Source organism: Pseudopipra pipra, unplaced genomic scaffold (assembly GCF_036250125.1).
Source record: "Pseudopipra pipra isolate bDixPip1 unplaced genomic scaffold, bDixPip1.hap1 HAP1_SCAFFOLD_174, whole genome shotgun sequence".
Classification (NCBI taxonomy): Eukaryota; Metazoa; Chordata; class Aves; order Passeriformes; family Pipridae; genus Pseudopipra; species Pseudopipra pipra.
In genome coordinates this window covers 24-68,642 of record NW_026990653.1, presented here as the reverse complement: position 1 = coordinate 68,642, position 68,619 = coordinate 24, and the positions used below count along the sequence as shown (strand labels likewise).

Sequence of the window (68,619 nt, the reverse complement as noted above, 5' to 3'; positions counted from 1 at the left end):
ATTTATTAAAGAGGCATTTTTGGGGCTGCAGGAATTGGGAATTAATAAAATTGAATTGGGATTTACTAAAAAAGGAGTTTTTAGGGGTCTGGAGGAGTTGGGAATTATCAAAATTGAGTTGGGATTTACTAAAAAGGAGTTTTTGGGGGAGTCTAGAGGAGTTGGGAATAAATAAAATTGAGTTGGGATTTACTAAAAAAGGAGGGGTTTTGGGGGCTGGAGGAATTGAGAATCATAGAAGTTGAGTTGGGATTTATTAAAAAAGGAGTTTTTTGGGGCTGCAGGAGTTGGGAATTATCAAAGCTGAGTTCAGGTTTATTAAAGAGGCATTTTTGGGGCTGCAGGAGTTGGGACCTGACTTTAACGAGTCCCAGCTCAACTTTAATGAGTTGGGGGTGATTAAAGGTGAGTTGGAATTATTGAAGAGACGTTTGGGGGCTGCAGGAGTTGGGAATGATCGAAGTGGAGTCCGGAATTATTAAAGAGGCGTTTGGGGGGGGGCTGTGGGAATTGGGAATTGTTAAAGTGGAGTTGGGAGGTGTTGAAGTTGAGTTGGGGCTTCTTAAAGTTGAGTTGGAATTTATTGAAGAGGCAATTTTGGGGGCTGTAGGAGTTTTTATCCTCCCCAGGATTCCTGTTTTCCCCTCCAAACCACCTCCTGTTCCCCCCCTCTAACTCTTGACCCCCTTTATCACCCACTGGAGCCCCTTTATCCTTCCCAGGATTCCTGTTTTCCCTCCCAAACCACTCCCTGCTCCTCCCTCTCTATCTTGGAGCCCCTTTATCCTTCATTGGAGCCCCTTCATCCTTCCCAAGATTCCCGTTTTCCCCTCCCAAACCCTCTCTGCTCCCCCACTCCATCACTGGAGCCCCTTTATCCTCCCCAGTATTCCCGTTTTCCCCCTCCCAAGCCCCAGGGGCCACAGGATTTGGGCTCTGAGCCCTCGCCCCGGCCCTTTGGGATGAGAGTTTGCACTCAGCTTATCCCACTTTCCCTCCCAAAATTCGCCCCCCCAAGCGCTTTCACAACCCCATGAATGGTTGTTTTTTTTCTTTTAAAACCTCCTTTACTGGCAATAAATAACGAACTCTATTTATTTACAAAGGTCTCAGCGCGGGATCCAAACAAAAAACCCGAATAAATAGGACAGACCCCGGCACCAGGAAAGGGGGGAAAGAGCAGCTACGAGTGGGGGGGTCCGGGGAGGTCGCTGAGCCCACCCGCCCTTTGGGGGACCCCAAAAAAGGTGTTCCCACCCCCGGGGCCGGCGCTGAGACCCGGGCAGAGACCAAAGGAGCGGCCTCAGCCCCGGGGAGGGCGGGATGGAGCCGAGGGGGGGTTAAACCCGGCTGAGGAGGGGGGTGAGCCCGGCTGAGGGGCTGCCCAGGGCTCGGGGGCCGGTGCTGGGCTCTGCTGGAGGGGCTGGAGGGGGGTCTGTGGAGCCAAGGGGGGGTTAAACCCGGCTGAGGGGGGGTTAAACCCGGCTGAGGAGGGGTTAAACCCGGCTGAGGGGGGGTTAAACCCGGCTTAGGGGCTGCCCCGGGCTCGGGGGCCGGTGCTGGGCTCTGCTGGAGGGGCTGGAGGGGGGTCTACGCTCACACTCATGAGGGAAGGGGGGGTATTTACACACCCCCGCCTGCCTTAGGCCCGGCCTTGGGCTTAAGGAGACGCGGGTTTAAGGTTCTGCCGCGGCTGTGGCTCCCGGGAAGTGGTGGATAAAAGCCGGGGATGTGGCGGGTGGGGATGGACGAGCTCAGAGGGGTTTTCCAGCCCTCAGCCGGCACTGCCGAGCCCCCCCCCGGGCCCGGGTCCCTGGGGCTGGACGAGCTCAGAGGGGGTTTCCAGCCCTCAGCCGGCACTGCCGAGCCCCCCCCGGGCCCCCCCGGAATTCCCTAAGGTGGGGTGAGCTCCATGGATTTCTTGCGCTCCTCGCGCTGCTCCTCCCAGTCGTCCTCGGGCTCGTAGGTGCCCCGCAGGATGGCCAGGCGGTCGGACAGGGCCATGCAGTACGGAACCAGCACGTAGAAGTACAGCAGCGACGCCAGGCAGGCCCCCAGGATCGGGCCCACCCAGAACACCTGCGGGAACCGGCACCGGTGAGACGGGAATGGGCAGGGAACCGGGGGAGACGGGATGGGAATGGGGATGGAACCGGGGGAGACGGGATGGGAATGGGACAGGGGAGACGGGAATGGGCATGGAACCGGGGGAGACGGGATGGGAATGGGGATGGAACCGGGGGAGACGGGATGGGAATGGGACAGGGGAGACGGGAATGGGCATGGAACCGGGGGAGACGGGATGGGAATGGGGATGGAACCGGGGGAGATGGGATGGGAATGGGACAGGGGAGACGGGAATGGGCATGGAACTGGGGGAGATGGGATGGGAATGGGCATGGAACAGGGATGACGGGATGGGAATGGGGATGGAACCAGGGGAGACGGGATGGGAATGGGAATGGGAATGGGGAGATGGGAATGGGAATGGATCCAGGACAGGGGAGATGGGATGGGAATGAAATGGGGGAGACAGAAATGGGAATGGAACAGGAGAGATGGGAGAGGAACCGGCACGGGTCAGATGGGATGGGCATGGAACTGGGGGAGATGGGGATGGGAATAGGACAAGGGAGATGGGAATGGATCCAGGACAGGGGAGATGGGAATGAGAATGGAACCGGGGAAGATGGGATGGGATGGGAATGGAACCAGGACAGGGGAGATGGGAATGGGAGTGGAACCGGGACAGGGGAGATGGGAATGGGAATGGAACTGGGAGAGATGGAACTGGGACAGGTGAGATGGGAATGGGAATGGAACTGGGACAGGGGAGATAGGAATGGGAGAGGAACCAGGAGAGATGGAACCGGGAGAGGGGAGATGGGATGGGAATGGAACAGGATGGATGGGATGGGACTGGGACAGGTGAGGTGGGATGGGAGAGGAACAGGAGAGATGTAAGAGGAACCAGGGCACGTTGAGAGAAGATTTTGAAGAGCAGCAAGAACAGGTGAGAGCAGGTCTGGGAGAGCAGCAGAGACGGGTTAGAGCAGGTCTGGGAGAGGAACCAGGAGGGGGTGAGAGAAGATTTTGGAGAGCAACAGGGACAGGTGAGAGCAGGTCTGGGAGAGCAGCAGGAGAGATGAGAGCAGGTCTTGAGGGCAGAGAAGGCCAGGGTGAGAAAGGTCTGGGAGAGCAGCAAGGACAGGATGAGAAAGGTCTGGGAGAGCAGCAAGGACAGGTTAGAGCAGGTCTGGGAGAGCAGAAGAGGCCAGGATGAGAAAGGACTGGGAGAGCAGCAGGGACAGGATGAGAAAGGTCTGGGAGAACAGCAGGGACAGGATGAGAAAGGTCTGGGAGAGCAGCAGGGACAGGTTGGAGCAGGTCTGGGAGAGCAACAGGGAGAGGTCAGAGCAGGTCTGGGAGGTCGGTGCCCCGGGTCCAGCCTTTGCACCATCCCCCTCCCTGCTCCTCCCCTCCCGCCCTGCGGGGAGGGACAAACCCCCATCCCAGGAGGGACAAACCCCCATCCCAGGAGGGACAAACCCCCATCCCGGAGGGACAAACCCCCATCCCGGGGATTCCTGGGCTGGAATCCCCCCAGGCCGGGCTTGCCGAGGCCCAGCCCTGCTCTGCAAGGCTGGGTCTGAGAGGAGAGCCCAGGCTGGTTTTACACCCCTCTGAGGGTGCTCAGGGAGCAGCAGGGACCATTCCCACCCCTGGGAGTGTCCAAGGGCAGGTTGGGCAGCGCTTGGAGCAGCCTGGGATGGTGGGAGGTGTCCCTGCCCATGGGAAGGGGGATGGGATGGGATGGGATGGGATGGGATGGGATGGGATGGGATGGGATGGGATGGGATGGGATGGGAGGGGAGGGGAGGGGAGGGGAGGGGATGGGATGGGATGGGATGGGATGGGATGGGATGGGATGGGATGGGATGGGATGGGATGGGATGGGATGGGATGGGATGGGATGGGATGGGATGGGATGAGTGTGTGTGAGCCTGGAGAAGGGAAGGATCCAGGGAGAGCTTGGAGCCACTTCCAGGGCCTGAAGGGGCTCCAGGAGAGCTGGAGAGGGACTGGGGACAAGGGCTGGAGGGACAGACACAGGGAATGGCTTCCCACTGGGAAAGGGGGAATTTAGGGGGGATATTGGGAAGGAATTCCTGGCTGGGAGGGTGGGGAGGCCCTGGAATGGATTTCCCAGAGGAGCTGTGGCTGCCCCTGGATCCCTGGGAGTGTCCAAGGTTGGGTTGGATCCCCTGGGATGGTGGGAGATGTCCCTGCCCGTGGGACACCTTCCTGAGAACCACCGAAGTTCCCAATTCCCAGCCGGGAACAATCACTCAAAACTTGTTTTGGAGAGGAAGAAAAATTTCAGTGACGTCTGAACAGTAAAAATCAGTTTGATGTCAGGAGGATGCAGCGTTTAAGCAAAGGCATCCATTTAAAATTCGGGAATCCCCAAAGGAATTTTGTTTTGCTCTGTTCAAACTGACACAGCATCTCAAGAGTCATCCTTTATAAAGATAAAAATATTTTTTATAAAGATAAAATTATATTATTATATATATTATATATTATAATATATATCTCATAATATATAAAGTATATATCATATATTATAATATATAAAATATATATTATAATATTATGTATTATATCTAAAAATGCATATAATATATAACATCTTATATATATAATATATGTTATAATATAAAATATTTTAAAATTATAATATTATATATTATATATAATAATATATAATATATAATAACATATAATACATAATATATTATATATATAAAATATATATTATATAATATATAAAATATATAAATTACAATATTATACATAATATTATTATATTATTATAAAGTTAAAATATTTTTTAAGATAAAAAATGACTATTCATTCTCACTTGAAAACAGTCTTTTTATAAAGATTTCTTTTTCAGCAAAGATAAACCCCCCCGACATCAAACAGAAACATTTTATTGGACTCGAAAATCATCCCTGATTTTACGGCTTCTGATTTTCCTGCTTTCCACCTTTTGAAAGCTGCCCGAGCCGGGGGGGTTGGACACCCTGGAATATTTTAAGGTTCCTCCATCCCAACCCATTCCAGGATTCCATGGGATGTTAATCCCTGTCCCCCTCCGTTAATCCCTGTCCCCCTCCGGGCCACGGGGACAATTGTTCCCGACGCCTCTGGGGCACCGCCTGCCTCCTTCTCCAGCCCTGTTTGAGCCCTTTTTTGTCCCGTTTTATCCCTTTTTTACTGTTTGATCCCTTTTTTGCCCCATCTGATCCCTTTTTTGCCCTGTTTGCTCCCTTTTTTACCGTTTGATCCCTTTTTCGCCCCGTTTGATCCCTTTTTTGCCCCGTGTTACCCCTTTTTCGCGCTCTGTGCCCCCCCTGCCCCCCGAACTCACCCAGTGTGCGGGGCTGAACCTCCTGGTGACCACGGCGGGGCCGAAGGAGCGGGCGGGGTTCATGGAGCAGCCGGTGAAGTAAATCTGGGGGGGCCAAAACACCACTGAGGTGCAACCACAGCCAAGCCTTCAGGATCAGGGGCTGGAACGGCCCCCGGGGCTGCCTCTGACCCCCCCCCAGCCCAGCCAGGAACAGCCTCGGGTTGTCTCTCCCATTGGAGCCCCTTTTTCCTCCCCAGGATTCCTGTTTTCCCATCCCAAACCCTCTCTTGTCCCCCACTCCATGGAGCCCCTTTATCCTGCCCAGGATTCCTGTTTCCCCATCCCAAAAAACCTCCTGCTCCCCCCACTCCATCACTGGAGCCCCTTTATCATCCACTGGAGTCCCTTTATCCTGCCCAGGACTCCTGTTTTCCCCCCCCAGCCACCCTCTGCTCCCCCCTCTAACTCTTGAGCCCCTTTATCATCTACTGGAGCCCCTTTATCCTCCCCTGGATTCCTGTTTTCCCCCCGAAACCACTCCTTGCTCCCCCCTCTTTATCTCTGGAGTCCCTTTTTCCTCCTCAGGATTCCTGTTTTCCCATCCCAAACCCCCTCCTGCTTCCCCCCTCCATCACTGGAGCCCCTTTATCACCTACTGGAGCCCCTTTATCCTGCCCAGGACTCCTGTTTTCCCCCCCAAACCCCCTCCTGCTCCCCCCTCTCTAACTCTTGAGCCCCTTTATCATCCACTGGAGCCCCTTTATCCTTCCCAGGGTTCCTGTTTTTCCCCCCAAACCCTCCCCGCTCCCCCCACTCCATCACTGGAGCCCCTTTTTCCTCCCCAGGATTCCTGTTTCCCCCCCAAACCACCCCCTGCTCCCCCCCTCTAACTCCTTAGCCCCTTTATCCCCCCCAGGATTCCCGTTTCCCCCCCAGGGTGGACGGTGGGGTATTTTGGGGCCCCCCCGTGCCGTCAGGCCCCCGCTGCCCGCACACGGACCCCCACGAGGTGCCCCACGGTGACGGAGAGGCCGATGGAGAGCGCGGGGGAGCCGCCGCCGCCGCGCCGGTTGTCGGTGGAGGCGAAGATGCAGGCGGCGAGCTGGAAGGTCAGGATCATCTCCACCACCAGCGCCTGCCCCGGCGTCGTGTTGTTGTTGAGCTGCCGAGGAGACCGCGGGATAATGGGAGAACGAGATAACGAGGCGAGATAATCCCTGCCCGGGTCTCCCGGGCACTCGGCTGGAGGGGGATGTTGGATGAGAAGCCCCCCCAGGGTCCCCCGTGCCCACCCCCGGCCCCGCTCGGGGTCACGGCTCATCTGGAAGGAAGGGAATGATCCTTCTCCCTCTGTAAGGCCCCAAAATCCCGCTCTCCCCCGAGCCCTGGGCTCTCCACATCTCCCTCCCTTTCCTTGTGTCCGCGTTCCCACCAAATCCCTTTTTCCCGCATTTCCTCCCCCTTTGATCCTCGCAAGTTGTCGAGTCCCGACTTCTCCCCCCCTCCTGGTTTGTGGAGCTCCTTCCCCGGAGGATGAGGAGCAGCCGCTGTGGGAGGGAGGGAGGGAGAGGGTTGGGGTGGAGGGAGAGGGCTGGGATGGAGGGAGAGGGCTGGGATGGAGGATGAGGGCTGGGATGAAGGTCACGGGGGTCCCAGGGGCTGTTTTTGCCCCGGTGCCTCTGCACAAACCCCTGGGACTGCCACGGGAAGGACAAAGGGACCCAACCCATCCCTGCTGGGTTTTCGGCCCCATCTGACCGGTCCGGGACACGGAGCACGTGGCACACGTGGCACACGATGCCAGGGGGTGGCACACGGTGCCAGGGGGTGGCACACGTGGCACACGATGCCAGGAGGTGCCTCCTCCCTCGGCCCCGTGCCCGTGCCGCTCCCTGGGCTCCGGACCCGGCCGGGGTTGGAGCGGCAGCTCCCCCGCTCCCGTTCCGGGTGTTTTCCCAGCGCTGCCCGGGGCGGCTGGAGAGCTGTTCCTCAGCCCTGCTCCTGCCAGGGGGTCCTGCTGCCTCCCCTCCTCCCCTCTCGACACCCTCCCGCTCATCCTTCTCCCCCAGTTCCCTCCCTCCTCTCCGTTCCCAGCTCCCCCGGTGGGACTGGGCTCCCCCTGCTCATACTGGTCGGACTGGGCTCTGCTCCCTCCCTCCCCCCCCGCCCTGGCACGGCTCCGATCCCGGCGCTAATCCCCGGGAAGGGGAGGCTGCGCTCCCGAACGTCTCAATGCGGGCGGTGACTCACGCGGGCCCTCGGGGCCGAGGAAGCGCTTGTTAAAGGAGGCGCAGAAACATCCACTCATCGCCCGCTCCATAAAGCTGTCACGGCACTGCCCTGCTCCCCACGGCTGGGATGGCACTGCCCTGCTCCCCACGGCTGGCCACAGAGCTGTCACGGCACTGCCCTGCTCCCCACAGCTGGGATGGCACTGCCCTGCTCCCCCATCCTGCTCCATAAAGCTGGGATGGCACTGCCCTGCTGTCCTGGCACTGCCCTGCTCCCCACGGCTGGGATGGCACTGCCCTGCTCCCCCATCCTGCTCCATAAAGCTGGGATGGCACTGCCCTGCTGGGATGGCACTGCCCTGCTCCCCAAAGCTGGGATGGCACTGCTCTGCTGTCCTGGCACTGCCCTGCTCCCCACGGCTGGGATGGCACTGCCCTGCTCCCCACGGCTGGCCACAGAGCTGTCATGGCACTACTCTGCTCCCCACAGCTGGGATGGCACTGCCCTGCTGGGATGGCACTGCCCTGCTTCCCAAACCCGGCCATAGAGCTGGGATGGCACTGCCCTGCTCCCCCATCCTGCTCCATAAAGCTGTCACGGCACTGCCCTGCTCCCCACAGCTGGGATGGCACTGCCCTGCTTCCCCATCTTGCTCCATAAAGCTGGGATGGCACTGCCCTGCTGGGATGGCACTGCCCTGCTCCCCAAAGCTGGGATGGCACTGCCCTGCTGGGATGGCACTGCCCTGCTCCCCGAAGCTGTGATTGCACTGCCCTGCTGGGATGGCACTGCCCTGCTGGGATGGCACTGCCCTTCTTCCCCAGCCCGGCTCCCCATGGATTGGGCTCCTCTCCTGGGGCTGGAGGAGCTTTCCTGGAATGGAGGAGCTTTCCTGGGGATGGAGGAGCTTTCTCAGAGCTGGAGAAGCTTTCCTGGGGCTGGAGGAGCTCCCACATCTGGAAGAGTTTTCCTGTGGCTGGAAGAGCTTTCCCAGGACAGGAGGAGCTCCCAAAGCCAGAGGAGCTTTCCCAAAGCCAGAGGAGCTCCCAAAGCTGGAGGAGCTTTCCTGGGGCTGGAGGAGCTCCCAAAGCCAGAGGAGCTTTCCCAGAGACAGAGGAGCTTTCCTGGGGCTGGAGGAGCTCCCAAAGCCAGAGGAGCTTTCCCAGAGACAGAGGAGCTTTCCTGGGGCTGGAGGAGCTCCCAAAGCCAGAGGAGCTTTCCCAGATCCAGAGGAGCTCCCGGTGCCCTCAACTCACCCAGGACCCTCGACCCACCAAGGGAAAACCAACCCCCCGGAGCCACTCCCGGGGCCACCAAGGGCTCGGGAGGAGGAGGAGGGAGGGCGGAGGAGGAGGATGAGGAGCACGGGCGGGCACTCACGGCGTTGACGGCCAGGTTGCCGCGGGTGTTGGCCGGGGTGACGCCGTAGAGGATCCCGGCGCCGGCGATGGCCCCGACCAGCTGGGCCAGCACGTAGAGGAGGGCGCGCGGGAAGGAGATCTGGTTGCCCACGAGGAAGGCGATGGTGACGGCCGGGTTGATGTGGGCGCCGCTGATGTGGCCGAAGGCCTGCACCAGGGAGCCGATGGCGAGGCCGAAGGCCAGCGCGATCTGCAGGATGGAGGGCAGTGCCGAGGGCCACTTGAGCGCCGAGCCCAGCCCGATGAAGACGAAGATGAGCGTGGAGAGGAACTCCACGAAGACGGCGCGGGCGAAGGCCAGGGTGAGGACCTCCTTCCTCATGGTGGGAGCGCAGCGGGCTCAGGGTTGCTGCGGCTCCGGGCTCCGTCTCCAGCGCCGGGAGCGGGGCCATACCTTTCTATATATGCAAGGGCGGCAGGAGCCGGGTTACAGGGCGGGGGGCGGAGCCGGGCAATCGGCCGGTCCTCCCAAATTAGCAGGTGAAACTGGAAAAGTTTCCACCTGAGAACGTCCTCGGAGCCTCTCGGTGAACCGGTGACTCAGCTGCTGGTGGCATTTCTCTCCCTTGCCCTCTGCAAACAAAGAGCCCCTATAGGGTGTCCGTGGTCGTTAGATAACGAGGCTGTTGCATAACGAGGCCGAACTGCCTCCTCTGCTGTTCCCTTTTACTGCCTCTCGACAGGTTTTGGGTGGTTCATTAGCAGAGGTGTAGCTCGGATTCCCTCCCTCCCTCTGTGTGCTTGCAGGTCGGAGAGGGCAGGATTCCTGGTGGAAAACACTTTTTGTTGGGTTGCAAGAACTTTCCCAGAGCCAGAGGAGCTTTCCCAGGGCTGGAGGAGAGTTCCCAGGGCTGGAGGAGCTTTCCCAGGGCTGGAAGAGCTTTTCCAGGGCTGGAAGAGCTTTCCCAGGGCTGGAGGAGCTTTCTCAGGGCTGGAGGAGCTTTCTCAGGGCTGGAGAAGCTTTGCCAGGGCTGGAGGACCTTTTCTAGGGCTGAAGGGGCTTTACTGGGGCTGAAGGGGCTTTCTTGGGGCTGGAGGAGCTTTCCCAGTGCCAGGAAGTTCAACTTTACCCAGGACCTTGAAATGTGAAGGCAAATCCAAGCCCTGGAGCTGCTCCCAGGCCGTGCAGAGCTCCAGGAAATGTCCTGGGAGCAGGGCAGGGGCTGGGGTGGGATTTGTGTGTCCGGGGAGCTCTGGGAGAGCTGGAGCATCCTCGGGATGCCGGGATGGAGGGATGGGATGGAGAGGGCTGGGGGGGCAGAACCTCCCTCCCGCCTTCCCTCCTCACTGCTGCTGCTCGTGCCTGGGAGTGCCAACTTCCAGAGCCTTCCAGAGCCATCCAGAGCCCTGGGAATGCGGCTGGAGCAGGGAATTCTCACTCCCTGACCCCAGGACTGGTGTCTCCTCCCCGTCATCCCTTTCCCTGCTGCCTCTGGAGCTGCGGCTCCTCCGGGCCGATGATTCCCCTCCCGGGAATGCCGCACAAAGCCCGAGCTGTGCGTGGACACGGGCCGTGTTTACAGCCTCCCATCACGTTCCCTCCATCCCGGATCTCTCCCGCGGCAGATCCTTGGCCGGGAGCGCGGGGGGAGCAGGAGGGTTGGAGGGCTCGGGGCGGGAAACCTCTCGGGTGACGCTCAACAAAGAATTCGTGGTTCTCCTGCGCCACGATCGGGTTTTTTTAGAGTGGGTTCGGGTGCCAGCTCTGCTCTCCGGGCTCAGCCGAGCCCGCCTTGGCTTTCTCCCGGGCTGGGCTTATCCGGGGCTGCCCCGCGCCTGCGGCTCCAGCCCTCGGGGAGCTCCAGCCCTCGGGGATCAAAGCTCCGCGGGCAGGACGTGGGGAAAAGCACCTCAACCCCTCCCCGAGCTCAAAGAGTCGGATTCCCCTCTGCCTCCTGCTGGGGCTGCTCAAAATCGAGGGGGGATTTCTCTGCAGAGCAACACGAGGGGATTCTTGCCCAGAGCCGGGGATAAACGAGCCTTTTCTCCCCCTTTTCCCCAAAATCCTGAGCCGAACAGCCGGAGGGCCCCGAGGGAGTGAGGATCCATTACAGCCCTAATTCCTGGCGGTGGTTTTCCCCTGGATCCGCAGATCCCGGGGCCGATTGCGGAGCCAAAGCCCAGATCTGTTATCCTAGAAACACCCGGGCCGTTGGCGTGTTTTGGTGAAAGTTTTGCAAGCCGGTATTTCAAGACACCCTGGGCGGCATTCCAGGCGGGAGTCATCACCCGCCGCTTCCCTGAGCCCTGGCTGCGGCTCCAGCTGGAAGGAACGCTCCCTGTTCCCATGATCCAAACCTTTCCCGCACGTCCCGTCTCTCCCTCGGGGGCGGCCGCGCTTCGCTGCCACTCCTCCGCCATCCCAAAAAAATAAAACCAACCCCTCCCAGGCTCCCGAGAGGGGATAATGACAGGGAAAATCCTGCGGCTGATCGGGAGATATCATCAAATCCGGCTGGGAATGACAGGGGAAAGCTCCCGGAGGGAAGCAGCCAGACGTTTCTCCGGGAACGCGCCACGCGAAGCGGCTTCTCCCGGGGGGCTCTTTGGGATTCCTCCCTCCCCGGGGACGTTCCCGGCTCCTGCGGTGCCAGCTGGGGGGGCACCCAGGAATTCCCTGGGGATGGGAATGGACACCCAGGAATTCCTGGGGGCTGGGAAGGGACCCCCAGGAATTCTTGGGGGCTGGGAAGGGACCCCCAGGAGGTAGGATTGGGGCCTGGGAGGGCACCCAAGAATTCCTGGGAGACGGGAATGGACCCCCAGGAGGAGGGATCAGGAGCTGGGAGGACACTCAGGAATTCCTGGGGGCTGGGAAGGGACAGCCGAGAGGAGGGATTAGACACTGGGAGGACACGCAGGAATTCCTGGGGACTGGGAAGGGACCCCCGGGAGGAGGGATCAGACACTGGGAGGAACCCCAGGAATTCCGGGGAGCTGAGAATGGACCCCCAGGAATTCCGGGGGGCTGGGAATGGACCTGCCTGGCTCCGGGAAGGCTCCCGGCGCTCCCCCCCGGCTCCGGGCCCTCCCAGGAGCTCGGAGGAAAGGCTTGGAAAGCGCCTTTGATGTGTCGGGAGGAATCGGGGTTGGGCAAGAGCTCGGGGAGGCATCGGGCAGGTCGGTGCTGACAGACGGACACGGGCACAGGCCGTCGGTGCTGACAGACGGACACGGGCACGGGCCGTCGGTGCTGACAGACGGACACCCACGAGGGCACGGGCGGCTCGTGTCCCCCCGGGCTGGGGCAACGAACCCCGGCAGGGCGGGCTGGACTGTGTCCCTTCCTCCTCCTCCTCCTCGGAACGAGCAAACCCAGCCCCAAAAATGGCCCAAGGTAGCCCCGCAGGCTCGGGGGGGTGGTCGCTGAACCCCCCCGGGGGGAGGCAGGAGCCGGTGCCTCCCCCTTTCCCGGGGCTGGAAGCACGCACGGGTTTGAAACCCGGAGCCTTTTGTAGTTGTTTTGGTTACACAGACTGTTAAATGCTCATTAAACGCCGGTTTTTTACCTTAATAGGTTATTTTCTGAGAGGGGAGGGTCCTTCCTGAGCTGAGGGGCCCAGAACTGGACACAGCACTCCAGGGGTGGCCTCACCAGGTTTGGGTTTGTTGCTGCGGTATTTTGGTGCTGAAAAAATCTCCAGAGCAGTTAATTAGGGGTGAGATAAGAAAGGGTTTATTTGCCAAGGCAGTAGATGGTACACGACGTGCACAGGCCGTGCCTGAGAGGTCACATTTTATAACACCATCCATCCAATCCCAGATGTGTCCACCCTGTGGCCTTTACTCTGGTCCGCCCCGGGTCCACCCCCTTAAAATGGGTCTGGGGTGTGTTTCGGGACCCCCCATTCATCCCATCTTCCCCATCATCAGAGCACAAAGGGTACATGGTCACCCAGTTTTTGACCGTGTTCTGTGGTTCAGGCCCCGATATGCTGTTCTGCCAACAATCTAGGCCTCGGATTTGGGGCTATGAGTGATGTAGGGAGCATAGAATGGGGTAAGAGGGTTAAGGAATGTGTAAACAAGGGTGCTGGAGAAAGGGAAAGGGAAAGGGACAAAAGGGGGGAAGGTTGCTGCTTTTAAAATCTACTTCCACTACTTATAAACTTACAAGTCTTACAAATATTAGAAAAATAAAAAAAAAAACATTAGGGGCTTAAGGCATCAGGTTGGATATTGGGAAGGAATTCTTTCCAGGGAGAGTGATCAGACACTGGAATGGGCTGCCCAGGGAGGGGGTGGATTCTCCGTCCCTGGAGGTGTTTAAGGACAGACTGGATGTGGCATCAGTGCCATGGGCTGGGAACCACGGCGGGGTTGGAGCGAGGGTTGGGCTGGATGAGCTCTGAGGGCTTTTCCAACCCGGCTGATTCCATGATTCCGTGATTCCATGATTCCATGATTCTGTGATTCCATGATTCCATTATTCCGTGATTCCATGACTCTGTGATTTCATGATTCTATGATTCTATGAGTCTATGATTCCATGATTCTGTGATCCTATGATTCCATGATTCCATGATTCTATGACTCTGATTCCATGATTCCATGATTCTGTGATCCTATGATTCCATGATTCTGTGATTTCATGATTCCTTGATTCCATGATTCTGTGATTCCGTGATTCCGTGATTCCACGATTCTATGATTCTATGAGTCTATGATTCCATGATTCTGTGATCCTATGATTCCATGATTCTGTGATTCCATGATTCCATGATTCTGTGATTCCGTGATTCCGTGATTCCACGATTCTATGATTCTATGACTCTATGATTCCATGATTCTCTGATTCCATGTGTCCATGATTCCGTGATTCTACGACTCCAAGGGCTCTGTGGGGGATCCCAGGGGACCCAAAGCCTTTATCCCTCCTTTTTTTGCAGGAAATCCCCCCCAAATGAACCAGCTCCTGGTGTGCCCTGGGGCAGTGGGATTGGAGCTGTTGGGTGTGTCCAGACACTTTGGGACACTTTGGAACACTTTGGAACACTTTGGGACACTTTGGAATGCTGAACACTTTGGGACATTTGGTGACATGGGACACTTTGGGACACTTTGGGACACTTTGGGACTCTGGACACTTTAGGACACTTTGGGACATGGAACACTTTGGGATACTTTGGGACACTTTGGGACACTTTGGGGTTGTTCCCAGCCATGGAATCCCCGGGGCAGGGAAGTGGAGCCCCGGAGCAGGAGCGGGTTGGGGGCAGGAGGAGGCTCAGCAGGTCTGGTTCTAATTAAAGCAGGTCTGGCTTTAATTAAAGCAGGTCTGGCTCTAATTTCCGAGCAGGCCCGACATGACCTGCCCTGCCCGTGGAGCCTTTGAGGGCCCTGCCGGCCCAAACCAGCCCCGATTCCACGGGAAACTCCTCTCGTTTCCAGGCTGGTTTTGGACAGTCCAGCGGGGCCAGGTCCCACCATCCCATGGGAGCAGCCTCGGATCCTCCCGGCCCTTCCCATGCCAGCAGGGTCAGATCCTTGGGAAAAACGGGAACGGGGCTGGGTGGGCTCTGGGTGAGCCTCTGGAGCTGACGGACATGGAGTCTGGACACGCTCCGGGGGTTTCCCCCCCGGCCCCTCCTCTCCATGTTCCATCAGTGCAGGAATCTCGGGAGGCCCCAAAGCTGCTTCTCCAGGGATTTGCACCCCAAACCGGGCTGTGACGTCACTAGGGGCCCCCCCGGCCCAGGGGTCCCACCCCCCAAAAAGGGGGAATCGCTTCGGTCCTTGGGGGGGGGCAGGTTGGGAATTTTGGGAATCACAGAGAATTTGGAGGGAGGTGAGAGAGTGATGGAGGGCAGGGAGAGGAGGGATGGGAAGGGGAAGGATGGGAAGAGGAAGGACGAGAAGAGGAAGAATGGGAAGAGGAAGGATGGGAAGAGGAAGGGTGGAAGGGGAAAGATGGGAAGGGGAAGGGTGGGAAGAGGAAGGACAAGAAGAGGAAGAATGGGAAGAGGAAGAGTGGGAAGGGGAAGGATGGGAAGGGGAAGGATGGGAAGGGGAAGAATGGGAAGGGGAAGGATGGGAAGAGGAAGAATGGGAAGGGGAAGGATGGGAAGGGGAAGGATGGGAAGAGGAAGAATGGGAAGGGGAAGGATGGGAAGGGGAAGGACAGTTGGATGAAGGAGAGGGGGATGAAGGAGAGGGGAATGAAGGACAAGGGGATGAAAGACAGGCAGAGGAAGGACAGGCAGAGGAAGGACAGGCAGGGAAGGACAGGCAGAGGAAAGACAGGCAGAGGAAGGACAGGCAGAGGAAGGACAGGCAGAGGAAGGACAGGCAGCTGAAGGGCCGCAGCCAAACGCCGCCACCTGGTGTCCATAAAAACGCCTCCAAATCCCAACCCGGGCCGAAACGCGGCTCTGCCCCGTCCCAAACCGGGCTGGTCCGTCCTCCGGGGGGGGGCAGAACCAGCGGGTGGGAGGGGGAACATCCCGGGAAACGGGAGAGCCCCGAATTCCCGGGAAAACCATGCGGGGGGAGCGTCCCGCAGGTCAATTCCCAGAGGAGCCGGGATTGGGAAAACCAAAGGAGCAGCGCCAGGAGGGAGATGAGGGTCTCCTCCCGGAGCTCCCCTGACAGCGTCACCCGGGACAGGGGACAGCCCGGACAGTGTCACCCGGGATAGGGGACATCCTGACAGTGTCACCCGGGACAGGGGACAGCCCGGACAGTGTCACCCGGGTCAGGGGACATCGCTGACAGTGTCACCCGGGTCAGGGGACATCCTGACAGTGTCACCCGGGACAAGGGACATCGCTGACAGTGTCACCCGGGTCAGGGGACATCCTGACAGTGTCACCCGGGACAAGGGACATCGCTGACAGTGTCACCCGGGACAAGGGACATCGCTGACAGTGTCACCTGGGACAGGGGACATCCTGACAGTGTCACCCGGGACAGGGGACAGCCTGGACAGTGTCACCTGGGACAGGGGACATCCTGACAGTGTCACCCGGGTCAGGGGACATCCTGACAGTGTCACCCGGGACAGGGGACATCCTGACAGTGTCACCCGGGTCAGGGGACATCCTGACAGTGTCACCCGGGACAGGGGACATCCTGACAGTGTCACCCGCCCGGGGTATGAGAAAAATTTCCTCTTGAATTTTCGAAAGGCGGCAAAACCTCAGGAAACGCAAAGGAAGGATTTATTCAGCCGGGTCCCGTCTCACACCGAGATCTTCGGGGAGAAAAGACCCTTTGGGTTTAATTTTTATAGTTTTACAAAATCCCGCCCTTTTTCAGAGAAGCTTTAATGTATTCATTTTTACCTAAAAAGGTTTCTTTTCTCTGAAAAGGGGCTTTCCCTTTATCCCGATCGGCTGCAAAGTTGTCAAAAATGGTGGATCTTCCCTTGTTCTTAAACCCAAAGAGAGAAGGAACCTCGGGCACCACGCGGCCCCAAAACATTTTAATTTTTAAGAACTTTTGCATTTCCCTTAATCCGGCCCAAAAGGACCCTGACAGCCAAGTTCAGTCTGTGGAACTTGGGTGTTTTACAACTTCATAATAGACCTATATATATATTTATATGTTTATATTTATATATTTTATATATATAAAATTTATAAAATTTATAAAAAATTATATATTTATATATGTGTATATAATATTTACTATTATATATATTTATATATAACTATATATTTATATATTCGTAAATGTATAAATATATAAAATATATAAATATTTATATATTATATATTTATTATAAATTTCTATATAAATATATATTTATAAATGAGTAAATATGTAAAAATATATAAATATCTAAAAATACATACATTTCTATATAAATATATATTTTTATATATTTTTATAAATATATTTTTATATTTTTTTTAATATATAAAACACACACACACGCACATATATATATATATAAACCATATTTTTATTTCTCCTAAGAGGACATCGCTGACAGCGTCCCCGGGCCAAGGGACATCGCTGGCGGCGTCACCCGGCGCTGCTTTGGGGGCGTTAATTATAAATAATAACTAATCATCAATATCCCCCGGAAGGCCCGGGGGGTCCGGACCTCTGCCGGCAGGTCCAGCTAATTAACACCCTCTGCTGTCGGTATCGGCACTAATTAAAGGCTCGTCAGCCGCGCGCTGACAGGGGCACTAATTAGAGGAAGCCCCGCGGGGGAGCGCCGGCGATAATTGCGCGGAAGGTCCTGGAAGGGGAGTGAGGGATGAGGGAATGAGGGAATCGGCTCTGCCGGGGCGGGAGGGGAGAGAGACCGGCCCGAGAGAAAACAGGAAATAAAGAAATACGATATAAAATTATAATATGAACTGCCGATATAAAATAAAGAAATAAAAATACGGGTTTTTTTTTATTCCAAAACAAAATTATACATCGTGAAGTTGGAAGGTGTCCAGTTCCAAATTGGAGAGCGGAACAGGGAAATATATGTTCCTAAATGGAATATAATATAATATAATACAATATAATATAATATACTATAATACTCCTCTAATTATTCCTAATATTATATATTATATATTTATTCCTAATATTATATTCCTAAATATAATATAATATAATATCCCCTCCAATTATTCCTAATATTATATATTATGTATAGTCCTAGTACTATTATATTCCTTAACATAATATAATATGATATAATATAATACCACCTCCAATTATTCCTAATATTATATATTATGTATAGTCCTAGTACTATTATATTCCTTAACATAATATAATATGATATAATATAATGTAACATAATATATTATATTATATCATATTATATAATCCTATTATAAGTTCCTAAAAATAAAAATCTTTCTGGGCTATCTGGCAAACTTTGAACATTTTGAACACCACAGGAGTTTCTTTTTTTTCTCTCTGGGCAAAGAACAAAGGAAGAGCCATCAATTTTTGACATTTGAATTCATCAATTCACCCAAAATGGGGATAAATAAATTCATCAATTCACCCGAAATGGGGATGAATAAATTCATCAATTCACCCGAAATGGGGATGAATAAATTCATCAATTGATCCCAAAAGGGGATAAATAAATTCATTAATTCACCCCAAATTGGGATAAATAAATTCATCAGTTGATCCCAAAAGGGGATAAATAAATTCATCAATTCACCCCAAATTGGGATAAATAAATTCATCGATTGATCCCAAAAGGGGATAAATAAATTCATCAATTCACCCCAAACTGGGATAAATAAATTCATCAATTGATCCCAAAAGGGGATAAATAAATTCATTAATTCACCCCAAATGGGGATAAATAAATTCATCAATTCACCCCAAATGCGGATAAATAAATTCATCAATTCACCCCAAATGGGTCTGGCCTTGGGACAGGCTTGGCTCAGACTTGGCTCCAAGATCTGGAGCAGCTGGCCTTGAGTCAGGCTTGGATCTCAAGTCTTGGGTCTAAGGTCTGGCTTGTCTCAGGCGTGGCTCAGGCTCAGGCTGAGCTCAGGCTTGGATCTAAGGCCCGGCCTAGGCTCAGGCTTGGTTTCAAGGCCTGGCTTGGCCCAGGCTGGACTCACAGTGGCTCCCAGGCCTGGCCCAGGCTCAGACCAGGCTCAGGTTTGGTTTCAAGGCCTGGCTTGGCTCAGTCTGGGCTCAGGTTTGGTTTCAAGGCCTGGCTTGGCTCAGTCTGGGCTCAGTTTTGGTTTCAAGGCCTGGCCTGGGCTCAGACCAGGCTCAGGTTTGGTTTCAAGGCCTGGCCCAGGCTCAGACCAGGCTCACAGTGGCTCCCAGGCCTGGCCTGGGCTCAGTCTGGGCTCACAGTGGTCTCTGTCCGGCCAAGCAGCTCCAACCCAAATCCTGCCCCTCAGGAAGCAGCAGGAAGTGTCTGGAGACTGAAATCCTCCTTTACCCTCCTTTTCCTCCTTTTTCCTCCTTTTACCCCTTTTTCCTCCTTTTACCCCTTTTTCCTCCTTTTCCCTTCTTTTTCCTCCTTTTTCCTCCTCTTCCCTCCTTTCCCCTCCTTTCCCCCCCTTTTTCCCTCCTTTGCCCTCCTTTTTCCTGCTGTTTTGAACTCCAGCAGAGCAAGAAAACCCCCGGGTCACCCCCCGGGCTCCAAAATCCGAGGGCAAAAAGGGCAAAAACGAGCAAAACAACGACAACAATTAAAAAAACCACCTTTTTTTTTCTCTGTTGTGAAGAAATAAGTGGGAAAAAGGAGCAAAAAGGGCATTTTTGGCAGCCAGCAAATGATTCATAACGACCCCTCCGACCCCAAGAAGGTTCCACGACCTCCCTGTCGGATCCCGAGGAGCTTAAAAAGGCCGGGAAGGAGCCGGAATTCAGGGAGAAGGAGCTGGGAAAGGAGGAAAAGCAGGAGGGGAAGGAAAGGAGGTGAGTTGGGATTTTCCTCCTTTCCTTTATTCCCAGGCTGGGAAGGGATGAAAGCAGGGAAGAAAAGGGGTTAGGATTGGATCCAAGCTCTGAGAAAAGGGGCTTGGGCACAAGGGGATAAAAGTCTGATTTTTGGGAAATAATGGGAGGGGGGGGTTTATTGCCCTGGAATTCCTAAGGAATCCATAAAAAATAAGGGATGGAAAATTTTAATGGAGCGACTCTTCCGGAAGGGGCTTTTCAAGGAAGTTCTCTCTGGCACAGGGACAAAAGTCTCATTTTTGGGAAATAAAGGGATAAAGAGGGGTGGAATTTTTAGGGAATCCAGTAAAAATAAAGGATGGAAAATTTTAATGGAGCAACTTTTCCGAAAGGGGCTTCTCAGGGAACTTCTCTCTGGCACAGGGACAAAAGTCTCATTTTTGGGAAATAAAGGGATAAAGGGGGGTGAGGTTTTATTCCCCTTGGAATTCCTAAGGAATCCATCAAAAAACAAGGGCTGGGAAAATTTTAATGAGTTTTACTGAGTTTAAATTTTTAAATTTAAACTCTTCTGGAAGGGGCTTTTCAGGGAAGTTCTCTCCAGCACCGTGGAGAGATTCCAAGGTGGGAATGGATGGGAAAAGGGGAGATTTGGGATAATATTTGTGGCAATTAATTGTATCTTTGGATTATTCCTCAAAGATTTATTTTTATACCCAAAGATATATCATATATAAAATTAATATATATATATTATATATATCTTCTCTATATCTTTTATATATAGCTTCTGTATATCTTTTATGTATCTTTGGATATTCTATATATCCAAAGATATATTATATATATATTTTATATGTAACTTTTATATATATCTTTTATATATCTTTTATATATCTTTTATATATCTTTTATATATCTTTGGATATTCTATATATCCAAAGACATATTATATATATCTTTAATATATAACTTTTATTTATATATCTTTTATATATCTTTAGATATCCTATATATCCAAAGACATATTATATATATATCTTTTATATACAACTTTTATATATATCTTTTATATATAACTTTTATATATATCTTTTCTATATATCTTTTCTATATCTTTTATATCTCATTGGATATTCTATACACCCAAAGATATATTATCTGTATATCCCAAGATGTATTATCCAAAGGTATTGTCCAAAGATGGACTTGGGCACAGGGATAAAAGTCTGATTTTTGGGAAATAAAGGGGGGAGGGGGGGGGGTTTTGTTGCCCTGGAATTTTTAGGGAATCCAGCAAAAATAAGGGATGGAAAACCCTAATGAGTCAATTCTTCTGGAAGGGGCTTTTCAGGGAAGTTCCCTCCAGCATTGTGGGGAGGATTTTGAGGTGGGAATGGATGGGAAGGGAGGTTTGGGATGATGTTGATTATTAGCTTTGGATAATATTTAATTATGTAATAAAATTATATATTACAGTTATATAATATAATATAATATATAATATTATATTATATAAATATAATAGATAATAGCAATATATTATATATTGTATTAATTAATTTATTATATTAAAATATATTATTTTAAATTATTTTAATTATATTATTTAAATTATACTATTATATTAATTATTTATTACATTAATTATTTATTATATTATTATTTATATTATTAGAAATGTATAATACAAATATTTATTTATAAATAATATATTTATAAATAAATAATCATATTATTATATCAATTATTTATTATATTAATATAAATATTAATATAATATAAATTATATTATGTTTATATATTACATGTTACATTAATATAATTAGATTATCATATTATAATATATTAATATACTATATTCTATATAGCATATAATATAGTATATTATCTATTACGTATTATATTAATTAAATAATATAATTATTATATTTATATATGATATGATAATTATTTTATTAATCTATAAAATCTAACACATAATATAAAATATATAATATTATATTATACATATAATAGGTATAATATTATATATAATATATATATATAATGTAAATTATATAATATAAAATTATACAATAAAATGTAATGATTATCTTTGGATTGTGATATCTTTGGATGTCATTCCATGGGCCAAGGCACATCCCTGTGGGAATTGCGCCGGGATTCCCACAGTCCTGGGAAGGGTGCGGGTTGTGTCCCGTGGATCCGCCCCATCCCAAAACTTCCCGCAGGGATCGGGAGGTGGGCGGGAATCCCATCCTGGGGCATTCCCGGTGGGATTTGGGGCATTCCTGGCTGGATTGGGGCATTCCCGGTGGGATTTGGGGCATTCCCAGCAGGATTTGAGGCTTTCCCGGCGGGATTTGGGGCATTCCCGGTGGGATTTGGGGCATTCCCGGTGGGATTTGGGGCATTCCCGGCGGGATTTGGGGCATTCCCGGCGGGATTTGGGGCATTCCCGGTGGGATCTGTGCCTCCCGCAGGCCGATCCAATGGTGCGGTGGCTGTTCCTGGCCGGGCTGGTGCTCGCCCTGCTCTTCCCGCCGGGAATCCAGGCGGCTCCCGAGGGCTTGGATGGCCCATCCAGGTATGGAATGTGGGATCCGGGAACGGCTCCGCCCTTCCCAGTTCCTGATTCCCATTGTCCCTCCAGGGACATTCCCATGTGCCCCCAGGATTCCTGGGCTTTCCCAGACCAGGGACATTCCCGTTTTCCGCCAGGAACATTCCAGTGTCCCTCCAGGAACATTCCCATGTCCCCCCAGGATTTCTGGCCTGTCCCAGACCAGGGACATTTCCACTGTCCCTCCAGGAACATTCCCATTGTCCCCACAGGAACATTCCCATTGTCCCTCCAGGAACATTCCCATGTCCCCCCGGATTCCTGGGCTGTCCCAGACCAGGAACATTCCCAGTGTCCCTCCAGGGACATTCCCATTGTCCCCCCTCCCTTCAGACATTATGGATTTATTTCCATTTCCGGGATGATCCTGCCAGGATGGCCGTGAAATCCTCGTGGTTTTTTTTTCCCCTCTTCCTCCTCTTCCAGCCGGAATTCTAAGGGATCCTGGAGCTCCCAAAGCTTCCCATCCGACGCCAAGAGACACTCGGAGGGGACCTTCAGCAGCGACTTCACGCGGTTCCTGGACAGGATGAAGGCCAAGGAATTCATCCACTGGCTCATCCAGGGCAGGAGGTGCTGGGAAAAGGGAGAGGGGAGGGAAATAAACCTGGAAAACCACCTGGAAACGACCTGGGAAATGACCTGGGAAACAACTTCCCACTATGGAAACACCGATCTGGGCGGGAGAGCAAGAGAAGGGAAGGATCCAGGGAGAGCTTGGAGCCCCTTCCAGGAGAGCTGGAGAGGGATTTGGGATGAGGGCTGGAGGGACAGACACAGGGAATGGCTTCCCACTGGGAAAGGGGGATTTAGGGAAGGAATCCTTGCTGCAAGGGCAGTGAGGGCTGGGATGGAATTCCCAGAGGAGCTGTGGCTGCCCCTGGATCCCTGGGAGTGTCCAAGGCCAGGTTGGATCCCCCTGGGATGGTGGGAGGTGTCCCTGCCCATGGAAAGGTGGGATGGGATTTAAGGTCCCTCCCAACCCAAATCATTCCAGCATTCCTTGATTCTGGAGCCAGGCTGGGAGAGCTGGGAATGTTCCCCTGGAGAAGGGAAGGATCCAGGGAGAGCTTGGAGCCACTTCCAGGGCCTGAAGGGGCTCCAGGAGAGCTGGAGAGGGACTGGGGACAAGGGCTGGAGGGACAGACACAGGGAATGGCTTCCACTGGGAAAGGGAGATTTAGGTGGGATTTTGGGAAGGAATTCCTGGCTGGGAGAGTGGAAAGGCCCTGGAATGGATTTCCCAGAGGATGCCCCTGGATCCCTGGGAGTGTCCAAGGCCGGGTTGGATCCCCTGGGATGGTGGGAGGTGTCCTGGCTGGGCTTTCAGGTCCCTCCATCCCAGCCCATCCCAAGGCTCCGGGGTGTCCCGGGGTCAGGAATTTCCATCCGGATCCCGCCCAGATCCCCAGCCCAGCCCCGCCCATCCCTCCCCAAGCCCTGGGCAAACAGTCAGGACTCAACTCGCAAGTCCTCGAGAGGGGATTAAAAAATAAAGCTGAGCCTTGGCCGAGGCCGGGCCCAACCCTGGGCTGGGCTCAGGGGGAAGTCGGGGCTACAACCATCCAAAAATCCAGTGATCCATGAAATCCAACAATCCATAAAATCCAAAAATCCAATCATCCAAAAATCCAGTGTCCATGAAATCCAACCATCCAAAAATCCAGTGATCCATAAAATCCAACAATCCAACCATCCAAAAATCCAGTGATCCATAAAATCCAACAATCCAAAAATCCAGTGTCCATAAAATCCAATCATCCAAAAATCCAATGATCCATAAAATCCAATCATCCAAAAATCCAATGATCCATAAAATCCAATCATCCAAAAATCCAGTGATCCATAAAATCCAACAATCCATAAAATCCAAAAATCCAACCATCCAAAAATCCAGTGTCCATAAAATCCAACAATCCGTAAAATCCAACCATCCAAAAATCCAGTGATCCATAAAATCCAACAATCCATAAAATCCAAAACTCCAATCATCCAAAAATCCAGTGATCCATAAAATCTCTGCCTCAGCTGCCCCAGAACAACAGACACGGGCAGAGCCACGGGAAGGGGCGTCAGGAGGGATTTGGGATTTGCCCCCAAAGGCCAGGAAAGGAGGGATTTTGTTCCCGGTTTGCTCCTCTGGGGAAGGTTCTTTGGAGAGAACGGGACAGAGGGAGAACGTCCCTGTCCTGGGGGAAAAACGGGATCTGAATCCACTGCTCGGCAGCTCCTGCATGGAGAGGGACTGGGATGGGGGGTGGAGGGACAGACACAGGGAATGGCTTCCCACTGGGAAAGGGGGATTTAGGGGGGATATTGGGAAGGAATTCCTGGCTGGGAGGGTGGGGAGGCCCTGGGATGGATTTCCCAGAGGATGCCCCTGGATCCCTGGGAGTGTCCCAGGCCAGGTTGGATCCCCTGGGATGGTGGGAGGTGTCCCTGCCCATGGAAAGGTGGGATGGGATGGGATTTGGAGTGGGCATTGGAACTTTGGGGTGGGAATTGGAACTTTGGGGTGGGAATTGGAACTTTGGGGTGGGAATTGGAATTTTTTGGGGTGGGAATTGGAACTTTAGGATGGGAATTGGAACTTTGGGGTGGGAATTGGAACTTTAGGATGGGAATTAAAGCTTTGGGATGAAAATTGGAATTTTTTTGGGATGGGAAAACCTGGAAAACCCTTTGGGGTTCCTTTTCCAGGTACAATTAAAGGGCAAATCCCAGTTTTCCAGCCCCATCCTGAGGGGAATCTCCAGCTCCAGCCACCACCAAAGGCTCCACGGGAAGGATTCATCCATCCTGGGACCATTCCATGATTCCCTGCTCCTGGAATCTGCTCCCACGGATCCCCCTTCCCTCAAATCCAGCATTCCCAGCTTTTGCTTCCTCAGTTTTTCCTAAATCCCAATAAAACCTTTGCTGGCTCCGCTGGGTCCTGAGAAAATGAATCCAGAAATTTCAGCCTTTCCCAAAAACTCTCCTGGGATAAAATGAATCCAAAAATTTGAATTTTTGGGAAAGGCTGAAATTTATGGATTCGTTTTATCCCAAATTTCAGCCTTTCCCAAAAACCCTCTTGGGATAAAATGAATCCAGAAATTTTTCGTGTTTCCCAAAAACTCTCTTGGGATAAAATGAATCCATAAATCTCAGCCTTTCCCAAATTTTCTTGGGATAACATGAATCCATACATTTCAGCCTTTCCCAAAAAATTTACAGACCCCAAAACACCCCTTTAGGGACCCCAACACCCCGAAAAATCCAACGGGATTTTCCAAACATCCTCGATTCTTTATGGAAGGTTCTGGGATTTTGGGATGTCCTGGATGACCCCTGTGGGTCCAGAGTGGGATTTTGGGATGTCCTGGATGATCCCTGTGGGTCCAGAGTGGGATTTTGGGATTCTGGGATGTCCTGGATGACCCCTGTGTGTCCCAGAGAGGAATTTTGGGATTTTGGGATGTCCTGGATCATCCCTGTGAGTCCAGAGTGGGATTTGGGGATGTCCTGGACGATCCCTGTCGGTCCCAGAGTGGGATTTTGGGATTTTGGGATGTCCTGGATGATCCCTGTTGGTCCAAGGCACGAATCCACCGATTTCCCACGGGAATTTTCCATGGATTCCCACGGGAAGGAGCCGAGGGCGAGTCCTACTCCAGGTGTCCCGGGCTGTGGGTCCAACATTCCCTGTTTCCCGCCGCATCCGAAGGGAGAAGCTCCGGGCCGGGCGTTCCCTGTTCCAGCGCCCAGCCCGGGCTCCAGGAGGGCTGTGAGGAGAGGGGGGGTCACGGCACGGGGAGACCCCCGGGGGTCCCAAAATCCACCTTTTTGTGCCCAAAAACCAGGTTGGGCTGGAGAGGAAAACGGGGGATGGAAAGGGACAACGAACCCCTCCAGATTCCCGGGAATGACCCCCCTGCCTCCCTCCCTTCCTTCTTTCCTTCCGCCCTTCCTCCCTTCCTTTTCCTTCCTTTTCCTTCCTTCCTTCATTTCTTCCGCCCTTCCTTTTCCTTCCTTCCTTTTCCTCCCTTCCTTTTCTCTCCTTCCTCCCTCCCTCCCCTCCTTTTCCTTCTTTTTCCTTCCTTCCTCCTCCCTTCCTTCCTTCCTTTCTTCCTTCCTTCCTTCCCCCTTCCTTTTCCTCCCTTCCTTCCTTCCCCTCGCTCCATCCTGGATAGATCCCGCTGGAGAATCCCGGATCCGGGAGTTTCCCGACCCTCCCCCGTCCTCCCGCCCCTCTTTCCTGGGACAAAAACGGGATTTCAGCAGCAAAACGGGGCGGGTTTGTCGCCTCCTTTGTCGCTTAAACGCTGACGAGGCTCCTCGGGGGCTCCCGCTCCTCCCCGAAATCCAACCCCCTTCCAAACGGAGCCCGAAATCCGGGAGTTTTCCCTGGAAAACGCAGCCCTGGCAGCCAGGAGAGAATTTTTAAGGGCTTCGTTTTAGGAGAAGAGACGAAAGGAAACGGGTTTGGCCTCGCTGGGACCCTCACTGGGAAGCCCGGGGTTGGTTTTCCCCCGTAACCCACGAGGGGAAGGTTCTCCGGGAATATCAGAGCTCAGGGTGACTCTGGAAATGGTTTGGGAATCCTTTGGAATGATCAGAACCGCGGGTTGGGGTGTAGAAACCAGAGGGAATAAAGGAAACGCTTCGGAGCTCGTGGGATCGGAACATCCCAAAGCGGGTTTGGGGCTCGTTTTCCCCTCCAAGGACAGAACTGACTCTTCCGAAGGTTCCTCCAAATCTCCCGGGAGGGATTTCCCGGCTCGGCAACCGGATTCCAAAGGCTTTTATGAGCCAAATTCCCCTGGGAAGTGGAGGATTGGAGACTTTTTAAGGACGCAACCACCTCCCTCCCCTCTGCCCGGGGCGTCCCCGGGGGTCCCAGCGAGGCCAAACCCGTTTCCTTTCGTCCCTTCTCCTAAAACGAAGCCCTTAAAAATTCTCTCCTGGCTGCCAGGGCTGCGTTTTCCAGGGAAAACTCCCGAATTCGGGCTCCGTTTGGAAGGAGGTTGGATTTCGGGGAGCAGCGGGAGCCCCCGAGGAGCCTCGTCAGCGTTTAAATGACAAAAAACGCGACAAACCCGCCCCGTTTTGCTGCTGAAATCCCGTTTTTGTCCCGGGAAAGAGGGGCGGGAGGACGGGGGAGGGTCGGGAAGCCCCTGGATCCGGGATTCTCCGGTTGGATTTTAGCGAGAGGCGACGCCACAGACGCCACAACAGCACCGGGCACGGTCAAAATCCCCCCGTCAACCTCCCAAATTACCTTCCCGGGCCCTCGGATCTCCACCGGCACCGGAGCCTCGGCGGGCAGAGCCCCTTTCCCGGGATCAGCTTCCCTCCCGGCTCCGTAGAGGTCCAGGACGCTCGGGAAGGAGCCCCCAAACTCTGGGGTGGGTGTCCCGAATCCCCGCGGCCCGCAGGGAGCTCTTCCCTCTTCCCCGGGGTCGGGAATGATCCAGGTTTTCCTCCAGGCTCGCGCATCCCCCCCGGTGCTTCCAAGCGCTCCCGCCGCTCCTCCCGCGATTCCAAGGCCATTCCCGGGGATCCCGGGGATCTGTGGCCGTGCCAGGGGGTGGGCAGAGCCCTCCCGGTGGGATCGGGAGGGTTCGGGAGCCTCTGGATGTTCCCGGGGGCTGCCGGGGGGCCTCTGCCCGTCCCCCGGCGCTGCGTCCTCCGTGCACTGGATGGGCAGCGAGGTGGGGAGGTCTGGGAAGGGAGGGAGGAAAAGGAGGGAAAAGGGAGGAAGGAAGGGAGAGAGAGAGGAAGGGAGGGAGGAAGGAAAAGGGAGGAAAAGGGAGGAAAAGGGAGGAAAAGGGAGGAAAAGGGAGGAAAAGGGAGGAAGGAAGGGAGGAAGGAAGGGAGGAAGGAAGGGAGGAAGGAAGGGAGGAAGGAAGGGAGGAAGGAAGGGAGGAAGGAAGGGAGGAAGGAAGGGAGGAAGGAAGGGAAGAAGGAAGGGAAGAAGGAAGAGAGGAAGGAAGGGAGGCAGGAAGGAAAAGGAAGGAAGGGAGGGAGGGAGGAAGGAAGGAAGGAAAAGGAAGGAAGGGAGGGAGGGAGGAAGGAAGGAAGGAAAAGGAAGGAAAAGGAAGAAAGGAAGGAAGGAAACGGAAGGAAGGAAACAGAAGGAAGGAAGAAAAAAACCACATTTCAGGTCGGGAAAACCGCACCAGACCCCGCGGGAACGAACGGGATCGTTCGGGGAGGGGAAACCGCGGCCCTGGGAGGGAGAATTCCTGGAAAACCGGGAAGTTCTGGGCGGTTTCCAGGCCCACCAACCCCCTAGAGCCCTCCGGGTTCTCCACCTTTCCCGGAGGAAAATCCCCTGCGGGCACCGGGATGGAGGGGACACCCGGGTGGAACGGGACCCCTGAGGTGCAGTTTGGGGACTCCCGATGTGCAATTTGGGGACCCCTAAGGCGCAGTTTTGGGACCCCCAACATGTAGTTTGGGGACCCCCAGGTGCAGTTTTGGGGACCCCCCCGGGGTGCAATTTGGGGACTCCCAGGGCGCTGTTTGGGGATCCCTGAGGTGCAATTTTGGGGACTCCTGAGGAGCAGTTTTGGGGTCCCCCAAGGCGCAGTTCGGGCCCCCCCCGCTCACCCGGGCCGGGGCCCTTCCCCGGGCTCATCCCCCGCAGGATCCTCCGCTGCTCCCGGCTCAGCCCCCGCAGGATCCTCCCCTGCTCCCGGCTCAGGAGCCGCAGCCGCGTCACCTCCTCCCGCAGCTGCTGCAGCAGCTCCTCCATCGCCGCTCCTGGGGGGGAAAGGAGGGAAGGAGGGTTGGGAAGGTGATTATGGCGATAATAATGGTCATGGGAGAGAGAATAAATAAATGGGATAGGGGAAAGGAAATAAATGAAATTAAAAAAAGATAATAAATAAAAATAATAAATAAAAAAATAAGATAAATAAAATAAATAAGATTTAAAAATATAAGAAATAAAAGATAATAAATAAAAATAATAAATAAATATAAGTAAAATAAATAAAATTTTTAAAAAGGTAATAAATAAAAATAATAAATAAAAACAATAAATAAAATTTTAAAATATAATAAATAAAAATAATAACTACATAAATAAAATTAGATAAATAAAGAAAAATTTTTAAAAAATAAATAAAAATAATAAATAAATAAAATAAGATAAATAAAATAAATAAAATTTTAAAATATAAAAATATTAAATACAATCAGAAAAATAAATAAATAATTTTTTATAAATATAATAAATAAAAATAATAAATACATAAAATCAGATAAATAAAAGAAATAAATTTTTAAAAAAGATGATAAATAAAAATAATAAATAAAATAAGATAAATAAAATAAATAAAAATTTAAAAATATAATAAATAAATAAAATAAGATCAATAAAACAAATGAAAATTAAAAGATAATAAATTAAAATAATAAATAAATAAAATGAATACAATTTTTAAAATATAATAATTAAAAAATAAATAAATAAAATAAGATCAATAAAATAAACAAAATTAAAAAAAAAAAAGATAACGAACAAACCCAAAGCTCGACAAAAAAAAAATCCTCCAACCATCTGCAAAGTGGCTCAGAAAGGTCCGCGAGCTCTTAATTAACATAAATATGCAAATCAGGTCGAGCTTCCTGTCGGCTCTGGGGGTTCGCTGCTGCTGCCGAGCGCGGCAAAGCTCCGGCCCCGGCTTAAATTTGAGCTCGGCCTTAAATGAGGGCTTCGACGGAGCCCCCGGGGGGGATGAAGGGCGGAATTCCCGAGGGAAACGCGCCTGGAGCGAGGCAAAGCGCCGAGGGAACGGTAAGGGCGGGAATTCCGGCGCTTTTTGGGTTCCTCCCACCCTTAAAACCCTCAAATTAAATATTTTTCACCCCCCCGAGCAGCGACCTCCGCCTCGAATCGGAGCTTTAGGGGATCTGTTTTCCCCGAGAGTTCCGTGTGAAGATTAATATTATTAATATATCATTAATATTAATAATAATTAATCATTAATCGGGTCGCGATTCGGAGCCGCCGCTCCCAAAAAAAGCCTGGGAAGGTTTTTAGGGCTGATTTCGCGCCGTCCCCGCCGGGTTTTTGGGGACTCGACTCCTCTTCCCCCCCCCCCCCCAAAATCGGGGACACCGCGAGGGAGATTTTTTCTCGGTTAAAAGAAGCGATTCGGGAGCTGAAAAATTCCCATTTTTTCGGGGCTCCGGGAGCGACTTCGGGAAGGCGGGTTAAAAGAAGCGATTTGGGAGCTGAAAAAATTCCCATTTTCAGGGAATTTTCGCTCCTGGAGCGGCTCCGGGAGGGCGAGACCCGGCGCTGGGCTTGGGGCACCCAAAATTCCATCCCCCCCGTGACACAGACCCCAAAACGCTCTTTTTTCCCCCCAAAAAAGCGACTTACCCAGTGGCACCGCCAGAAAAAGTCGAGCGGCGGCAGAATTTTGTGGGGGGGAGGGAGGGGAGGGAATTTCCCCTTTTGGGTTTTTTTTTTTTTTTTGAGCGAAGAGCGAAACCTCCGAGGCAGGAAACGGAGCGGGGGTGGGAGAGCGAATGAGCTTTAAATTGAAATTGAAATTGAAATTTAATTTTAAATTGAAACTCGGAAAAGCCCCGCGGGGGGGGTCGGGGGAGGACGAGGGTCGGGGCCTTTCCCGGCCTCAGTTTCCCCCTCCCCGTTCTCCAGGAGCTTTAATTCGGAGCCCGGAGGAGATTTAATTGGGAGCAAAATGAGGATTTGTTTAATTTGGGGTGATGGGAGTTCCTTTAATTCAGAGCCTGATGGGGTGGTTTAATTTGGACCTGATGGGGTTTAATTTGGACCTGATGGGGTTTAATTTGGACCTGATGGGGTTTAATTCAGGCCCTGATGGGGTTTAATTTGGAGCCAATGGGGTTTAATTTTCAGCCTGATGGGATTTAATTTTGACCCTGATGGGGGTTTAATTTTGACCCTGATGAAGTTTAATTCAGAGCCTGATGGAGGTTGATTTAATCTGGACCCTGATGGGGTTTAATTTGGACCTTGATTGGGGTTGGTTTAATTCAGACCCTGATGAGGGTTTAATTTTGACCCTGATGAAGTTTAATTCAGACCCTGATGGGGGTTGGTTTAATTCAGGTCCTGATAGGGTTTAATTCAGAGCCTGATGGGATTTCTTTTAATTTGAACCCTGTTTGGTGTTTGTTTAATTCAGAGTCTAATGGGGGTTGGTTTAATTCAGAGCCTGATGGGGTTTAATTTGGACCCTGATGGGGTTTAATTTGGATCCAGATGGGGTTTAGTTTGGGCTCTGATGGGAGCTGGTTTAATTTGGACCTTGATGGGGGTTTAATTCGGACCCTGATTGGGGTTTGTTTAATTCAGGCCCTGATGGGGTTTAATTTGGACCCTGATGAAGTTTAATTTGGACCCTGATGGGGTTTAATTTTGACCCTGATGAGGTTTAATTCAGAGCCTGATGGGGGTTGGTTTAATTTGGACCCTGATGGGGTTTAATTTGGACCCTGGTGAAGTTTAATCTGGACCCTGATGAAGTTTAATTCAGACCCTGATTGGGGTTTGTTTAATTCAGGCCCTGATGGGGTTTAATTTTGACCCTGATAAGGTTTAATTCGGAGCCTAATTGGAGCTGGTTTAATTTGGACTCTGTTGGAGGGGTGTTTAACCCTGACCACCACAGCTCCAGCTCCCGGGGCCTCATCCCCTGTAATCCGGGCAATATTCCAGCCAACATCCCACCGATCCCAGTTAATCCCAGCTCAGACCTCTCCAACCCTCTGCCAAGGGCCGGAGCAAAAGGAAAATCCTCCCCTGGGGAACGAACCCGCCCCGGGCTGCTCTTCCTCATCCCCCTGCTCCTCCCAGCCTGGGGAGGCTCCCAGTGCCCCCAGGAACAGGCCCTTACTGGTCCCAGTACAGCTGGGCTCATACCCATGTGGTTCCCAGTGCCCCCAGGAACAGGCCCTTACTGGTCCCAGTATAGCTGGGGTCACATCTCTGTGACTTCCAGCACCCCCAGTAACAGGCCCTTACTGGTCCCAGTACACCTGGGCTCCTGTCCCTATGGCCTCTATAGGTGTCTGTGACTCCCAGTACCCCCAGTAACAGACCCTTACTGGTCCCAGCACACACAGGGTAACGACCTGTGACCTCTATAGTCCCTTGAGGCTCCCAGTGCCCCCAGTAACAGGTCGTTACTGGTCCCAGCACAATGAGTTCTCTAGGCCCCTGTGGCTCCCAGCAGGCCCAGGGCGGCACCAGGACCGGGCGATATTCCCTGGATGGGCGGCACTAGGACCGGGCGATATTCCCGGGACAAGCGGCACTAGGACCGGGCGATATTCCCTGGAATGGGCGGCACTAGGACCGGGCGATATTCCCTGGATGGGCAGCACTAGGACCGGGCGATATTCCCTGGAATGGGCGGCACTAGGACCGGGCGATATTCCCTGGATGGGCAGCACTAGGACCGGGCGATATTCCCTGGAATGGGCGGCACTAGGACCGGACGATATTCCCTGGAATGGGCGGCACTAGGACCGGGCGATATTCCCTGGAATGGGCGGCACTAGGACCGGGCGTTATTCCCGGGACAAGCGGCACTAGGACAGGGCGATATTCCCGGGACAGGGCGATATTCCCAGATCGGGGCGGCACTAGGACCGGGCGATATTCCCGGGATCGGTGGCACTAGGACCGGGCGATATTCCCTGGATGGGCGGCACTAGGACCCAGCGTTATTCCCGGGACAAGCGGCACTAGGACCCGGCGTTATTCCCGGATCGGAGGCCCCGCCCCGTGCACCTGTACCGGGGGAAGGAGGGGGGGGGACAGGTAGCGGAGGTGGCCCCGCCCCTCCCGGACTCACCTGAGGCCCCGCAGCCGCCCTGGAGCCGGTGAGCGGGGGAGGGGAACGGGGGTCCTGGGGCTGAGCCCCCGCCGCGGTGAGGGGGTCTGGGGGTCCCGGTGAGGAGCCCTCGCCACGGGGGGAGGGGTCTGGGGGTCTCGGTGGTCCCGGTGCGGAGACTCGTTCCGCAGTAAAGGGGTCCGGGGGTCCCGGTGTGGAGCCCTTGCCCGAGGGAAGGGGGTCCGGGGGTCTCGGTGGTTCTCGTGCCGAGCCCTCGCCGAGGGGGAAGAGGGTCCTGAGGGTCCCGGGGATCCCAGTGTGGACCCTTCTTCACGGGAAGGGGGTCTGGGGGTCCCAGTGCGGACCCCTGGCCCGGGGCAAGGGGATCTGGGGGTCCCGCTGTGGAGCCCTCGCTTCTGGGGAAAGGGGTCTGGGGGGGTCCCAGTGCGGAGTCCCTGCCCGGGGGAAGGGGTCTGGGGGTCCCCGGGGGTCTCGGTGTGGAGCCCTCGCTTCCGGGGAAGGGGGTCTGGGGGTCCCAGTGCGGAGCCCCCCTCGCCCTAAGGGAGTCGGGGGTCCCGGTTCCTATCGGGGTCCAGGGGTGGAGCCGCTCTCGCTCCGCGGGAAGTGGCTCCGGGGGTCCCGGGGGTCCCAGTGTGGACCCTTCTCCACGGGAAGGGGTTCTGCGGGTCCCGGTGTGGACCCCTGGCCGGGAGAAGGGAGTCCGGGGGGCCCGGGGGTCCCGGTGTGGAGCCCTCGCTTGCACGGAAGGGGTCTGGGGGGTCCCAGTGCAGAGCCCCCCTCGCGCTGGGGGAGTCTGGGGTCCCAGTTCCTATCGGGGTCCAGGGATGGAGCCCCCGCTTCCGGGAAAAGGGGCCTGGGGGTCCCAGTGTGGAGTCTCTGCCCGGGGGAAGGGGTCCGGGGCTCCCGGGGGTCCCGGGGTGGAGCCCCCTCCCCCATGAGGGGTCCGGGGGGGCTGCGGAGCCCCCTCGGGGTGAGGAGTGTCCGGGTGGGGGGTCCCAGTGGGAAGCTCCTCTCCGGGAAACGAGGGGGTCCCGGTGCGGAGCCACCCCCGCAGCAGGGGAGGGGTCTCTGGGGGGGTCCAGGAGAGGAACCTCCCCCAGTCCGGAAGGAAAGGGAGCCGGGGGGTCCCGGTGTGGGGGTTAAGGGGGTCTGGGGGGTCCCGGTGTGGGGGTTAAGGGGGTCTGGGGTGTCCCGGTGGGAGGGTTAAAGGAGTCTGGGGGATCCCGGTGTGAGGGTCAAGGGGGTCTGGGGGATCCCGGTGTGGGGGTTAAGGGGGTCTAGGGGGTCCCGGTGTGGGGGTTAAGGGGGTCTGGGGGGTCCCGGTGTGCAGGGAAAGGGGGTCCGCGGGATCGCGGGGGGGAGGGAGAGTCTGGGGGTCCCAGCGCGGAGCACTCGGGGGGAGGGCTGGGGCCCCGGGGGTCCCGATGAGGAGCCCCCCCTCCGTGGAAGGGGATTCGGGGGGTCCTGGGATGGAGCCCCCGGGGCAGCCCAGCGGCTCCAGGGGCTGTGGCAGCTCCAAGTAACAGATATTAATATATTAATAATAGATTATTATTATATTAATATAAAATATAATATAAATTATAATACAATAAATAATATATTCGTAATACATTAATTAATATATAATTTAATAGTGTAATATAATGTAATAAATAATATATTCATAGTGTATTAATAATATATTAATGTATATTAATAATATATTAATATAACAGTATATTACTGCATTAATATGTCAATATTGTATCAATACATCAATATATCAATATGTTATCAAGGGGGTGGGAGGAGACCCCCCCCCGACCCCCCCATCCCTGGGGGTTCCCCAAGTCCCGGAGTGGGTCCAGGACCCCTTGGATTCATCCCAAGGGCGCGGGAGCAGCAGCACCAACCCCCTCCCCCTCCCCAGCCCCTCCCGCAGGAGCCGAATCCCACCGGGAACAATCCCGGGCTGGTTTTTTTTTCCCGTTGGCTTTTCCTGCTCCCGCCGTCCTGTCTCTGCCACGTGGATCCCGCGGCCACGTCGCCCGCGCCGGTGTCGATTTACTCCCATTTTATTTATCTTCCCTTTTTTCCCCCCCTCTCCCCCCTCCGAGGATTCCTCTCTCCATTTTCCTTCCTCTTCCCACCGTTCCTCCTTCCCGCGCCGCGGGGGATTCTCCTCAAATTCCCACCAGGCCCCTCCTTTAAACCCCTTTTCTGACCCCGGAATGCTCCGCTGGGTCGTTTTGGTCTTGGTTTTACTCCTGTTTTATTTATCTTCCCTTTTTTTTTCCCTCTTCCCGAGGATTCCTCTATCGATTTTTCTTCCTCTTCCCACCGTTCCTCCTTCCCGAGCCGCGGGGGATTCTCCTCAAATTCCCACCAAGCCCCTCTTTTAAACCCCTTTTCCGAACCCCAAAGGCTCCGCTGGGTCGTTTTGGGGTCGGTTTTCCAGGGGGCGGGAACCCCGGAAACCTTGGGAACGTCCCTGGCGCCACGCGGGGTTTTCGGGATGGCATTTTTGGGATGGGATGGAGCGGCATCCCGCTGGGATTTTCCAGCGCAGGTGCACCAGGAGCTCGACGCCAAACGCGCCCCAACTCCTTCCCAAAAAAGGGTCGAAAAGCCAAATATAAATTAAAAATCCTTCCCAAAAAAGGACGGGATCGGGGTCGGAGCCCCCCGGGAGCCGCAGCTTGTTGTGCACAAACCCGAACACCTGAGCGCCGCCTCGGGCTTAATTAGCGCCGCGCTCCTAATGAGCTTCGTTAGCAACGCGGCGGGAGCACCCGGGGAGACGCGGGGGCGACGGAAACAAATGGGATTTTTTTTTCCTCCCCCAAAATCGGCGTTTTTTTCCCGCCATGCGACGAAACCGTCGGGGCTCGGGGCGGGGGGCACAATTTCGAGGCAAGAGCGGAAAATACGAAGGGATTTAGGGTTTTTTTTTCCCTTAATTCCGCTTTTCCGAGGAGCCGGCGGGTGGGGAAAGGGCCGCCCTTGGCAGCGGAGCGTGGAGCGGCCGCCGGCTTTGATCCCGCGGCGCTCAAAGGGGGAACCTTCTCCTTCTTCTCCTCCTCCTCTCAACCCGAACTTCCTCGCCCTTGAAGTTGTGGCAGGTGCCCTCCTCCGCCCCCTTTTTCCGAGAGAATAAATAGAAAAAAAAGGGGGGAAAAAGGGAGTAAAGGGAAGAGGGGGAAGGACCCGGAGGAGGAGGCGGTGAATGGATCCCGCCGTGCTCGGCCACGCTCGGGCGGCCGCGGCTTCACAAAGAGGAGCCGCGGGAGGGTTTTGGGGGTTTTTTGGGGAAGGGGGTGGTGGGAAAAGCTCGGAGCTTCCGACGGATCCCGCTGGAAATTCGGGAGCTGGCGCCGGAGCTCGCGGTGGCCGCAGAGCCGCCGGACCCGCCGCTCCCGCTCGGCCGAACCTGCGGCGGCTCCTTCCCAGGAGTTTTCCTTCTCCCGGTATTTTTTCCTTCTCCCAGGAGTTTTCCTTTTCCCCCAGGCAGGGAAAACACCCCGCGGAAAAAAAGGCTTTTTTTTTTTTTTTTTTCCCCGCGCCGCCAAAAGTATTTCGGGCAAATTTTGGGCTCCGGTTTGGGTCGGGAGCGCGAGGGGAGGCGGCGGGAGGGGAGGGGGGAGGCTGCGGCCGCCGGGTCGGTCACGGGAGAAACTTTTAGGGCCGAATCCAGGACATCTTCCACCTGTTCATTAACCCTCGCTCGTTCCTGGTGTTCGAATTTTAGGGTGGATTTAGAGGCTGGAAGGGCCGGGGGAGGGAATGAATGTCACAGGTGTCGTTTGTGCCCTTGCAGGGAGTGAAATTTGTATTCAACCATTATTAATATTACGTTGTTAATATTACTTTACTATATTGCTCTATTAATATATTAATATAATAATATATCATATATAAAATATATATTAATATAACAATCTATTAATATTGTAATGTTAATATTACTTCACCATATTGCTTTATTAATGTGTTAATATAATAATATATCATATATAACAATATATTAATATGACAATATATTAATGCATTAATATATCAATATTTTATTGTTATATGTTATCAGCCCGGTCTAGTGGAGGGTTCCCTGCCCACGGGAGGGGGGGGGCGGTTGGTCTGGATGATTTTAAGGTCCTTTCCCACCCAAACCATTACGAATAGAATATATTAATATGTTCTATAATAAATATATAATATTTAACACCCAGGGCACGCACCCAAAGCGCGTCTGACCCGCGGGTCTTTCTCCTCCCCGCAGCTTCCCGGAGCAGAGCAGCGCGCCATGAACCACCCCTGAAACCTCGCAGGAACCTCCAAAACCGCGCCAAGAACCCCCCAAAATGAGGCTTTTCCGCCGCCGCTCCGGCCCCTTGAAGGCGGCGCTGGCGGGGGCCGCCTTCCTCTTCCTCCTCTTCCTCTTCGTGCTGCCGAGGGAGCGCCGGGAGCGGGGCGCGGAGGAGCCGTGGCTGCGGATCGCGCAGGGCAAGGCGCAGGTGCTGGACCTGATGCTCGGGGCCGTGCACAACCTGCGCGACTCGATGCCCAAGCTGCAGATCGGGGCCCCGCAGCCCCCCCGGGAGCCGCCGCCCTCCGGGGGCCGCCCCTGCCCGCCCGGGGTCTACACGGCGGCCGAGCTGCGGCCCCTCCTCGAGAGACCCCCCCAGGACCCCGCCAGCCCCGGCGCCGACGGGAAGCCCTTCAAGAAGGAGCGCTGGACCCCCGAGGAGAGCAGGGAGAAGGAGCGGGGCTACGAGAAGCACTGCTTCAACGCCTTCGCCAGCGACCGCATCTCCCTGCAGAGAGCGCTGGGGCCCGACAGCCGCCCCCCGGAGTAAGGGCCGGACCCCAAAACCGCGGGGAGACGCGGATTCCCGGGAATCCGGCACTCGTTCCCTTAAATTTGGCCCCGCTGCCTTCAAATGTTACCCTTATTCCAAAAATTTGACCCTTATTCCTTAAAATTGGGTCCTTATTCCTCAAACTTGGCCACATATTCCTTTAAATTTGGCCACTTATGCCTCAAAATTTGGCCACTTATTCCCTTAAATTTGGCTCTTATTCCTTATATTTGGCCCTTATTCCATTAAATTTGGCCCTAGTTCCCTTAAATTTGACCCTGATGCCTTAAAATGTTGCCCTTATTCCTTACAATTTGGCCTTTATTCCTTAAAATTTGGCCACTTATTCCCTTAAAATTTGGCCACTTATTCCCCTAAAATTTAGCCAGTTATTCCCTAAAATTTGTCCCTTTTCCCCTTGAATTTGGCCCCTATTCCTTTAAATTTGGCTCTTATTCCTTATATTTGGCCCTTATTCCCTTAAATTTGGCCCTGATGCCTTAAAATGTTACCCTTATTCCCCAAAATTTGGCCATTTATTCCTTAAAATTTGGCCACGTATTCCTTTAAATTTGGCCGCTTATTCTTTAAAATTTGGCCCTTGTTCTCTTAAATATGACCCTGATACCTTAAAATGTTACCCTTGTTCCCTTGAATTTTACCCTTATTCCTTAAAATCTGGCCACTTATTCCTTAAAATCTTATTCCTTAAAATTTTCCTCAAAATTTTATTCCTTAAAATTTGGCCACTGATTCCTCTAAAATTTGGCCACTGATTCCCTTAAATTTGGCCCTGATGCCTTAAAATGTTACCGTTATTCCTTATATTTGGCCCTTATTCCTCGAATTTGGCCATTTATTCCCTAAAAATTTGGCCCTTATTCCTTAAAATTGGGTCCTTATTCCCAAAAGTTTGGCCATTTATTCCGTAAAATCTGGCCACTTACTCCTTAAAATTTGGCCACATATTCCCCAAAAGTTTGGCCATTTATTCCGTAAAATCTGGCCACTTACTCCTTAAAATTTGGCCACATATTCCTTAAAATTTGGCCACATATTCCTTAAAATTTGGCCATCTATTCCCTTAAAATTTGGCCACTGATTCCTTAAAATTTGGCCATCTATTCCCTTAAAATTTGGCCACTGATTCCTCTAAAATTTGGCCACTTATTCCCTTAAATTTGGCCCTGACGCCTTAAAATGTTACCGTTATTCCCTTAAATTTTACCCTTATTCCTCAAATTTGGCCACTTATTCCCTTACAATTTAGCCACTTATTCCTCTAAAATTTGGCCACTGATTCCTTAAAATTTGTCTTATTCCTTAAATTTGGCCACTTATTCCCTTACAATTCTGCCTTTTATTCCCTTACAATTTCACCATTTATTCCCTTAAAATTTGGCCACTTATTTCCTTAAATTTGGCCCTGATGCCTTAAAATGTTACCCTTATTCCTTAAAATTTGGCTCTTATTCCCCTAAAATTTGGCCACTGATTTCTTAAATTTGGTCCCTTATTCCTTAAAATTTGACCACTTATTCCTTAAAATTTGGCCGTGATGCCTTAAAATGTTACCATTATTCCTTAAAATTTGGCCACTTATTCCCGTAAAATTTGGCCATTTATTTCTTAAAATTTGGCCCTCATTCCCTTATATTTGGCCACTGATTCTTTACAATTTGGCCACTTATTCCCTTAAGTTTGGCCACTTCCTCCTCAAAATTTGGCCCTTATTCCTTAAAATTTTGGCCACTTATTCCCCTTAAATTTGACCACTTATTCCTTAAAATTTGGCTCTTATTCCTTAAAATTTAGCCACTTACTCCCTCAAATTTGGCCACTCACTTCCTCGAATTTATCCCTTTCCCCCTTGAATTTGGCCCTTATTCCTTAAAATTTAGCCACTTATTCCCTTGAATTTGGCCACTTGTTCCCTTGAATTTCTGCCCCCATTCCCCGAAATTTCAGGGGATGTAAACCCGCCTGGGGACGGGGAGTCCCTCGGCGCTGGCAGCTGAAGAACGGCGGCAGAGCCGAACCCGACCCTATTTATTAATATTTCCCCCATTGCGGCCCCTCGGGGTCGGTTTGAGGGCCCCGCGCTCTTTGTGCCTCCGGTACCTGCTCGGGGGCTCCAGGATCCCCCCCCTCCCCCTCCCCTCTCCCTCTTTTATTCCCGCCGGCTCCAGAAATCCCACTTTTTCTTTTCTCAGCCGAGTGGAACAACCCCGGACCCCGCTGGGTGTGCGGGGACAGACATGGGGGGAGGAGGGAAACGGGAAATCCAGGGATTTCCTCCTGCCGGATTAACCACGGGGCCCCCCCCGACCTGCCTGCGCCGGGGGGGCGGGAATTCGGGCTGGGAAAAGCCTGGAATGGGAGGGAGAACAGGAGCCCCCTCCCCGTTCGATCGATTATCTGCGATCGGCGGGGACAAAGGGGGGGTCGGGAACGGGAATCAAAGCCGGGATGAACCGGGGGGGGGCGGGAATGGGAGTCAAAGCCGGGATGAGCCGGGGGGGCCGGGAATGGGAATCAAAGCCGGGATGAACCGGGGGGGCCGGAGCCGCCGTCCCGCTGCGGGCTCTGGGGGTCAGAGGGGTCGTTCCCGTCGCTCCCCCCGCCACCAAACCCCCCCGTCGCGTGTCCCCAAAGGTGCATCGACCAGAAGTTCAAGCGCTGCCCGCCCCTGCCCAGCACCAGCGTGGTGATCGTGTTCCACAACGAGGCCTGGTCCACCCTGCTCCGCACCGTCTACAGCGTCCTGCACTCGGCCCCCGCCAGCCTGCTCAGGGAGGTCATCCTCGTGGATGACGCCAGCACCGACGGTGGGGACACCCAGGGACGCGGGGGGACACGGGGGGGACACGGGGACAGAGGGGTGTGGGGACCTGCTGTGCACTGTGTCCAGTGTCCTGCACTCGGCCCCGCCAGCCTGCTCGGGGAGGTCATCCTCGGGGATGACGCCAGCACCGACGGTGGGGACACGGGGGACACGGGGGGACACGGGGACAGAGGGGGGTGGGAGCTGGGGTGGGATGTAGGATCCAGAGGAATGTGGGGACCAGGGGGATGTGGGAGCTGTGGTGGGATGTGGGAAGAGAGAGGTGTGGGGACAGAGGGATGAGAGAGCTGTGGTGGGATGCGGGATCCAGAGGGATGTGGGGACCAGGGGGATGTGGGAGCTGGAGTGGGATGAAGGAGCTGTAGTGGGATATAGGGGCAGAGGGATGTGGGGACAGAGGGATGAGGGAGCTGTGGTGGGATATGGGAGCCACGATGGGATGCAGGATCCAGAGGAATGTGGGGACCAGGGGGATGTGGGAGCTGTGGTGGGATGTGAGGAGAGAGGGATGAGGGAGCCGTGGTCGGATTCAGGGGCCAGAGGGAGGAACAGGAGCCCCGGCAGGGTGTGGGATCGGGGGGATGTGGGATCAGAGGGATGCGGAGGATGGCCGGTGTCCATTCCCGGGAGCGATGGCTCCGATCCACCGGGAGAAGCGGCTCGTGCCGATCCCGGGGCAGCCCCGGGATGTTCCAGCGGCTCCTCCCGCTGCGTCACATCCCCGGGGATTTTCCCTTCTCCAACAAACACCAATCCCGACCCGGCCCTGGGCACAAACCGGGCGCTGCTCCCGCGTCCCGCGAACACCTCGGTCACGGCGAACCCCGGGAGCCGCGCCCGGGGCCGAGTAATTAATCACGTTAACCGCGCCCGGAGCTGATTAATTAACCACGTTAACCGCGCCCGGAGCTGATTAATTAACCACGTTAACCGCGCCCGGGGCTAATCAATTAACCACGTTAACCGCGCCCAGGGCTGATTAACTAACCACGTTAACCGCGCCCGGGGCTAATTAATTAACCACGTTAACCGCGCCCAGGGCTGATTAACTAACCACGTTAACCGCGCCCGGGACTAATTAATTAACCGCGCCCGGGGCTGAGTAATTAACCACGTTAACCGCGCCCAGGGCTGATTAACTAACCACGTTAACCGCGCCCGGGGCTGATTAATTAACCACGTTAACCGCGCCTGGGGCTAATTAATTAACCACGTTAACCGCGCCTGGGGCTAATTAATTAACCACGTTAACCGCGCCCGGGGCTGATTAACCGGCAGGTTCAGGGGCGGGGCGCTGGAGGAGCGGACTCTGCCCTGGGATGAGCTGGGGGCAGTGGGATGGGAGGGGATGGGGTGGGATGGGAGCAGCAGGATGGAAATGGGATGGGATAGAAGGAGGGCAGTGGGATGGGATGGGGTGGGATGGGAGCAGCAGTTCCCAGGATGGGAGGGGAGGGGAGGGGGGCAGCAGGATGGGATGGGAGGGGAAGGGAAGGCTGAGGGGGGGCATCAGCGTGTGAGGGCACGGGATGGGAGCACCAAGGCGGGCTCGTGGGACGCAGGAACCGCCTCCTGCCCATCCCGACGGCTCCGGCTCCTGTCTCCCCGTCCCCCCGCCCACAAATCCCGCAGAGTACCTGAAGGAGGAGCTGGATCGCTACGTGGAGCAGCTGCAGATCGTGCGCGTGGTGCGGCAGCGGGAGCGCAAGGGGCTCATCACGGCGCGGCTCTTGGGGGCCAGCGTGGCCAGCGGGGACGTGCTCACCTTCCTGGACGCCCACTGTGAGTGCCCGCCCGCCCGGGGGTCCCCAGAGACCTCCCCCCTTTTTGACTCTTTCCCCCTTCCTCCTCTTACCCCCCTTTTCCTCTTCCCTTTTTTCCTCTTCCCCCCTTTTTTCCTCTTCCCCCCTTTTTTCCTCTTTCCTTTTCCTCTTCCCCCCTTTCTCCCTCTTCTCCCCTTTTTTCCCTCTTCCCCCCTTTTTCCTCTTCCCCCCTTTTTCCTCTTCCCCCCTTTTTCCTCTTCCCCCCTTTTTCCTCTTCCCCCCTTTTTCCTCTTCCCCCCTTTTTCCTCTTCCCCCCTTTTTCCTCTTCCCCCCTTTTTCCTCTTCCCCCCTTTTTCCCTCTTCCCTCCCTTCTTCCTCTTTATTTCCTTCCTCCTCTTTATTTCTCCCCTTCATCTTTCCCCCTATTTCCCTCTTCCCCCTTTTTCCTCTTCCCTCCCTTCCTTCTCTTTATTCCCTCCCTTTCCCCTTTATTTCTCCCCCTCATCTTCCCCCCCTTTTTCTCCTCCCCTCCTTTTCCCTCTCCCCCCCTTTCCCTCTCCCCTTATTTCCCCTCTCCCCCGTTTTTCCCCCGGCCGTTCCCAGGCGAGTGTTTCCACGGCTGGCTGGAGCCGCTGCTGTCCCGCATCGCGCACGAGCCGCGGGCCGTGGTGAGCCCCGACATCGCCACCATCGACCTGCACACCTTCGAGTTCTCCAAGCCCGCGCCCGGCGGGAAGCAGCACAGCCGCGGCAACTTCGACTGGAGCCTCACCTTCGGCTGGGAGCTGCTCCCGGCCCGCGAGCGGCAGCGCAGGAAGGACGAGACCTTCCCCATCAGGTGAGAGCTCCCGGTCCTCCCGGGTCTGCTCCTTCTCCCAAAAAATCGGGGGGTTGGTGCCTCTGGGGGAGCGATTCTGCCCCTTTTCCCAAAAAATCGGGGGTTTTGGTGCCTCTGGGGGAGCGATTCTGCCCCTTTTCCCAAAAAATCGGGGGGTTGGTGCCTCTGGGGAGCGATTCTGCCCCTTTTCCCAAAAAATCGGGGGTTTTGGTGCCTCTGGGGGAGCGATTCTGCCCCTTTTCCCAAAAAATCGGGGCTTTGATGCCTCTGGGGGAGCGATTCTGCCCCTTTTCCCCCCAAAATTGAGGGTTTTGGAGCTTCTGCGTGAGGAATTCTGCCCCTTTTCCCGACAAATCGGTGGTTTTGGTGCCTCTGGGTGAGCAACTCCGCCCCTTTTCCCAACAAATCGATGTTTTTCTCGCTTTTGGTGCCTCTGGGGGAGCGATTCCGCCCCTTCCCAGTGGAGTTTTCCCCCTGGGAGAAGGACGAGACCTTCCCCATCAAGTGAGATCAGCGCGGGGGAGGGTCCCGACCCGCTTGATTTTGCTCCTTTTCCAAAAAATTGGGGGTTTTGGTGCCTCTGCGCGAGGAATTCTGCCCCTTTTCCCCCCAAAATTGGGGGTTTTGGTGCCTCTGGGGGAGCGATTCCGCCCCTTCCCAGTGGAGTTTCCCCCTTGAGACAGCGGTGACCGGTGATCCAGTGAGATCGGGGAGGGGGGTGGGGTGTCGTGATCCGCTCGGTTCTGCTGCTTTTCCAAAAAATTCGTGGGTTTGGTGCCTCTGGGTGAGGAATTCTGCCCCTTTTCTCGACAAATCGGGGTTTTCTTCTCAGTTTTGGTGCCTCTGCTTGAGCAACTCTGCCCCTTTTCCCAACAAATCCGTGTTTTCCTTGGTTTTGGTGCCTCTGGGGGAGTGATTTTGCCCCTTTTCCTAACAAATCGGGGTTTTCGTCCGTTTTGGTGCCTCTGGAGGAGCAATTCTGCCCCTTTTTCCAATAAATCTTTTTTTTTTCCTCGGTTTTGGTGCCTCTGGGTGAGCGATTCTGCCTCTTTTCCCAACAAATCAGTGTTTTTGGTGCCTCTGGGTGAGCGATTCTGCCCCTTCCCAGTGGATTTTCCCCTTGGATAAGGATGAGACCTTCCCCATCGAGCAATCCCAGCACGGGGGGATTCCTGATCCAGTTGGTTCTGCTCCTTTTCCCAACAAATCGGTGGTTTTGGTGCCTCTGGATGAGCGATTCTTCCCCTTTTCCCAACAAATCGGGGTTTTCCTCAATTTTGGTGCCTCTGTGTGAGCGATTCCGCCCCTTCCCAGCGGAGTTTTCCCCTGGGACATCCCAAAACTCGGATTGCCACCTCTTTGTTTGCATTTTACCCCTCCTTTGCCCCCGCAGGTCTCCCACCTTCGCCGGGGGCCTCTTCGCCATCTCCAGGTCCTACTTCGAGCACCTCGGCGCCTACGACGACCAGATGGAGATCTGGGGGGGGGGAGAACGTCGAAATGTCCTTCAGGGTGAGGTTCAGGTGTGAGAAAAAAAAATCTTTTAAATTTAAATTCGATTCCGTTTCAATTGTAATTTTAAATTTTTTAAATCCCTCGTAAACTCGGGGGATGAAGAGACGAGGGAAGGATTTACTCGACGCGTCGGGACTTTTCTCCCACCGAGTTTCCGGGGGAAAAGACCCCTCGGGTTTAAATTTCCTGCTTTTTGTAGATTTACAAAATCCTGCCTTTTTCAGATAAGCTCAATATATTCATTTTCTGCCCAGAAAGGTTTCTTTTCTCTGTAAAAGGGGCTTTCCCTTCTTTGGTCATCATCCTCTGCCAAACGTGATGGATCTTCCTTTGTTCTTTCAGCCCAAAGAGAGAAAAGAAGCCCCAAATTCTCACATGGCCCCGAAAGATTTTAATTTTTATGAATTTTTATGTTTCCCTTATCTGGCTGAAAAAAAGACCCTGGAATATCGGGATATGGAGACTTCCCTAATTTAGGCCCAGACTAAACCACTCCATTCTGACAGATCTGGCAGCAAATAATGGGATGGAATATCAGGATATGGAGACTTCCCTGGTTTAGGCCTAAGACTAAACTATTCCCACAGGTGTGGCAGTAAATAACAGGCTGGAATATTCAGGATATGGAGTCTTTCCTAATTTAGGCCCAGACTAAACCACGATGTTCCTGCAGGTGTGGCAGTGAATAACGGGCTGGAATATCGGGATGTGGAGACTTCCCTGGTTTAGGCCCAGACTAATCCCCTCCATCCCTGCAGGTCTGACAGTAAATAACAGGATGGAATATTGGCATATGGACACTTCCCTGCTTTAGGCCTAAGACTAAACCCTCCCAACAGGTCTGGCAGTAAATAACAGGCTGGAATACTGGGATGTGGACACTTCCCTACTTTAGGCCTAAGACTGAACCCTCCCGCAGGTGTGGCAGTAAATAATGGGATGGAATATGGAGATTTGGACACTTCCCTACCTTAGGCCTAAGTCTAACCCCTCCCGCAGGTGTGGCAGTGCGGGGGGCAGGTGGAGATCATCCCCTGCTCCGTGGTGGGCCACGTGTTCCGCTCCAAGAGCCCGCACACCTTCCCCAAGGGCACGCAGGTGATCTCCAGAAACCAGGTGCGCCTGGCCGAGGTCTGGATGGACGACTACAAGGAGATCTTCTACAGGAGGAACCAGCAGGCGGCCCAGATGGCCCGGGAGGTAAACTGGGCAGACTGGGAGGGCAGCACTGGTTCTGCTGGTGTGGGGTGTGGGGTGGTCCTGCTGCGGGAGCTTCGCCCGAGCAGGGGGAGGAAGGGAACCTCCATGTGCGGAATTAGCCAAAAAAGCTATTTTTGGTTATTTTCTCTATTAGATCGGGATGTTTTCTAGTAGAAAAATGTCAATTTTTATATATATATATATATATATAAAAATGGGGGGTTTTAAAACACCAAAAACTTGCCAAAATATCTCCAAGCTGAGGCCAGAGCCTGAGGGGACCTGCCAGGTGACCCCCCCACCGGTCTGGGATGACCCCCAGCTCTGAGAAGGGGTTTTTGGGGGATTTTCAGAGGTCAGTTTAATTTTCCCATGTGGCTTTGTCACTAAAATATCATTTTTCTATAAAAACGGGTTTTTTTTTACAACATCAAAATCCCTCCAAGCTCTTGGGGAGCAGCTGGAGCTGAGGGGACCTGCCGGGTCTGGGGTGACCCCCAGCTCCGAGAAGGGGTTTTTGGGTTGTTTTTTTTTTTTCCCTTGCCTTTTTCGGAGGTTCAGTTTCGTTTTCTCCACGTGGCTTCGTCGATAGAAGTCGTTTGGTGACATTACAGAGCGGCGGCGGCTGCGGGAGCGGCTCCACTGCCGGAACTTCACGTGGTACCTGCAGAACGTTTACCCCGAGATGTTCGTCCCCGACCTCACCCCGACCTTCTACGGGGCGGTGAGTGCGGGCAGCGGGCCGACAATTCCCGCTGGGAACAACCGAGCGTGAAAATCCCCCGGCCTTGGGTTGAGGGGGTTGCTTTAGGTGCTGCCGCGTCTGTTGCCTGTCCCCGTGTCTGTCCCCGTGTCTGTCCCCGAATCCGTCCCCGGCTGGCGGGGCGGGTTTTTGGGCTGCGGCCCCGCTGGAATCCGGCAGAGCCGGTTTGGGAAGGGGGGGGGAGATCCAGGGTGGGGAACCCGCGAGGACGCGGCTTTTTGGGGCAGAGTGGGGACAAAGAGCTGCAAAGTTCCCCTCGCGAGAACCGAACGCCGACCCGGAACGGGATGGGCTTGGAAAACTCGGCTGGGGACGGGACACGGAGCTCCGGATGCATTCCAAAGGAATCTGGGGACAGGCAGGACACGGAGCTCCGGCTCCATCCCAGAGGAATTGGGGACAGGCAGGATACGGAGCTCCAGCTCCATTCCAAAGGAATCTGGGGACAGGCAGGATACGGAGCTCCAGCTCCATCCCTGAGGAACTGGGAACAGGTAGGATGTGGAGCTCCAGCTCCATTCCTAAGGAATCTGGGAACAGGTAGGATTTGCAGCTCCAATCCCACCCCTGAGGAACTGGGAACAGGCAGGATTTGCAGCTCCAATCCCATCCCTGAGGACGGAGCTGCCCAAAAAGCCCCTTTTCCCCGAGCCGGGTGTTGGGTCCCGGGGCTGCCCCTCCCCAGCCGGGTCCGTGCGACGGGAGGGGACAGCAGGTGACAGGGAGGGGACAGCAGGTGACAGAGGTGACAGAGGTGACAGCAGGTGACAGGGAGGTGACAGGGAGGTGACAGCCAGGCTGGCGCCGGGTCCGGGCTCCCGTCCGGCTTTTAATTCACCTTTTATTTCCTGGATCCTCGGCCCGGACGGTTTCTCCTTTGCCTCGGGGGTTGGCCCGGGCGTTCCCCGTGTCCTGGAAAGGTCCCGGTCCTGGACCCGGACGCGGCGCTCCCGGCCCGTGTTTGCAGAGCGATCACCGGAGCCCTGCGCGGCCCAGAGCCGGGGCGGGGCCTGTCCCGCCCCTCTGAGACTCTTTTTCCCTCCCTTTCTCCTGTTTTCCCCCTCCCTTTCCTCCTTTCACTCCCCTTTTCCTCCCTTCTTCCTCTATATTCCCCCTTTCCTCTTTATTTCCCTCCCTTGTCTCCCCCCCTTTTTTCTCTCCCCCCCTTTTTTCTCTCCCCCCCTTTTTTCTCTCCCCCCCTTTTTTCTCTCCCCCCCTTTTTTCTCTCCCCCCCTTTTTTCTCTCCCCCCCTTTTTTCTCTCCCCCCCTTTTTTCTCTCCCCCCCTTTTTTCTCTCCCCCCCTTTTTTCTCTCCCCCCCTTTTTTTCTCTTCCTCCCTTTTCCCTCTTCCCTCCCTTTTTCTCCTTCTCCTTTCCTTTTTTCCCTCTTCCTCCCCTTTTTTCCTGTTTCCACCTTTTTTCCTCTTTCCCTCTTTTTTCCTCTTTCCCTCTTTTTTCCTCTTCCTCCCCCTTTTTCCTCTTCCCTCTGTTCCTCCTCTTTATTCCCTCCCTTTCTCCTCTTTATTTCTCCCCCTCATCTTCCCCCCTTTTTCCTCTTCCCCTCCTTTTTTCCTCTTTCCCCCTTCCTCCTCTTCCCCCCTTTTCCTGCTCTTCTCCCCCGTCCTTCCTTTTCCCCTCCCTTCCTCCTCCTCTTTTCCCCCCTCCCCGCCCTGCAGATAAAAAACGAGGGCACCAAGAGCTGCCTGGACGTCGGGGAGAACAACCACGGGGGGAAACCGCTCATCATGTACCCCTGCCACGGGCTGGGGGGCAACCAGGTGGGCGCCCCCGACCCCCCATTTCCCCTCCTGTCCCCCCGGGGGTGAGCTTCGGGGGGCTCGGCCCGACGTGTCCCCGCCCTGTCCCCGCAGTATTTCGAGTACACGAGCCAGCGGGAGCTGCGGCACAACATCGGCCGGGAGCTGTGCCTGCGGGCGGGGCCGGGCCCGGCCGAGCTGGGCGAGTGCCAGTTCCGGGGGAAGCCCGGCCGGGTGCCCGCCAACGAGGAGTGGGAGCTGGGACAGGTGAGGGGGGCACCGCTCCGGCCCGGGAATTCCCTTCGGGCACACCCCATTGACCCCCCTGGTCACACCCCCACTGACCCCTCTCCTGGTCACACCCCTATTCACCCCCCGGTCACACCCCCATTGACCCCCCTGGTCACACCCCCACTGACCCCTCCCCTGGTCACACCCCCATTCACCCCCCTGGTCACACCCCCACTGACCCCTCCCCTGGTCACACCCCCATTGACCCCTCTCCCGGTCACACCCCCATTGACCCCCCTGGTCACACCCCCATTGACCCCCCTGGTCACACCCTCATTGACCCCTCCCCTGGTCACACCCTCATTGACCCCTCCCCTGGTCACACCCCCATTGACCCCTCCCCTGGTCACACCCCCATTGACCCCCCTGATCACACCCCCATTCACCCTCTGACCACGCCCCCTTTCACCCCTCCGGTCACACTCCTTTCATCCCACCTGGATCAGGAACTGGCTGGAGGGCCAGGCCCGGAGAGTGGTGGGGATGGAGCTGCATCCAGCTGGGATCACCAGAGTGTCCCCAGGGGGATGGAGCTGCATCCCACTGGGATTCAGTCACCAAGGGGGTCCCCAGGGGTCAGTGCTGGGCCCAGTCCTGTTCAACATCTTTATTGATGATTAAGATGAGGGGATCGAGTCCCACCATCAGCAAATGTGCAGCTGACACCAAGCGGTGGGGTTGGACCAAGGTTTGGGCTGGATGATCTCAGAGGTCCCTCCCAACCCAGCTGATCCCATGATTCTGTGATTCTCTAATTCTCTAATTCTCTAATTCTCTGATTCTCTGATTCTGTGATTCTCTAATTCTCTAATTCTCTGATTCTCTGATTCTCTGGTTCTTTAATTCTCTGATTCTCTGACTAATTGCTCCGCTTGGTTTCCCGGCAGAACCGGCTCATCAAGAACTTGGCCTCGGGTTCGTGTCTGACGGCGCGGGGGCCTCACCCGGCGCTCGTTCCCTGCGACCTCACCGACCCCCACCAGCTCTGGGCCTTCACCTAACGGGGGCTGAACCCCCCGGCCACGCTCAGGAAAACCAGAACCCACAGAAAACCAACCCAAAACCTTCCTTGGTTGCTTTAATTTAAGAAGCAAAAGCCTTAAAACTGCTGCGTTTCGCTGTGGCCTTGGACTGACTCCTGTGCCTTCGGAGTGGGGAATTCCGGGAGCCCAGCTGGGCCCGGGGGGCTCCCCCAGCACCCCCCAAATGTGGCACTTGTGGAGACCCCCGTGATGCTTCTCAGGACCTGCTGCTCGTCCTCCCCCTCCCCGCTCCGGCCGGAGACTCCTGAGCTCATCCCGGGCATTAAAAAGGTGGATTCCCTTCCCAGAGGGGGAATCCAGGTGGAAAAGCGGGAAAGGCGGGTGGTGACCACGGGAGGAGGTGACCACGGAGGAGGTGACCAGATGGGCAAGGGGAGGAATTGGGATCTGTGCCTTGGATAAGGAGGGAGGGGATTTTTAGGAAGGTCGTGGGGAGATCGTGTTCCCGGGGAAATCCCGAGTTTTCCTTGGAGACCGGAGCAGAACTGCACCAGGTGCTTTGGGATTCCTGGAGTTTTGTTTCCCTGGGGGCACACGACGATCCCCGTGATCCCAAAGGCTGCTTCCCAGCGTTTTCCAGGGGCATTTTTGGGGTTTATAATTGTTGTTGTTGTTGCAAAGTGACGATTCCCGGGGGCGATTCCCACTCGGGCTGATCCGGAGTAGGATTTTCCCTGGATGGCACCACGGCATCCAGATCTCCTCAGGTCACCTCTAAGTCCTGGTTTGTTGGATTTTTTTTGTCAAGCCCAACTCCTGTCGCTGCCACTTCTGTCGCCATTCCATTTATCCTCCAGGAAAATCCTCCTGGAAGGGACTTAAAGGGGCAGAACCTGCCTTGGACACGGGACCTCAAATAAAGAGATGATTTATTTTCCACAGACCCCGTCTCCGGCTCTTCCCAGCTCCCCTCGCTCCTCCCATTCCAATTCCCTCCCTCTCCTTGCCCTGAAAACTCCCTTTTGCAGCCAAAATGTGACTTCAATCCCTTCGTGTCTCATTTGGGGATTCATTTGGGTCGGGGTGTCCCTGGGTGGGGTGGAGCTTTGGCTGCTGAAATCCCCAAATCCCGATGCCCAAGAGTGTTGTCCAAGTACTCCCTGACCTCCGGGATCATGGAATTATGGATCATCCTGAGCTGGAAGGGACCCACAAGGATCATCAAGGTCAACTCTTGGCCCTGCACAGGACAACCCCGGAAATCCCCCCAATCCCATCTGAGGGCATTATCCAAACCCTCCCTGACCTCTGGAATCGTGGAATATCCGGGGTTGGAAGGGACCCACAAGGGTCATTGAGGCAACTCTTGGTTCTGCAAAGGAAAAATCCAACCCCTGCCCCAAAATTCCAGTGTCCCAGAGTGTTATCCAAGCACTCCTTCACCTCCAGAATCAGGGAATCTTGGAATATCCAGAACTGGGAGGGATCCACAAGGATCATCAAGGCAACTCTTGGTTCTGCAAAAGGAAAATCCAACCAAATCCCCAAATCCCGAGAGCGTTGTCCGAGCACTCCTGAGCCTCCAGAATCCCAGGATCCTGGAAAATCCAGACACAAGAGGATTATTGAGGTCACCTCTTGGTTCTGCAAAGGACAAACCCCAACCCCCCAAAATCCCACTGTCCAAGAGTGGTGTCCAAGTGCTCCCTGACCTCCGGAATCCCGGGATCGTGGAATGGCCGGAGCTGGAGAGAACCCACGAGTGTCACAGAATTGTGGGACGTGTGGAGTTGGGGGGGACTCACCAGGAACGTTCTGTCCAGCTCCTGGCCCTGCACAGAACAGCCCCAAACCCCCCAAAATACCCCAATCCCAATGGATCTGGGTGGTCCAGGTGCTCCCTGACCTCCGGGATCATGGAATCCTGGGATATCTGAGTTGGGAGGGATCCACAGGGATCAGAGAATCTTGGAACGTCCACTGTTGGAGGGGACCCACAAAGATTCTTTGTGGTCCCAGCACAGCCCCAAAACCATCATTAATGCCCCAATCCCACCTTTTTGGCCCCAAAATGGGGTCACAGCCCTTCGTGTCCCCTCTGGGGGGTTCCCTCGGGTCGGGCTGTCCCCGGGTGGGACCCTTTGCTTCCGTCCCTCCCCTCCCTCGGGGCCGATCAAACAAACCCCGAGTGTGGGGAGATTGTGTTCCCGGCAAACCTCGTGTTTTCCTTGGAGATAAGGGCAGAACTGCTCCAGGTGCTTTGGAATTCCTGCAGGTTTGGTTCCCTGGGCACACAACGGTCCCCTGTGACCCCGAGGGCTGTTTGCCAGCGCCGGCACCTCGAGGCCAAAGGTTCCCCCAAAACAGCCCCAAGTCGGAGCTGAAGGGGTAGAAAACGTCAGAGTTTGGGCCCCAAATCCGGGTTTTATTCCAGACCTGGTGGGTGTCCCGTTTATCCCCAAAATAAGGCCCCTGGGGGGGGGGGAGGGGGAATCTCCTGATCCAGCCCTGGGGGTTTGGGGAGGGGGGAAAGGTCGTTCCCTGGGTTTGCCTCCATTTCCCCATCCCGATGTGGGATGGACCTTCAGGGCTTGGATCAAACCCTGGGACCATCCCTCAAATCCAGGCCATGGATGAGTCCCAGGAGGAGCATCCCGGGGGCTGAGAGCGGGACAAACTCGGGACAGGAGTGGGGAAGGGCAGCGGAGCCGGGGGGCACTCGGGGGGTGTCCCAAGGACCCAGAGCCGGGGGGCACTTGGGGGGTGTCCCAAGGACCCAGAGCCGGGGGGCACTCGGGGGGTGTCCCAAGGACCCAGAGCCGGGGGGCACTCGGGGGGTGTCCCAAGGACCCAGATCCGGGGGGCACTCGGGGTGTCCCAAGGACCCAGATCCGGGGGCACTCGGGGGGTGTCCCAAGGACCCAGATCCGGGGGCACTCGGGGGGTGTCCCAAGGTCCCTGATCCGGGGGGCACTCGGGCCGTGCCCGGGGCGCTCCGGCCTTGCCCTCGGGCCGTGTGTGCTCTGGCAGAGGGTCCAAGGCCGCCCGGGGGGGCCGCGGCACCTGCTTTCCTTCCCGCCCCTCCCTCGCCGGCCCCGTTAAAGCGGCCGCGCCGCAGCCCCCGCTCCCGCCGCCTCCGCCGCGCTCCGGGACGAGGACGAGGATGATGATGCTGCAGCTCGTGCTCCTCGCCGCCCTCGCCCTCTGCGGTGGGTGCCCCGACGGAGCCTTCGGCCTCCGACCCCCCTGACCTCCCCCTCCCGGCCGCCGCTCACCCGTCCCTCTGTCCCTCTGTCCCTCTGTCCCTCTGTCCCCAGGGCGCTGCTCCGAGCCGGCTCTCGAGGGCACCCAGCGCGTGGTCGGGGGCACCGAGGCGCGCTCGCACTCCTGGCCCTCCCAGGTGGGTCCTGCCGGGGGTCCCCCGGCCCGGCCCGGGGGTCGCGCGGCCCCGGCACCCGCCAGTGACCCCCCCGTGTGTCCCCCCCGCCCAGATCTCCCTGCAGTATTCCTCGGGGGGCAGCTGGTACCACACCTGCGGGGGATCCCTCATCCAGAGGAACTGGGTGATGACGGCAGCCCACTGCGTCACCAGGTCAGTGCCCACCCTGAAAACCCCGCGGCAAAAGCCTTTTGGACCCCAAAAACCTTCCCACCCCTGGAGGCCTTTGGGGCTCCTCGCTCGGGGGCTCCTCAGGAAAAGCCGTTTTTCCCCAAAAACCTTCCCACCCTCGGAGGCACCTCTGGGGCTCCTCCCTCAGGTGCTCCTCGGGAAAAAACCCTTTGGCCCCCAAAAAACCTCCTTCCCACCCTTGGCAGCCTTTGGGCTCCTCGCTCGGGGGCTCCTCAGGAAAAGCCCTTTGCCCCCAAAAACCTTCCCACCCCTGGAGGCCTTTGGGGCTCCTCGCTCGGGGCTCCAGGGCCCGTCTCCGGGAGCATCCTCTCCTCGCCCGGAGCGCTCGGGATCGGCTCAGCCCCGCCCTGAGCGCGCTTTGGGGCCGATCCCCTTTTCCCCCCGGCGGCAGCAACCTGAACTTCCGCGTGGTGGCCGGGGAGCACAACCTGAACACCAACGAGGGCACCGAGCAGGTCTTCAGCGTCAGCAGGATCATCATCCACCCCTTCTATAACAGCAACAACGTCGCCGCAGGGTAACGCCCGCGGGAGGGGGCTCGGGGGGAGCCCGGCCGCCCTTCGGGGGGGCCCGGCCACAACCTCTCCTCCCCTCGGCAGCTACGACATCGCCCTGCTGCGCCCTGGGCAGCTCGGCCACCCTCAACAGCTACGTGCAGCTGGCGGTGCTGCCCCAGGAGGGCACCATCCTGCCCAACAACTACCCCTGCTACATCACGGGCTGGGGCCGCACCCGCAGTGAGTCCGGGGGGGCCCGAATCGCCCCGAGCGGGGGCACCGCGGGGAGCTGCGGCGGCTTTGGGAGCCCCGGGCGGGGCCAGGGGGGATCACGGGGGGCTTCGCCGCGGGGGCCGGGGGGGGTTTGGGGGGTCCGGGGGGCAGAGGGCCGGGAGGGGCCGGGCCGGGCTGGGGCCGGGGGGGCCGCGGGTCGGGGCCGGAGGGGCACTGACGGTGCCGGGTCCGTGCAGCCAACGGGCCAGCTCTCCAGCGTCCTGCTCCAGCCTACCTGCCCGTGGTGGACTACCAGACCTGCTCCAGCTCGGCCTACTGGGGCTCCACCGTCAAGAGCACCATGGTCTGTGCCGGCGGCGACGGCGTGCGCTCCGGCTGCCAGGCACGGCCCTGCTGCTCCCCGGGCACCTCCAGCATCCCCCCGGGCACCTCCAGCATCCCCCCGGGCACCTCCAGCATCCCCCCCCTCAGGCACCTCCAGCATCCCCCCGGGCACCTCCAGCATCCCCCCGGGCACCTCCAGCATCCCCTCTGCCCCCGGGGAACTCTAACCCAGCCCCTCTCTGTGCCCCTCCGGGCACCTCCAGCATCCCTGGGGCTCCTGACCCCCCCCTGTGGCCCTCTCCGGCCCCTCTCTGTACCCCCGGCACCTCCAGCACCCTCTCTGTCCCCGGGAAACTCTCTGTGCCCCTCCAACACCTTCAGCATCCCCGCTGCCCCTTTGAACTCTAACCTGGCCCCTCTCTGTGCCCCCCGGCACCTCCAGCATCCCCTCTGCCCCCCAGGGAACTCTCTGTGCCCCCAGCACCTCCAGCGTCCCCGCTCCCCTCGCTCACCGACCCCTCACTGTGCCCCCGTTACCCCCTGGACCCCTTTCCCTTAACCGCCCCTCTCTGCACTCCCCCAGCTCCTCCTTCCCCTCTGCCTCACCCCACCCCTCGCCCTGACCCCCCTTTCCCCCTCTCACCCCCAGCCCCTCCCTGTGCCCCCCCGGCTCCCCCGAGCCCCTGCGCCCCCTCTGACCCCCCTGTCCCCGCAGGGCGATTCGGGCGGTCCCCTCCACTGCGCCGTCAATGGCCAGTACCAGGTGCACGGGGTCACCAGCTTCGTGTCCAGCCTGGGCTGCAACACGGCCCTCAAGCCCACCGTGTTCACGCGCGTCTCCGCCTACATCTCCTGGATCAACAGCGTGAGGCCCCAACCGGCTCCGGACCCGCCCATCGACCCTTCCCTTCCCGGCCCCGTTCCCCTTCCCATTCCCGTTCCCCTTCCCGACCGCGTTCCCAGCCCCATTCTCTGCCCCGTTCCTGACCCCGTTCCCCTTCCCGGCCCCGTTCCCGACCCCGTTCCCCTTCCCAGCCCCGTTCCCGTTCCCGACCCCGTTCCCGTTCCCATTCCCTTTCCCGTTCTCCTTCCCGATCCCCTTCCCTTTCCCGACCCCTTCCCCTTCCCTCCCCTTCCCTTCCCGGCCCTGTTCCCATTCCCCTTCCCGGCCCCGTTCCCATTCCCGTTTCCTGCCCCGTTCCCGTTCCTTCCCGTCCCGTTCCTGATCCCCTTCCCCTTCCCTTTCCCGATTCCATCCCCGTCCCCTTTCCCGTCCCCGTCCCCGTCCCCGCCCGGCTCAGCCGCTGCCTTTGTGCCCCCCAGGTCATCGCCCAGAACTGAGCCGAGCCCCACCAGCCCCCGGCCCGCCCCGGGGGCACCGCCCGCCCCCCCGGCGCTCCCCGCGCCCCCCGCAGCCCCGCCCGCAATAAAAGCTCTGCCCGCCGCCCGGACTCGCTCCCTGCTCTGCCCCGCGCCCGGACCAGCCCTCCCGCTCCCCCGAGCCTTCCTCCTCCTCCTCCTCCTGCCCTCCCGGCCCCCCCGGCCCTGCCGGCCCTCCTCTGCCTCCCCCTCGGGGAAAAGCCCCTGGCTCGGAGCTGGGGGGGCACCGGAACCCCCCGGAATGGGGGAAAAGGGGCAAACGCCGCAAATCCCTTCTCGGGCAGCACCGCGGGCCCTGGGGACAGGGGGGGACAGGGGGGGGACACTGGGGACACGGGGGGGACACGGGGGGACACGGGGGGACATGGGGGGACATGGGGGTCACGGGGGGACACGGGGGGACACGGGGGGACGGGGGGGGGACACGGGGGGGACACGGGGGGACACGGGGGGACACGGGGGGATATGGGGGGATACGGGGGGGAAAGGGGGGGACACGGGGGGACACGGGGGGACACGGGGGGACACGGGGGGACATGGGGGGACAGGGAGGAACACGGGGGGACATGGGGGGACACGAGGGGACACGGGGGGACACTGGGGGGACATGGGGAGGACACGGGGGGAACATGTGGAGACACGGGGGGGACATGGAGGGACACAGGGGGACACGGGGGGGATCCCACTGGGATCCTCTTCCCAACCCCACCTCCTCGGCCAGCAGAGATGTTGCATTTGGGCACTGTCACCTCCTCGGCCTGGGGCTGCTGTGCCACCACCCCCAGGCTGGGCACAAACCAGCAGCACCAACGGGCACCCAGTTCCCAAATTAACCCCAAACCAGACCCGGAGGGGAATCCAGAGCCGGGAGGGGCTTCCCCGTCACCCCTTTGGCACGTCCCGCTGGACAAAACTGCCCTGGACAACAAGGACACCCGGCCCAGGCCCCGAGGGAAGCCAGGCCATGGAATCCTCAGGGATTCCAGCCAAACTTCCAAGCCTGGCTCTACCAGGACCCTTCTGGGCAAAGTGTCCAGCCCGGCCAGACAAACCCCCCCGGGCTGGGGGAGCAGTGGCTGAGGGTGGGACAGGGGGGTCAAATGGAGGGGAGAGGGGGCAAAGGGGATCCATGGGGTGACGTGGGGCTGGGGAGCAGGTTCGGGGGTCCCAGAGGGCTTTTCCAGGGGTCTCCAAAGCCCTCCTGGAGGACTCGGGTGCAGGGCTGGAAGGTCAGCTGGGTGAGTTGGGTGGTGGCCCCGCACTGGGAGGAGCCACTGACCCCCCCGGGGACAGAGAAGCCCCCAGAGAGACCCCGGGAGAGGAGGGGCTGGGAAATCACCCCTGGGTGGAGTTTGGGCTGAACAGACCCGGAGACCTCAGCCTTGGCTTCCCCCATTCACCATCCCGGGGCCTCCTCTGGGCACTCTGAGAGCTCCAGACCCTTCCAAAGGGAGCATCTCCCGTGTTGTGCCCCCCAAACTGCCCCGGGACCCCGGATGGGGCTGGGAAACCCCCCCCCCGAGGGCGAGGGATGGACTCTGCTCCTGGGACGGGGCAGCCCCGCAGGGAGGGTGGGACGGGGGTGACCTTGGGGGTCCTTTCCCAGCTCAGGGACTGTGCAGATGGACAGGCTGGGAATGAGGGGCTGGAGAACAGCTGGGAACGGGACCTGAGGGTCCTGGGGATGGAGAGCTGGGTGGGGGTCCTGGGGGGCCCTTGAGCAAAGCCTTGGCTGCTCTGCCCCGGGGCATCGTCCTGGAGAACCTGCGGCCCCAAACGGGACAGGGGCACCCTCTGGGGGAATGGGGCCACATCCAGGTGGGAATGGGGCACATCCAGGTGGGAATGGGGCCACATCCAGGTGGGACATGGAGCCACATCCAGGTGGGAATGGGGTCACATCCAGGTGGGAATGGGGGCACATCCAGGTGGGACATGGGGTCACATCAGGTGGGAATGGGGCACATCCAGGTGGGAATGGGGGGGCACACCCAGGTGGGAATGGGGGCACACCCAGGTGGGGCTGAGCACCAGTGGGGTTCCCCAGGGGTCAGTTTTGGGTCTGGTCCTGTTCGACATCTTTACTGATGATCTGGGCAAGGAGATCAAGGGCACTCTTAGTCAGTTCACAGGTGACCCCACGCTGGGGGGATGTGGCTCTGCTGGAGGGGAGGAAGCTCTGCAGAGGGGTCTGACCAAGCTGGATTGGTGGGACAACAGCAGGAGGGTCAACAAAACCGAGTGCCAGATCCTGCACTTGGGTCAAAACAACCCCCTGGAATGCTCCCGGCTGGGGGCAGAGGGGCTGGGAAAGGCCCAGGGCAGGGACTGTCCCCCTGTGCTGGCACTGCTGAGGCCCCTCGAGGGCTGTACCCAGTTCTGGGCCCTCATGGCAAGAGAGACATTGAGGGGCTGGAGCGTGTCCGGAGCTGGGATTGGGCTGGAGCACCAGGACAAGGGGCTGGAGAACTGAGGGAGCTGGGGGGGCTCAGCCTGGAGAAAAGGAGGCTCAGGGGGGACCTTCTCGCTCTCCACAACCCCCTGACAGGGGGGGGGTACCGGGGGGGATTGTTCTCTGCTCCCAGGAACAAGGGACAGGAGGAGAGGGAACGGCTTCGAACTGTGCCAGGGGAGGGTCAGGCTGGACACCAGCAGGAATTTCTTCCTGGAAAGGGCTGTTAAACATTGGCAGGGGCTGCCCAGGGAGGTTTGGAGTCCCCAGCCCTGGAGGTGTCCAAGGAAGGCCTGGCCGTGGCACTCAGTGCTCTGGGCTGGGGGACAAGGTGGGCACCGGGGCACAGGGTGGGCTCAGTGGTCCTGGAGGCCTTTTCTGACCTCAGGGATTTTGGGATTCTGGTGCAGTAGCTCCGTTTGCAGCTGGAGGTGCAGGTTGAGCTCTGGGTGCCCTTGGCACGACAAAGGAGCTGGTGCCAGGTCAGGGACACTGCGAGAGACAGGGGGAGCCCAAGGCTTGGAGAGAGACTGGAGAGCTTGGAATGAGAGGGGATAACAGCCCAGGGGTCCTTTGCTTGGGGTCCCTCCTCAGGGACACCAGCTCGGGCTGTTCCTGTGTCACTGCCCTGGGCTGTTCCCGTGTCCCTGCCCCGGGAATTGGTGGCTTTGGGCACTGAGACATCGGAGACTCCCTGCGGGAAACCTGGGGTAGAATTGCTGGGCAAACCTGAACTGGCTGGGAGAGGGGGGGCTGGGGGGAGTCCAGCAGGACCCCTGGGGTCACTGGGGCCACCCACGGCCAAGGGGCTCCGGTCCCAGCAGGGACAGTCCCTGGGGTGGGAGTGTGGGAGCCAGGGAGCCTCAGGGATTGTCCCACAGGGAAAGTTCCTTAGAGAGGACCTTGTGCTGGTAGAGGGAGGAGACTGTCCCGCTCTGCTCTGGGCTGGGGGGGCTCATCTCGAGTCCTGGACAGTTTGGGTGCCTCATTCCCACCTGGATGTGCCCCCATTCCCACCTGGATGTGCCCCCATTCCCACCTGGATGTGACCTCATTCCCACCTGGATGTGGCTCCATGTCCCACCTGGATGTGGCCCCATTCCCACCTGGATGTGGCTCCATGTTCCACTTGGATGTGGCTCCATGTCCGACCTGGACGTGGCCCAATTTCCACCTGGATGTGGCCCCATTCCCACCTGGATGTGCCCCCATTCCCACCTGGATGTGGCCCCATTCCCCAGAGGGTGCCCCTGTCCCGTTTGGGGCCACAGGTTCTCCAGGACGATGCCCCGGGGCAGAGCAGCCAAGGCTTTGCTCAAGGGCCCCCCAGGACCCCCCACCCAGCTCTCCATCCCCAGGACCCTCAGGTCCGTTCCCAGCTGTTCTCCAGCCCCTCATTCCCAGCCTGTCCATCTGCACAGTCCCTGAGCTGGGAAAGGACCCCCAAGGTCACCCCGTCCCACCCTCCCTGCGGGGCTGCCCCGTCCCAGGAGCAGAGTCCATCCCTCGCCCTCGGGGGGGGGGTTTCCCAGCCCCTCATCCGGGGGTCCCGGGGCAGTTTGGGGGCACAACACGGGAGATGCTCCCTTTGGAAGGGTCTGGAGCTCTCAGAGTGCCCAGAGGAGGCCCCGGGGATGGCTGAATGGGGGAAGCCAAGGCTGAGGTCTCCGGGTCTGTTCAGCCCAAACTCCACCCAGGGGTGATTTCCCAGCCCCTCCTCTCCCGGGGTCTCTCTGGGGGCTTCTCTGTCCCCGGGGGGGTCAGTGGCTCCTCCCAGTGCGGGGCCACCACCCAACTCACCCAGCTGACCTTCCAGCCCTGCACCCGAGTCCTCCAGGAGGGCTTTGGAGACCCTGGAAAAGCCCTCTGGGACCCCCGAACCTGCTCCCCAGCCCCACGTCACCCCATGGATCCCCTTTGCCCCCTCTCCCCCCCATTTGACCCCCCTGTCCCACCTCAGCCACTGCTCCCCCAGCCCGGGGGGTTTGTCTGGCCGGGCTGGACACTTTGCCCAGAAGGGGTCCTGGCAGAGCCAGGCTGGGAAGTTTGGCTGGAATCCCTGAGGATTCCATGGCCTGGCTTCCCTCGGGGCCTGGGCCGGGTGTCCCTTGTTGTCCAGGGCAGTTTTGTCCAGCGGGACGTGCCAAAGGGGTGACGGGAAGCCCCTCCCGGCTCTGGATTCCCCCCCGGGTCTGGTTTGGCGTTAATTTGGGAACTGGGTGCCCGTTGGTGCTGCTGGTTTGTGCCCAGCCCGGGGGTGGTGGCACAGCAGCCCCAGGCCGAGGAGGTGACAGTGCCCAAATGCAACATCTCTGCTGGCCGAGGAGGTGGGGTTGGGAAGAGGATCCCAGTGGGATCCCCCCCGTGTCCCCCTGTGTCCCTCCATGTCCCCCCGTGTCTCCACATGTCCCCCCCGTGTCCTCCCCATGTCCCCCCAGTGTCCCCCCGTGTCCCCTCGTGTCCCCCCATGTCCCCCCGTGTTCCTCCCTGTCCCCCCATGTCCCCCCGTGTCCCCCCCGTGTCCCCCCGTGTCCCCCCGTGTCCCCCCGTGTCCCCCCCTTTCCCCCCGTATCCCAGGGCCGCGGTGCTGCCCGGAAGGGGATTTGCGGCGTTTGCCCCTTTTCCCCCATCCCGGGGGGTTCCGGTGCCCCCCCCAGCTCCGAGCCAGGGGCTTTTCCGAGGGGGAGGCAGAGGAGGGCCGGCAGGGCCGGGGGGCCGGGAGGGCAGGAGGAGGAGGAGGAGGAAGGCTCGGGGGAGCGGGAGGGCTGGTCCGGGCGCGGGGCAGAGCAGGGAGCGAGTCCGGGCGGCGGGCAGAGCTTTTATTGCGGGCGGGGGCTGCGGGGGGCGCGGGGAGCGCCGGGGGGTGGGCGGTGCCCCGGGGCTGGCCGGGGGCTGGCGGGGCTCGGCTCAGTTTCTGGGCGATGACCTGGGGGGCACAAAGGCAGCGGCTGAGCCGGGCGGGGACGGGGACGGGGACGGGAAAGGGGATGGGAAGGGGAAAGGGGACGGGGATGGGAATGGGAACGGGGACGGGAACGGGAACGGGATCGGGGTCGGGAACGGGATCGGGGTCGGGAACGGGAATGGGAATGGGAAATGGGAATGGGAATGGGAATGGGAAAGGGAACGGGAACGGGGTCGGGAACAGGGACGGGAATGGAATCGGGGACGGGAACGGGGTCGGGAACGGGGACGGGGATGGGGGACGGGAATGGGATCGTGAGCGGGAACGGGGCTGGGAAGGGGAAGGGAACGGGGTCAGGAACGGGAACGGGAACGGGAACGGGATCGGGAACGGGAACGGATTGGGATCAGGATCGGAAATGGGGTCCGGAATGGGAACGGGAACAGGGATGGGGACGGGAATGGGATCAGGAATGGGATCGGGAACGGGAAGGGAACGGGAACGGAATTGGGATCGGGAACGGAACGGGAACGGAATTGGGATCGGGAACGGGAACGGAACGGGAAGGAGGGGAACGGGGTCGGGAATGGGATCGGGAAAGGAAACGGGAAGGGGAACAGGAACGGGGCAGGGAAGGGAATGGGAAGGGAACGAGGTAGGGAACGGGAAGGGGAACGGGGTCAGGAACGGGGCAGAGAATGGGGCTGGGAACGCGGTCGGGAAGGGGAACGGGGCCGGGAAGGGAACGGGGCTGGGAAGGGAAGGGTCGATGGGCGGGTCCGGAGCCGGTTGGGGCCTCACGCTGTTGATCCAGGAGATGTAGGCGGAGACGCGCGTGAACACTGGTGGGCTTGAGGGCCGTGTTGCAGCCCAGGCTGGACACGAAGCTGGTGACCCCGTGCACCTGGTACTGGCCATTGACGGCGCAGTGGAGGGGACCGCCCGAATCGCCCTGCGGGGACAGGGGGGTCAGAGGGGGCACAGGGGCTCGGGGGAGCCGGGGGGGGCACAGGGAGGGGCTGGGGTGAGAGGGGGAAAGGGGGGTCAGGGTGAGGGGTGGGTGAGGCAGAGGGGAAGGAGGAGCCGGGGGAGTGCAGAGAGGGGTCGGTGAATGGGGGGGAAAGGGGTCCAGGGGGTAACGGGGGCAACAGCGAGGGGGTCGGTGAGCGAGGGGAGCGGGGGACGCAGGAGGTGACAGGGGACAGAGAGGGGCCGGGGGGCACAGAGAGGGGCCGAGGGGAGCGGGGATGCTGGAGGTGCTGGGGGGGTACAGAGAGGGGCTGGGTAAGAGTTCCCCCAGGGGGTTGGGATGCTGGAGGTGCCCGGGGGGGCACAGAGAGGGGTCAGGGGAAGCAAGGATGCTGGAGGTGCTGGGGGGGCACAGAGACGGGCCAGGAGGGCGCAGAGAGGGGCCAGAGGCAGAAGGGATGCTGGAGGTGCCCGGGGGGGGAATGCTGGAGGTGCCTGGGGGGATGCTGGAGGTGCCCGGGGGGATGATGGAGGTGCCCGGGGGGGGGGATGCTGGAGGTGCCCGGGGGGATGCTGGAGGTGCCCGGGGGGATGCTGGAGGTGCCGGGGGGGGGGTTGGGGGGGGATGCTGGAGGTGCCCGGGGGGATGCTGGAGGTGCCTGGGGGGATCCTGGAGGTGCCCGGGGAGGAGCAGGGCCGTGCCTGGCAGCCGGAGCGCACGCCGTCGCCGCCGGCACAGACCATGGTGCTCTTGACGGTGGAGCCCCAGTAGGCCGAGCTGGAGCAGGTCTGGTAGTCCACCACGGGCAGGTAGGCCTGGAGCAGGACGCCTGGAGAGCTGCCCGTTGGCTGCACGGACCCGGCACCGTCAGTGCCCTCCGGCCCCGACCCGCGGCCCCCCGCGGCCCCCCCGGCCACAGCCCGGCCCCTCCCGGCCCCTCTGCCCCCCGGACCCCCCCAAACTCCCCCCGGCCCCCGGCGAAGCCCCCCGTGATGCCTCCTGGCCCCGCCCGGGGCTCCCAAAGCCGCCGCAGCTCCCCGCGGTGCCCCCGCTCGGGGCGATTCGGGCCCCCCGGACTCACTGCGGGTGCGGCCCAGCCGTGATGTAGCAGGGGTAGTTGTTGGGCAGGATGGTGCCCTCCTGGGGCAGCACCGCCAGCTGCACGTAGCTGTTGAGGGTGGCCGAGCTGCCCAGGCGCAGCAGGGCGATGTCGTAGCTGCCGAGGGGAGGGAGAGGTTGTGGCCGGGCCCCCCCGAAGGGCGGCGGGCTCCCCCCGAGCCCCCTCCCGCGGGCGTTACCCTGCGGCGACGTTGTTGCTGTTATAGAAGGGGTGGATGATGATCCTGCTGACGCTGAAGACCTGCTCGGTGCCCTCGTTGGTGTTCAGGTTGTGCTCCCCGGCCACCACGCGGAAGTTCAGGTTGCTGCCGGCCGGGGGGAAAAGGGGATCGGCCCAAAGCGCGCTCAGGGCGGGGCTGAGCCGATCCCGAGCGCTCCGGGGCGAGGAGAGGATGCTCCCGGAGACGGGCCCTGGAGCCCCGAGCGAGGAGCCCAAAGGCCCTCCAGGGGTGGGAAGGTTTTTGGGGGCAAAGGGCTTTTCTGAGGAGCCCTCGAGCGAGGAGCCCAAAGGCCTCCAGGGGTGGGAAGGTTTTTGGGGGTCCAAAGGGCTTTTGCCGCGGGGTTTTCAGGGTGGGCACTGACCTGGTGACGCAGTGGGCTGCCGTCATCACCCAGTTCCTCTGGATGAGGGATCCCCCGCAGGTGTGGTACCAGCTGCCCCCCGAGGAATACTGCAGGGAGATCTGGGCGGGGGGGACACACGGGGGGTCACTGGCGGGTGCCGGGGCCGCGCGGAACCCCCGGGCCGGGCCGGGGGACCCCCGGCAGGACCCACCTGGAGGCCAGGAGTGCGAGCGCGCCTCGGTGCCCCCGACCACGCGCTGGGTGCCCTCGAGAGCCGGCTCGGAGCAGCGCCCTGGGGACAGACGGACAGAGGGACAGAGGGACAGAGGGACAGAGGGACGGGTGAGCGGCGGCCGGGAGGGGGAGGTCAGGGAAGTCGGAGGCCGAAGGCTCCGTCGGGGCACCCACCGCAGAGGGCGAGGGCGGCGAGGAGCACGAGCTGCAGCATCATCATCCTCGTCCTCGTCCCGGAGCGCGGCGGAGGCGGCGGGAGCGGGGGCTGCGGCGCGGCCGCTTTAACGGGGCCGGCGAGGGAGGGGCGGGAAGGAAAGCAGGTGCCGCGGCCCCCCCGGGCGGCCTTGGACCCTCTGCCAGAGCACACACGGCCCGAGGGCAAGGCCGGAGCGCCCCCGGCACGGCCCGAGTGCCCCCCGGATCAGGGACCTTGGACACCCCCCGAGTGCCCCCGGATCTGGGTCCTTTCACCCCCCGAGTGCCCCCCGGCTCTGGGTCCTTGGGACACCCCCCAAGTGCCCCCCGGCTCTGGACCTTGGGACACCCCCCGAGTGCCCCCCGGCTCTGGGTCCTTGGGACACCCCCCGAGTGCCCCCCGGCTCTGGGTCCTTGGGACACCCCCCGAGTGCCCCCGATCTGGGTCCTTTCACCCCCCGAGTGCCCCCCGGCTCTGGGTCCTTGGGACACCCCCCAAGTGCCCCCCGGCTCTGGGACCTTGGGACACCCCCCGAGTGCCCCCCCGGCTCTGGGTCCTTGGGACACCCCCCGAGTGCCCCCCGGCCTCTGGGTCCTTGGGACACCCCCCAAGTGCCCCCCGGCTCTGGGTTTCCCCCTTGGGACACCCCCCCAAGTGCCCCCCGGCTCCGCTGCCCTTCCCCACTCCTGTCCCGAGTTTGTCCCGCTCTCAGCCCCCGGGATGCTCCTCCTGGGGCTCATCCATGGCCTGGATTTGAGGGATGGTCACAGGGTTTGGTCCAAGCCCTGAAGGTCCATCCCACATCGGGATGGGGAAATGGAGGCAAACCCAGGGAACGACCTTTCCCCCCTCCCCAAACCCCCAGGGCTGATCAGGAGATTCCCCCTCCCCCCCCAGGGGCCTTATTTTGGGGATAAACGGGACACCCCACCAGGTCTGGAATAAAACCCGGATTTGGGGCCAAAACTGTGACCGTTTTCTACCCCTTCAGCTCCGACTTGGGGCGTTTTGGGGAACCTTTGGCCTCGAGGTGCCGGTGCTGGCAAACAGCCCTCGGGGTCACAGGGACCGTTGTGTGCCCAGGGAACCAAACCTGCGGAATTCCAAAGCACCTGGAGCAGTTCTGCCCTTATCTCCAAGGAAAACACAAGGTTTGCCGGGAACACGATCTCCCCCACACTCGGGGTTTGTTTGATCGGGCCCCAAGGGAGGGGAGGGACGGAAGCAAAGGGTCCCACCCGGGGACAGCCCGACCCGAGGGAACCCCCCAGAGGGGACACGAAGGGCTGTGACCACATTTTGGGGCCAAAATGTGGGATTGGGGCATTAATGATGGTTTTGGGGCTGTGCTGGGACCACAAAGAATCTTTGTGGGTCCCCTCCAACAGTGGACGTTCCAAGATTCTCTGATCCCTGTGGATCCCTCCCAACTCAGATATCCCAGGATTCCTGATCCCGGAGGTCAGGGAGCGCTTGGACCACCCAGATCCGTTGGGATTGGGGTATTTTGGGGGGGTTTTGGGGCTGTTCTGTGCAGGGCCAGGAGCTGGACAGAACGTTCCTGGTGAGTCCCCCAACTCCACACGTCCCACAATTCTGTGACACTCGTGGGTTCTCTCCAGCTCCGGCCATTCCACGATCCCGGGATTCCGGAGGTCAGGGAGCACTTGGACACCACTCTTGGACAGTGGGATTTTGGGGGGTTGGGGTTTGTCCTTGCAGAGCCAAGAGTTGATGTCGATGATCCCTGTGGGTCCCTCCCAACTCAGGATATTCCATGATCCCTGTGAGTCCCTCCCAACTCTGATATTCCATGGTCCCTGCGAGTCCCTCCCAACTCTGGATATTCCATGGTCCCTGTGAATCCCTTTCAGCTCTGGATATTCCATGATCCCTCTGGGTCCCTCCCAACCCTGGATATTCCATGGTCCCTGCGAGTCCCTTTCAGCTCTGGATTTTCCATGATTCCAGAGGCTGAGTGCTTGGACAACACTCTTGGCCATTGGGATTTTGGAATTAGTGGAATTTGGGGTCGTCCTTTGCAGGGCCAGGAGTTGGAGTTGATGATCCTCATGGATCTCTCCCAGCATGGGATATTCCCGGCTCTCTGGCCCTCCCGGTCCAGCGACGTTCCGGGGTTTCAGGGGTGTCATTCAGGGGGCCGGGGGGGGGTCGTTCCAGGGGTTCAGGGGGGCCATTCCGGGGGTGCCAGAGAAGCTGTTCTGGGGGTGCCATGGGGGCCATTCTGGAGGTTTCCAGGGGCACATTTGGGGGTGCCAGGGGGGTTGTTCCAGGGGTGCCAGGGGGGCTCTTGTGGGGTTCCCAGGGGGTCCATTCTGGGGGTGCCAGGGGGCTGTGCCAGGGGGGCCATTCAGGGGGAGCTATTCTGGGGTGCCAGGGGGTTGTTCCAGGGGTTCCGGGAGGCCATTCCGGGGGTGCCAGGGGGGCCATTCTGGGGGTACCAGGGGGGCCATTCTGGAGTTTCCAGGGGCACCATTTTGGGGGTGCCGTGGGGGCTGTTCCAGGGTGACAGGGGGCTCTCTCCTGGGGTTTCCAGGGGGCCATTCTGGGGGTGCCTGAGGGGCCGTTCTGGGCATGCCAGGGTGTTGTTCCGGGGGTGCCAGGGGGCCATTCTGGAGGTGCCAGGGGAGCTGTTCCGGGGGTGCCAGTGTGTCGTTCCGGGGGGGTGTCGTTCCGGGGGGCCATTCTGTGGAAGCCGTTCCGGGGGGCCGTCGGGGGTACAGGGTGTCGTTCTGGGGTGCCGTTCCGGGGGGGCCGTTCCGGGGGTGTCATTTCGGGGGGGCCGTTCCGGGGGGGGCCGTTCCGGGGGTGTCGTTCCGGGGGGGCCGTCCGGGGGGCCGTTCCCGGGTGCAGCGGATGCTGCGGTGACCTCGAACCTTCCTCCGTCCCCAACCCCCAGCGGCAGCGGGGCCGCGGGAGGGGCCGGGCAGGGGCGGCCATGGCCGAGGCAGGGCGGGCAGCGCCGGGCTCCTCGCCAGGCAGGTCCAGAAGCACCTGAGCCGCGCCCAGGAGAAGGTGAGGGGGGGGCCCGGGCATTCCCGAAATCCCGGCCCCGCTCGGGTCCAGCCCTGTTCCCCCCGCCCCGGCACCGAGGGAGCGGCACGGCCGGAGTTTGGGGGGCTCTGGGTCGTCCCTCCAGGGGTTTGGGGGGTGGGGGCGTCTCCTAAAGCCCCCCCGAGATCGTTTGGGTTTTCTCAAAGTGGGGGGTTTCCACCCCAAAACCTTCTGGGGGGGAGTTATGGGGGGCTGTGAGGTGGTGGCAGGGGTGCCTGGGCAGGGGTGAATTTGGGGGCTCTGGGTCATAGCTCCGAGGGTTTGGGGGGTGGTGGCGTCTCCCAAAGCCCCCCAGGGTGGCTTGGGTTTTCTCAAAGTGGGGTTTTTCACCCCAAAACCTTCTGGAGAGTGTTTGAGGGCACTGGAAGGTGGTGGCAGGGGGTGCCCGGGACTGGGGGGGGAATTTGGGGGGTTCTGGGTCTTCGCTCCCAGGTTTTGCGGGGTGGTGGCATCTCTTAAAAACCCCCCAGGATCGTTTGGGTTTTCTCAAAGTGGGGTTTTTTCGCCTCAAAACCTTCTGGGAGGGGTTATGGGGCACCGTAAGGTGGTGGCAGGGGGTGCCCGGGCGGGGGGGGGGGGGGGAATTTGGGGGGCTCTGGGTCATTGCTCTGAGGAATTTGGGGGCTCTGGGTCGTCGCTCCCAGGGTTTGGGGGGTGGTGGCATCTCCTAAGCCCCCCAGGGTGGTTTGGGTTTTCCAAAAGTGGGGTTTCCATCCCAAAACCTCCCGGGGGGTCACGGGGGCTGTGAGGGGGTGGCAGGGGGTGGTCCCCCCCCAGGACAGGGGTGGGGGGTCGTCCCAGGAATGGGGTGGGCGGGAAGGAGGGGGAGGGGCAGCGGAAACGGGCGATTCTCGCCCGGTTTGGGGCAGTTTTGGGTCGTTCCCCTTCCCTTTCCCTCCCCAGAAGAGCGGCGGCGACTCCGGTTTTGGGGGACACAAAGACTCCCCCTCCCCACCCCAGGTTTCCTGGCCGGGGCTCGGGGCTAAATTTGGCTCCCCCGGGGCTCTTATCGGCCCCAACCGGCTGTGGCTGCTTCCTGACACCCCAAATCTGCCTCAGCCCCACCGGGCTCTTCCTGGGGGGTCAACCCCTTCCTGACACCCCAAAGCTCCTCCATATCCCTCATCCCACACTCTTCCATGGGGTTCAGCCTCTTCCTGGACCCCCCAAAGATCCCCCCTCCAGCCCCGGGCTCTTCCCAGGGTTCCAACCTCTTCTTGGACACCCCAAGTTCCCTTTTCCTCTTCCTGGGGGTTCCAAACTCTTCCTGGACCCCCCAAAGCTCCTCCATCCCCCATCCCACACTCTTCCCATGGGGATCAGCCTCTTCCTGGACACCCCAAAGTTCCCCTTTCCTCTTC

The 68,619-nt window shown here is 57.5% G+C and overlaps 5 protein-coding genes across 5 annotated transcripts; 3 read left to right on the top strand and 2 right to left on the bottom strand.

Annotated features, from left to right (window-relative positions):
* Positions 1-1,508: 1,508 nt before the first annotated feature.
* On the bottom strand, positions 1,509-9,733 carry AQP5 (aquaporin 5). The gene is made up of 4 exons (XM_064643428.1): positions 9,032-9,733; positions 6,420-6,581; positions 5,438-5,521; positions 1,509-2,079 (listed from the first exon to the last, which is right to left on the bottom strand). The coding sequence occupies exons 1-4, from the start codon at positions 9,392-9,394 to the stop codon at positions 1,894-1,896; spliced, it is 795 nt and encodes a 264-aa protein (XP_064499498.1). The 5' UTR covers positions 9,395-9,733; the 3' UTR covers positions 1,509-1,893.
* Positions 9,734-18,787: 9,054 nt separating this feature from the next.
* Positions 18,788-24,977, top strand: LOC135408085 (pro-glucagon-like). The gene is made up of 4 exons (XM_064643430.1): positions 18,788-19,431; positions 21,900-22,003; positions 22,466-22,612; positions 24,740-24,977. The coding sequence occupies exons 2-4, from the start codon at positions 21,909-21,911 to the stop codon at positions 24,747-24,749; spliced, it is 252 nt and encodes an 83-aa protein (XP_064499500.1). The 5' UTR covers positions 18,788-19,431; positions 21,900-21,908; the 3' UTR covers positions 24,750-24,977.
* Positions 24,978-37,099: 12,122 nt separating this feature from the next.
* On the top strand, positions 37,100-50,618 carry LOC135408084 (polypeptide N-acetylgalactosaminyltransferase 6-like). Its single transcript, XM_064643429.1, is given in 11 exon segments — positions 37,100-37,717; positions 40,380-40,552; positions 42,202-42,351; positions 42,936-43,170; positions 44,564-44,651; positions 44,653-44,682; positions 45,685-45,885; positions 46,478-46,609; positions 48,323-48,424; positions 48,518-48,670; positions 49,582-50,618. Coding segments are annotated over 11 exon segments (1,869 nt in total). The 5' UTR covers positions 37,100-37,226; the 3' UTR covers positions 49,696-50,618.
* Positions 50,619-52,708: 2,090 nt separating this feature from the next.
* Positions 52,709-55,807, top strand: LOC135408082 (chymotrypsin-like elastase family member 1). Its single transcript, XM_064643427.1, is given in 9 exon segments — positions 52,709-52,886; positions 52,995-53,077; positions 53,169-53,269; positions 53,700-53,825; positions 53,908-53,929; positions 53,931-54,045; positions 54,276-54,421; positions 55,079-55,228; positions 55,687-55,807. Coding segments are annotated over 9 exon segments (807 nt in total). The 5' UTR covers positions 52,709-52,840; the 3' UTR covers positions 55,705-55,807.
* A 1,986-nt stretch (positions 55,808-57,793) lies between these two features.
* LOC135408086 (chymotrypsin-like elastase family member 1) lies at positions 57,794-63,926 on the bottom strand (the record flags this gene model as incomplete). Its single annotated transcript, XM_064643431.1, is given in 7 exon segments — positions 57,794-57,835; positions 61,902-61,943; positions 61,945-62,052; positions 62,772-62,945; positions 63,169-63,286; positions 63,369-63,494; positions 63,772-63,926. Coding segments are annotated over 7 exon segments (765 nt in total), but the record flags the coding sequence as incomplete, so codon positions are not given.
* Positions 63,927-68,619: the final 4,693 nt, after the last annotated feature.

Coding starts and splice junctions, on each gene's coding strand:
- AQP5 (XM_064643428.1), bottom strand. CDS start 9,394: ATGAGGAAGGAGGTCCTCACCCTGGCCTTCGCCCGCGCCGTCTTCGTG. Junction 6,582..9,031: donor GCAACCTGGCCGTCAACGCC/GTGAGTGCCCGC, acceptor TCTCCTCGGCAG/CTCAACAACAACACGACGCC. Junction 5,522..6,419: donor CCGTGGGGCACCTCGTGGGG/GTCCGTGTGCGG, acceptor TGGCCCCCCCAG/ATTTACTTCACCGGCTGCTC.
- LOC135408085 (XM_064643430.1), top strand. CDS start 21,909: ATGGTGCGGTGGCTGTTCCTGGCCGGGCTGGTGCTCGCCCTGCTCTTC. Junction 22,004..22,465: donor GGCTTGGATGGCCCATCCAG/GTATGGAATGTG, acceptor CTCCTCTTCCAG/CCGGAATTCTAAGGGATCCT.